Here is a 70176-nt window from a genome sequence, read left to right as displayed (position 1 = left end):
GTTGAATGAACAAGTGCCCTTCGGAGGGACAGAAACACACACAGACACCCCAGGGACTGGTGGGGTGGGTACGAGCAAGGACGGGGAAGCAGTCCTTACAGGATGCAGGGAAGGGGGCTTTCAGGCCTCAAAGGTACCATGGGCTGAGGGAGGAGGGGGAGGAAGGTGGGAGGGAGGGTGGGAAGGGAGGCTGCCAGGCAGCACCGTCCTTGAATGTCCCCACCCCAGTCTGAAGACACAACTCTGGGTGCTAGTGGGGCCAAGGAAGGAGGCATCACAGGCCCATTCTTGGGCGTCTCCAGTCTGGAAGGGACAGGAAGCAGTGCTTGGAAAGTCCTCGGGGTCAGACCTGTCTACTCAGCTTTAAGCCTGGGTTTCTGAAGCTGGGGGCAGTTCTGCTTGGCCCACTGCGTCAGGCTCGGCGCGTTCCAAACCCAATGCCTCATTCTTCCTGCAGCTTGCTCTGGCTTCTCTGGCTCCGTCAACAAACTCCTGCTCCTCCCAGGCAGGCAGGCCCCAAAGCCCAGAGTCACCTCTGCCTAACCCCCTCGCTTACACACTGCCGCACAGACCCTTCCCTGTGCAGTGACCGGGGAACAGGCTTCCCGGTCATCCTGGGCCTCTCCTTCGTATAAAGCAGCTGGAAAGGGCAAAGGTCACCTGCCAGGTCTGAGGCAGTTTTACCTCCATCAGTCCAAGACTCCTCCAGTCTCTGAAACAAATTCTACCAAGGGGTCAGTGGGGGCGGAGCGGGAAAGAAGGGTCCTGCCAAATTCTGACCCACATCCTCTGTAAGGGAATCTGGGTTGTGTTGGAAGTGGACTCTGGAGTTAGACAGGCTTCAGTTATCTCACTTTCTACTTACTCTGTGACCTTGGGGAAGTTACTTAACTTCTCTGTTTGTTCTCTATCTCTAAAACGGAGATAAACAGATATATTTTACCAGGTTGCTTGGAGATTATATGGGAAAACATGTAATAAGCACCTAGAAAAATTCTGAAATACAACTGATATTAATAAATGAGAAGCTCATCCCTTCCCTTTCAACCTGTACTCCTCCCCTGCCCAAGAACCTGCTGTGGCTCCGTGTTTTGTACCGTGTCTGATCTAAATTCCTCTGCCTGGCTCTCAAGGATCTCCAGTGTGTGGCCTGGCTTTTCCATCCAGTCATCTTCCCGAAAACTTCCCACACTCTCTCTTTACTCCTGTGTCCCCATGACCATGGTCATGCCTCTGCCATGCCTTCTGTCCACACTGCCCTTCTTGTCACGTCTGCCTATCCTACTTGCAAACCAAGGCCCCCTTCTCGAGGAAGCCCTCCCCAAGCCACACCTCCCTTGCCCATTCTCTGGCTCCTCTGGGAGCCTGCTACTCACTCAGCCCAGTGTGACAGCCGTGCTGTCCAAGCGGTTGGATATTCCATCGTTACAGATGTTGTCTGCCCATCTAGGCTGGTAGCTGTTTCCAGGTGGGCAAAGAACCCCACCTTGGATCTCCCTAGAACTTGCCACAGTGTTAAATACATAGTGAGTACTCAATGAATACCTGTCTTTTGGTTTATTATGAAGCAATAAATAAGGCAAATCAGTAAGTGGCAAGCAGGTGTTGGAAGGGATTCTAGAAGGGGTGAAGAGGTGTTGAGCCTCTCCCTGTGACAGGAACTGGACTCAGCACTTCATGTGTTATCTCCTCATTCTTATAGTGTAGGAGGTAGTATTAGCTCCATTTTACAGATGGGAAGACTGAGGTTCAAAGAGATGCGGTGACTTGCCCAGGGTCACGTGGCTAGAAATTGGCAGGGGCAGGATTTGATCTGAGGCTGGGGGCGGGGTGTGGTCTGGGGAAGGGCATTTCAGAGGGGGAGCAACCTGTTCAAAGGCTCCAAGGGGAAAACCAGGGTGAGTATGTGGAGGGAGAGAGTGGGCAGATGCACTGGAAGGGGTGAGGGGTATGTGCGGGAAGGCACTGGTTTGCCCACTTGAAGAAGAAGGCAGAGGGCTCTGGAACTGCCTCTCTGACAGGCTGAAGGAAAATGCAGCCAGATGCCCCTCCTGGTGAGCTGACTAGGACTTCCGAATTTGCCTATCAGAAAAAGCTGCAGCTAATTTCCTGAGTCCATACCAGGAGCTCAACCTCTTCTCCCCAGGGCCTAGGGACAGCCCTCTGTCCCTAGAAAAGAAAAGATGGCCTCTGCATCCCCTCCCTGCAGAGGCAAGGATGTCAGAGAGGCTGAGAGTGATGTCACCTGGTGGCCTCAGGTTTCTCACCACCCTTCTTCCAAAAAGCAGCTTTTTCGGAACCACTTGTCCAAGTGACTTGCCCCAAGCCTTCATGTCATAGACCCTGCTGCTGTCGCCTCCAGATGCAACCCCTGCAGGGCCTTATCTACACCCAGCTCTCAGTGGGGTGCCAGCCTCAAATTCTTCTGTTTCCCGCACTTGGCACAGAGATCCTCACAGTTCCCCTAGACCCCCGCTGACCAAGCCCTCCACGCAGACAGCCAGGCCCAGCTGGAATAACACGGCTCCCCTCCCTCCTCCCTCCCACGAGTACTGGACTATTTACAACTCACCAGGGCCTTCACGCCCATGAGCTCACTGGAGCCTTCCCCACCCACCCTAGAAACCCAGCAGGGCAAACACCATTAGCTCCATTTTGCAGATGGGGAAACTGAGGCTAGGTGCCCTGCCCAGTGAGTTCCCCAAGGCCCAGCCTCCTAACTTCTTAGTTTGAAGCTCTTCTCAATTCCTCCAGGAAGGTGGCCCAAACACCCCAAATTCAAAGTCAGGGAGTTTCAGGCAGATGAAAGGGTAGGATCTGATGAGTAGGATCTGTCACAGGAGCTGGAAGGAGCCTCCCAGGCAGTGAGCCAGGACGGCGGGGGTGGAGGGAAGTTTTTATGGCTCCAGCCACTGGCTGGGTGAGAGCCTGGCAGGGGCTTCTTCAGGGTGGACATGGGGTGGGGGGCAGGAGGGCTGGCAGGCCAGGCAAGCTGGTTGGGAGCACAGTTGGGGTGTCTTGCTCCCCAGGGTACAGTAGGGGAAAGGGGGCGAAGCCCCAGCCTCACAGCTCCCTCCTGGGCAACCAGACATGGGAAACTATAGGCCGGCTGCAGCTGGGGGGACACTAGGTAGATACCAAAGGGGACTTCCATCCACAGACTCTGCTTAGGCAGAGTTCCTGCGCACTGTGAACCAGGTCCAGCCCAAGCCCTCCCTTGCCATCTCACACAAGGATTATGCCACTGTGGCCTTCCCATCTCTCCTCACCTCCTATATATCTCCCAAGAAATTGTTCCATCCTGGGTCCTCCCAGTCACCCACCCTCCAGGATGTACTCTCCCTCCTAGCCTGCACCAAAGTCCCCGAAGCCCTGCCAGAAGCGCTCTTTAATTCTTCCTCAGGTTCGGACATGACTCTTTTCCAAGCCTAGGAAAATATAGTTTGAATCCTCTGGATTCTTTGTGTCAGTCTGTGTATGGGGTAGGGGGGGTTAAGGCTAAGAGTCTCTCACGAAGCTAAGAGTCCCTGGGGACGAGGACTGCATCTCCCCTGCGTCAAACTGTGCAAGCCTCCTTCCTCTAGCTGTACCTCCTTCTGCCGGCGCAGGCTCTGCCCATAGGGGGCGCGCAAACAGTGTTGTTAAGCCCAGGCATCCTTGCTACTTACTGAACCACCTGCAGGGATATGGATCTGGGACCTGTCAAATGTACCTCCAGAGCCCCAGCCTACATTTCAATTGGCCTTGGCTCAGCCTTACTTTTCAACTGGACTGATGGGAGGGGAGAGCTTTTAGATAAGGACAGAGGCCTGTCTTTTGGCGTAGGAGGCTGGAGGCTACACAGTGACCTCTAAAGAAGTCTCCTTGACCTTCCAAGCTCAGGGTGCATGAGCGGCTTGAGGTGCTGGCACAACCCACAGTGGACCCACATATCTTCCTCGCCTCTGTTCTGAACGTTCTGGGCTCCTGGGCAGAGGTCCCAACCAAGCAACCCCTATTTCCTTCCCCAAGTCTTTCGGAAAGACTGGTGAGTCAGCTGCGGCCATGAACTCATCCTCGGCAGTAAAAATAGGAAAACAAACAGGCTTCTCCTCCAGGCAGGGGGAGTGGGAAGAGGGAGGGGAACATGGGTTTTTTCCCCTGCTGGGGGAAAAGAGTTGCCATCTTTTGAAGTCCTCCAGAGTGAGGCAGGCGTCCTTATGGCCCCTAGAAACTCAACCACATCAAAGTCACCCAAGGAAGGTGGTTTGAGAGGGATGCTGGGTCACACACGCAGTCACAGTCACACACAGTGACACAACCGAGTCCCTCGGAGGAGCATACAGTGACACACACAGGAGGGTGCGACACCCAGCTACGTACACAACATGCAAAGCCAGTAACCCACAAGGCGGTTGCGTAGATACAGTCACACAGAAGAGAGCCCAGCCAGATTCTCCCAGGCCCACCTGGAGACAGTATCAGAGTCCCATACAGTCACATCCATCCGTGACCGCTGTCTCCACGCAGAGCTGCACCCACATCATGCAGAGCAACACACAGCTACACAGACTGCCGCATCCACACTCCCAACTCCCAGCCACTCTCAGAACCAGTTTTTGAGAGTCGCACGCATTGCAGAGGCAACGCCCATTTCTATGCACATAGTCACACACACAACCACACAGTCACATGCAGCCACAAGCACATAGCTCCCATACAATGCACAGGGCCACACCCAAGCCACAGAGTCACACACATGCAGTCTCAGTTACAACCCATCACATACACAGTTACACACGTGTCACATGGTCATGGTCACAAACACAACATCCACACGATTACTCAATCACCCAAACCCCTTCTGTTCATGGAACCTCTGGGGCTGAGACTCAATGGCAATTGACCCTGGGGTGGGGACAGGGGTATAATATGATTCCCAGCTCCCTGCCCAATTCCCTCTCTCCTCTTGGCTGCACCTCTCTGGCCATCCTGCATTCTAGCCATCCACTATTTGGTGTTCTCCAGGTTCTGCTGAGATCCCGCACCCTTTGCCTTGAAGACGGCTGAGTCTAACCCCCATTTTGCATCGTCCGTGTACTCAGTGCACCGTCTGGCTCTGTGTGCCAGGTACTGTGCTAGGTGCTAGTGAATAAGAGATTATTCTAAATCAGACCAAAAATTTTCCACGAGTGTAATGGCTATTTCCAAACACATGCCTGGGTGACCCTCCACAGATCTAGCCCCAAATGCCTACTTGTTTTCACACCCCAGCCTTCGGGTGGTCCCCCACAGGACCAGTACTCCAATCTCATTTTGTTCAGAGGCCAGTTCCAGGAGGCTGAATTGTTCTCATGTGATCGATACAACCTCTAATGGGGGCATGGGGCATAGACTCAGGAAAACATCCCGGTGAACTTGGCCTCTCCTTCTCTGGTGGATGAGTCTTAAGAGGCCGCTGGGTTGAAAACACTCTGTGCTAGGGTCCGGAGTGCGGGGCTTTCATCCTGTTCCAGCGTGTCCTTATGGGCCAGTCTTACCCCTCTTCTTCATGTGTTAACACTAGGGGTGCTGGGCCAAATCAGCTTCTCACCATTAGTGCTCATTATTATGCAGGTCTCCAGGCCCACCCAGAGCTTCTTTCTTTCTTTTTGTTTTTTTGAGACCGAGCCTCACTCTGTTACCCAGGCTGGAGTGCAATGGCACGATCTTGGCTCACTGCAACCTCCACCTCCTGGGTTCAAGCAATTCTCCTTCCTCAGCCTCCTAAGTAGCTGGGACTACAGACATGCGCCACCACCCCAAGCTAATTTTTGTATTTTTAGTAGAGACAGGGTTTCACCATGTAGACTGGTCTCGAACTCCTGACCTCGTGATCCGCCTGCCTCAGCCTCGCAAAGTGCTGGTATTGCAGGTGTGAGCCACTGCTCTCTGCTGAGCTTCTTTATTTTAAAAATAAATTTAATAAATATTTTATATATTTGTAAAATAATTTTAATTTTTTTGGTAGAGATGAGGTGTCACTGTGTTGCCCACTCTGGTCTGGAACTCCTGGCTTCAAGCGATCCTCCTGTCTCAGTCTCCCAAAGTGCTGGGATTACAAGCATAAGCTACCACACCCGGCCTACCCAGACCTTCTTGATTCTAGAATTTGACACCCACTGGCTCTGGGCCTCTGAGGTGCTTTCCATCTCTAAGAAGGGCCATGAAACTTTGAGGAGCAGCCCTGCTGGAGGCCCCTCCCAGCCCCGGGCACTTGGCACTCAGGAGCCACTGCCACCCTCCAGGAGGTGCCACGTCATCCTTCTGGTTTAGAGGCTTGGGCTAGTTAAGGGCTTGTGGTTAGAGCAGGTGATGGCCAAATCTGAACTTTTGAGTCCTGTTCTTGGCTGAGGCTAGGCTTCCAGGGCAGGGCGGGGTACTTGGGACTCCTGGTACCTTTTCCAGGGCTAATGATGCCCAGGAACCAGGAGAGTCCCTGATCCCAAGCCCAGGCCTGGAGGGCTTATGTAAGTGGGGGCAGGGTCAAAAATAGGAGAAGTCCATGGGAGAGTCTCAAGTACTGAGGGACTTGAACGACGGCTGTTTATTTTTCACTCAGTTTCCTATGTTGAGTCAATCGGCTTCCTGGTTTCTGTTTAGCTTCTTTCCTGGTACTTATGGAATAGGCTCATATGTCAGAACTGGAGGGTCATTAGTGGGTCCCTAGGCCATTTTTTTTTCTTTTTTTTTGAGACGGAGTTTCACTCTTGTTGCCCAGGCTGGAGTGCAATGGCGCAATCTCAGATCACCACAACCTCCGCCTCCCAGGTGAAGCGATTCTCCTGCCTCAGCCTCTCGAGTAGCTGGGATTACAGGCGTGCACCACCATGCCCGGCTAATTTTGTATTTTTAGTAGAGATGGAGTTTCTCCATGTTGGTCAGACTGGTCTCGAACTCCCGACCTCAGGTGATCTGCCCACCACAGCCTCTCAAAGTGCTGGGATTACAGGCATGAGCCACCGCGTCTGGTCCCCTAGCCCATTTCTTTAGTCTATGACACAGCCCCTCAGCTGCGTGTATCATCCTAAAAGCTGCTTTCTTGGCTGTCCTTGTGCTGGGCACCCTGCTAGTCACAGAGAGTGCCTCATGGTCCTCACAGCAATTTTATGGAGTGAGTGGTATTAACTCCACATTACAGATGAGAAAAATGAGACTCAGAAGTTGTGAGCCACCTATGCCAGGCCCCCCAGCCCGTAAGCAACAGAACTAGATTGAAACCTACTGGGTCCAGGCTCTCAGCCCCCATCTCACAGCGTTCCCTGAGATTCCACAGCAAGCCTCTGCTTGAACACCTTCAGTGACAGGGGCTCGCAAACACTTACTGAGGACAGATGATATACACACACATATTGGAGGAAGCAAAGCTCAATGGGAGATGAACTTGCCCCCAGAATGTCTTATTCCAACAGAGGAAACAAGATGTGAAATCACCACTCCGTTTAAGGTAGAAGGAATTGGTACCTAAGATGGAAGTGGAGAATGTGCTACTTTTGAAAACTCTAGTTATTAAAAATGTCTTCCTTATATTGAGCATAAATCAATATTGCAGCAGCTTCCATTTGGCCTCAAACATCACACAGAATTAGTCTGAAGCCCTTCACACTTTTGCAGACAAGTCTCACATCCCCACTGCTGGCTTTCCATAGGGTCAATTGCCTCTTTCAGTCTTGACTCTTGTCATTGTACTACCCTGCTGCAGAGATTGGGGCTTCGCTCTGACCACGGCCAGCCCCAGCCCCGACATAGCACAGAGATCCCCTCAGGTCCATGCAACGTCCAGTTTCTGTCCCCTCTCCTCCTTCACCCACCCATTCAGAGAGAGTTGGACTGCTCTGGAAAAACCCAGAGAATCCCAGAGTCAGGAGGCTGGGGTTCCAATCCCAGCTCTGTCACGTACTGGTTGTGCAATGTTGGGTAAGGCCCTGAGCTGCTCTGAGCATTGGTTTCTTCATCTGTGAAATGGGGACAGCAATACTTGCCCCACCTGACTGGGTGGTAAGGATTAGCTGAGATCCTGAGTGTGAAAGTACTCCATATGCCACCGGGAGGACTGATTCTCACAAGTGTCCCTGTGCTTAGAAGCTGAGTGTGTCTTCAGGATTAACTGGAGAGTAAAGTCTGCCCTGAGCACCTCAGCATGCAAGGCACAGTGCCAGGTGCTCTGAGGATGAGGAGCTAAGGAACTCTGCCCTGCAGGAGTTTTGTGTCCTGGCAGTGACACCTCCCACTGTCACCAAATCCTTGGGGGCAAAAGCTTTTTAATCAAATTGGATGTGGCACCTCACCCTACCCCCCCAAGTGGATTGAATGGTGGAGATACGCATATCCCTTGTGGGTGAGCCAAAGGAACCAACAAAAGGAAAGGGAGTTAATGTGTGTGAAATGTCTGCTATGCATGGTTACTTAGAGTCATTTACTGAATCTTCACAGCCCTGTGAGGCTGGGCTTATTATGATGTCCATTTCACAGATGGGGAAACTGAGACACAGGGAAGTTTTATTTGCCCAAGTCGGTAGGTGATGTAGGTGGAATTAGAATTCAGATCTGGGCCAGATGTACTGGCTCATGTCTGTAGTCCCAGCACTTTTGGAGGCCAAGGCAGGAGGATCACTTGAGCTTAGGAGTTTGAGACCAGACTGGGCAACATTCTGAGACCCCATCTTTACAAAAATCTTTTTAAAAATTGCTGGGCCAGGCGCGGTAGTTCACACCTGTAATCCCAGCACTTTGGGAGGCCGAGGCAAGTGGATCACGAGGTCAGGAGTTCAAGACCAGCCTGGCCAAGATGGTGAAACTACTAAAAATATAAAAATTAGCCGGGAGTAGTGGCAGGAGCCTATAATCCCAGCTACTCGGGAGGCTGAGGCAGAGACTTGCTTGAACCTGGGAGGCAGAGGTTGCAGTGAGCCAAGATTGCGCCACTGCACTCTAGCCTGGGTGACAAGAGCAAGACTCCATCTCAAAAAAAAAAAAAAAAAAAAAAATTGCTGGGCATGGTGGCATGCGCCTATAGTCCCAGCTACTTGGGAGGCTGAAGTGGGAGGATTGCTTGAGCTTGGGAGGTTGAGGCAGCAGTGAAGCAGTGAGCTATGACCACACCACTGCATTCCAGCCTGGACGCAGAGCAATACACTCATATCTATCATATCTTTTTTTTTTTTTTTTTTTTTTGAGACGGAGTCTCACTCTGTCACCCAGGCTGGAGAGTAGTGGTGCGATCTCAGCTCACTGCAACCTCTGCCTTCCAGATTCAAGTGATTCTCCTGCCTCAGCCTCCTAAGTGGACAAGATTACAGGCATGCACCAGCATGCCCAGCTAATTTTTGTGTTTTAGTAGAGATGAGGTTTCCCTATATTGACCAGGCTGGTCTCAAACTCCTGACCTTAGGAGGTCCACCCGTCTTGGCCTCCCAAAGTGCTGGGACTACAGGTGTGAGCCACCGTGCCTGGCCTATTTTTTTTTTTTTTCATAATTTTAATATACACAAATTGCTAAATTTGCTATTGGGTGGGACTAGTCTCCCATGGCACCCTACACAGACTCTGTATCTAGTTGATGTTTTAAAAAGAGAACGCTGAAGAAGCCGGAAGTGGGGTGCATGGTCTATCACCTCACTTGAGAGGTATGGCCTTAGGTCTAGAGACAAGAGTTCACTTATTTGCTGAAGTCCTTAAGGACTGAGAAGACTAGAGATTTCTTTCTTGTAACTGGATGCCTGAGGGTCAACAGTTTCTCCAAACTGAGCCCCAGACTCCAGAGTTAGCTGCCCATTCCCTCAGCCCAGCACCAAACCGTAAAGTAGTGCAAAAGGCACTGAGTCAGAGGCCTGGATTGAAAATCCTGCTCTGTATACATGAGTGAGGTTTTCCCTAGCAAGGCACTTTAAGACATGGGCCTCAGTGTCTTCATCTGTAAAACGGGGCAAATAACCACCTACTTCACAAGTTATTATGAGGCCCCACTGTAGTTATAGATGTCCACGTGCTTTGGGGAAGGCCATATATGTTGTAGGGAAAATGTCATATTCCCTAGGCATTTGCCCTGCATCCTCCTGTCCCCTAACCCTTGCTGATTTGCCAGGAGGACTCAAAATACCTCATTACTTTAATTTAGAAAGTCCTCAACCCCAGCCCCAAGTATTTACTGCTTGCGATCTTCTGGGCTTGAGCTTCATGGTGATTCCAGGAGCGAGTTCCCCAAGTTGGAGGAAAGCAGCTGGGGAGGTGGCATTCCAGGCGGCATGTCAGCAAGTGAGTCAGGGCTGGGGCGGTCCTCCTCCTTCTCCCTGGAGGTGGGAGAGGGCCTGCCTCACTGGCTTCTGGCTCAGGGCCCAGATGAGATTACTCTTATTTGCATGCATCTGCATATATGTAAATTTCACCTGTGCACACAGGCAGGACTGGGAAAGACATCTGTGCAGGGGCAAACTAGTCAGTGTGGCTGGCTGCTTGCTGGAACATCTAACCCAGGATCTTGGTCCGTGGTTCATCCCCACCATCAAATGCCTGAATCTGTGAACCAGGCACCCAGCTCCTCTGGTTGCCCAGGCCAGGAACTTCACAGTCATTTTTGCTTCTACCCTCTCTGGTACAGTTACCTGGCCCAGTAGGGTTTGTCTTTGAGCCACTCTTCTCATGCTTCCCTTCCTTTCCATTGCCTTTGCCACCACCCCCTTAAACCTTCCCTTCTCACTTCATACTTGACCTATTGCAACAGCCTCCTAACTGGGCTCTCTCGACCACCTGACCTTCCCTCCCCAACCCACCCTAGTACTCAAATGCTCCTGGGAAGCCTCTCCACTGCCATCTGGTCTTCTCCACTGCCCATGGGCCCCATTTGAAGCTCTTGGTTGGCGTTTGAGACCCTCCACAGTATGGATCCTTCTGACTCTCAGTCTCAGTTCTTTCCTCATTTTCTTGCCTTTCAGCCAAGTGGATGCAGGCCTTGCACACACCTTTTCTGTGCCTCAGTCTCCTCATTTGTAAAATGGGGATAAGAATAGGATTCTCGTGGCCGGGCCTGGTGGCTCATGCCTGTGATCCTAGCACTTTGGGAGGCCGAGGCAGGTGGATCACTTGAGATCAGGAGTTCGAGATCAGCCTGGCCAACATGGTGAAGCCCCGTCTCTACTAAAAATACAAAAATTAGCCAGAAATCACTTGAACCTGGGACAGAGGTTGCAGTGAGCCGAGATCGTGCCACTGCACTCCAGCCTAGGCAACAGAGTGACACTCTGCCTCAACAAACAAACAAACAAACAAAACCACCACCAACAACAACAAAAACAAGAGTAGGATTCTTGATTGGGCATAGGAGTTAGAGACCAATCTGGGCAACATAGTGAGACTTTGTCTCTACGAAAATTTAAAAATTAGCCAGGCATGGCGGCACATGCCTGTAGTCCCAGCTACTTGGGAGGATGAGGCAGGAGGATCTCTTGAGCCCATGAGGTTGAAGCTACAGTGAGTCGTGTTTTTGCCACTGCACTCCAGCCTCGGCAACAGAGTGAGACCCTATCAAAAAAAAAAAAAAAAAAAAAAAACTCTCTTTGCAGGATTGTGTGAAGATTTCTAAGAAAATGTATGTGACCCAGCACAATGGTTCACACCTGTAATCCCAGCACTTTGGGAGGCCTAGGCGGATGAATCACAAGGTCAAGAGATTGAGACCACCCTGGCCGACATGGTGAAACTCCATCTCTACTAAAAATACAAAAATTAGCCAGGTGTGATGGCAGGTGCCTGTAGTCCCAGCTACTTGGGAGGCTGAGGCAGGAGAATCACTTGAACCTGGGAGGCGGAGGTTGTAGTGAGCTGAGATCACTGTGGCACATGCCACCATGCCTGGCTAATTTTTGTATTTTTTTTAGTAGAGACGGGGTTTCACTATGTTGGCCAGGCTGGTCTTGAACTCCTGATCTTGTGATCCACCATACTCGACCTCCAAAGTGCTGAACCAGGCATGAAGCCACCGTGCCTGGCGGTATGTCTTATATTCTTTTTTTTTTTTTTTTTGAAGGCAGTCTCGCTCTGTCGCCGGAAGCTGGAGTGCGGTGTGCGATCGGCTGCACTGCAGCTCCACCTCCGGGTTCACGCCATTCTCCGCCTCAGCCTCGGTAGCTGGGACTGGCGCCGCCACCTGCACGCCCGGCTAGTTTTTTGTATTTTTTAGTAGGGCGGGGTTTCACCATGGTGCTCCAGGATGGTCTCGATCTCTGATACTCGTGATCCACCCGCCTCGGCTTCCCAAAGTGCTGGGATTACAGGCTTGAGCCACTGCGCCCGGCCGTCTTATATTCTTATAGAGAGAGAATGTACCACATAAAATTCTTGTGATGATTCAATAAAATGTAAGGGCTTAGCAAAGTGCCTGGAGCACAGACAACACTTAAGTGTTTGCTAGAATTATCAATATTATGGTGTTACCCAAGGCACAAGGCCTCAGGTCGCCACTGCTCCCCTTCTCCCCTAAAGGCCCTGGGACAGGCTCTGCAAGGTTCCTCAGAGGGGTCTCCAAGAATAGAGCCTTCATCTGCTTCCTCTTGTCTACACACCGAGGTCTACTACTCTGCCCTCCCCCCCTTTCCTGTGGAAAGCACCAGAGGCAGCAGTGCCCCATTGGGTTGACTGGTGGTTGGGAGTGTGGGACTGAGCTCCCCTTCTTCACTAGTTTTGGGGCTCATGCCAGAATTTGGGCTGCAAAGAGCTGTTTCTCCCCAAGGTCCAACCTGGACAGGTGAGAGTCAGCTCAGAGTCTGGGAGGGGTGTGCAGGGGAGGGAGAGGCAAACTGACTTGAGAAGATGGACAGTCTTTGGGGCTCGGTTCCCCAACCAGCTTGCACCGCCCTCACCCCACAAAGCTAGTGCAAACCCTCCCCACTTCTCTGCCCATTTTCCTTCCCCCTCACCACAGCCCCCAGCCTTTTCCAGGCAGCAGTTGGTGAACTTCCAGTGTGGGATCGTTTTCCAAAGAGAATTAATGAGGGTGATTGACAGCCGAGGATGGAAGCCAGGCTGGAGGAGGTGCGCGATGCACCACCCCCTCTGTAAACCACTGAGAGTGGGTCCAGGACCCTCCTCTCCGCCAACCACTCCTGCCCCGCCCCCATAGCTGAGCAAGGTGAGGGGGAGGTTTGGGGAGAGACGTGGGGCTGGAGGAGTTGGGGTGGGACTGAGTTACCTTTCACCTTACCTCTGTCTACCCTCCCCCTACACCAGGCCTGGGGACCCAGGAGCCCAACACAGGGGTATACAGAGGGAAAGGCTGAGTTGGAGGTTTTTTGTAGTTGTGATTATTTTTCTCACATTGAAGGGAAGGGGTATGGGTCTGTCTGTGCCCCAACGCGGCCACTCCACTCTCCTCCTCAAGGCAGTACTTCCTTCATTCTCCCAGGCCCAAACCAGCAGAGGTAAGGCTGTCTCTTCCCAGGCTGAGCTGCCCTGATCAGGATTCAGAGACCAGACCTTTTGTTATGAAAGAAAAGCAGTGTGGACTTCCAAAGGCTCTGGTTCAGTTGGGGTCACTGGTCAAAAAGTTGAACCAGTAACCCCACCCTTGTAGACCCTCTATCAACTCCAAGGGTCCAGAGGGCAGGCGTGAGTGTGCGTGTGTGTGTGGGGGGAGGTTGTGTGTGTATATGTGGTGGCCGTGTGCTGTGTTTGTTGTGTATGTGTGATGTGGCTGTGTGATTGCCTATGGAGTATATGCTGAGGCCATTGGGTTGCGGAAGTACCTGTCTGTGCATCTGTGCATCTATGCGTTTGTGATGTGTGTGTGTGTGCGCGTGCGCGCTGTGTTATATTGTGTGCGCCCGTGCACGCATTGTCTTCGATGTTGCCACTAAAGGAACCTTCCAACTCCCACTACTCCCACCTCAGGCTTTCACTCCGCACCAGGCGATGAAGACGTCGGCGAAACGCCAACTTTCCATGCCTAAGTCTGGGAAGGTCTGAAAATCCCGGCGGAGCTGCCTTCGTTGGGGGCCCGACAAATTCGTTGCAGCGGGGTTGGCCTCAGTGCCTCTCGCCGGATCACTATGTTTCCCCAGGGCGCCCTGGCAGGCCAGCCGGCGGTCTGTCAGTCCAGCTCCTGGTGCGGTCACCTCCTTTCGGTCCACCGGGTCCGGGGCTGGGACACCCGAGGGAAAACTTCAGAGCTCCGTATCACCAAGCCTGGAACTTACGCATACCCCAGCCCACGCGTCCCCAATCCCGGGGTGTTTTCTGCTCCCGCACCCAGCGAAGTTCAGCGTCGCGTGGCTCCCCAGCGGCGCAACCTGCTTCCAAGACACCCTCAAAACCGCCCCATCTTTTGTTAACCGTTCTCTCTCTCTCTCTCTCTCTCCCCCGTCCCCCCACCCCGTGTGTGTGTGTGTGTGTGTGTGTGTGTGTGTGTGTTTGTGTGTGTGTGTGTGGCGGGGGAATGTCCAGGTCCAAGAATTGTTCCTAGTTTTGTTTTTAACATGTTTAGTGTGTGCATAAAACATCTCAGCTAATCTCAAGTACAAGACTTTTCCTGAGCAGAGGCTGAAATTTGCAAGTAATGCAAAGACGACTCCGGAGAGCGTCGCCGATGGCGGAGCGGGTGACGGGCGTGGGGAGCTCCACTGCAGTGCTGGGGTCGAAGTGGTGCTGACCCTAAGGCCTCTCCCCTTCTCCTCCCCCGGGAGCTTCTCCAGGGTTATTTGGAAAATGAGGCGGGAACTCCAATCCCTGAGAAAACGCTCAGGGGAGCGCGGAGGTGAGCGCAAATGGAAGCACACGGCCGGGCTGGCGGTGGGCTCAGTAACCAGTTGGCTGCCCGGCTTGCGCTAGCACTAAATGCTCGATCAGAAAGAGAAAAAGAGGCGCAATCATTCCAAATTTCAGAAAAAGTCAAATCGGAGAAGAAGATGCAGGTCTCTTTAGACTGCCCTTCTCCGGGCCTCGCTGAATGTGGGGGTTCTATCCACAGCGCGCGGGGCCGAGCTCAGGGAGGCCGGAGCAAAGATCTGATTCCTTTCCTCCTGCCGCCAAACCGAATTATTCAGTTTCTCCAACCTGAGTCACTAAGAAAGAAAGGTCCTTCCAAATAAAACTTAAAATCCACTGCGAACGACAACACTATACAAAAAGTTCGTTTTGGGGCCGGTGGGTGGGATGGAGGAGAAAGGGCACGGATAATCCCGGAAGGGCCGCGGAGTGCGGAGGACTTGGTCGCGGTCGAATCTCTGTTTCCCTGGGCAGAGCCGCGCAGGTGAGCTCTGAGTGCTGGCTCGGGGTTACAGACCTCGGCGTCCGGCTGCAGGGGCAGACATAGACCTCTGCTCCTGGGGCGTGCGGTAGGCACCGTATCGAGCCCAGCGACTGTGCCGAGAGCTCTGCGCACTCACCAAGTGTTAGGGGTGCCCGTGATAGACCGCCAGGGATGGGGCTGGTTCTGAGGGAATTCCCGCTACCGGGAAAGTCGGAACTCGGGGTGATCAAACAAGGAGTGCATCCCACCGCCGTGGGTGCTTACGCAGCGCAAGGAATTATTACCGGAGCAGTTGCGATGGCCTTTGCCCGGCGACCCGAGAAGAGTAAGCAAACTACCGTCCACCTAGCGGATCAGGTCCAATCCCCGCGCCTGGGCCCAATCCCTAGACCCCCGCGGCGCCGTATGCCCTCTCCCCAACTCTGGACGCCGAGGTCTGCCCCCCACGGCATCGCCAGGGTGCTGGAGTTTTCCGAGCGGGCCGCTTGCGCTAAGCGAGAAGGTCTGTGAGGGAGACTTGGGAGAGCCACTTCTGGCCTTTGTGACGACCCAGGGGCCTGAGGTATTGGTAGTGACAGGAGAGAGTTTTTTTTTTTTTCCTTCCTTCTTTCCATCCCTCCTCCTCTCCCCTTCTTCTTCTTGGTCTTCTTATGGTTTTGGATTTTAGTTTTTGCAATTTGTCGTAAAGCAAATGACAAAGGCTTGGAGTTCTTAGTCCAGCTCAGTTCTTATATCCCTTCTGGGTAAACCAGTCTCAGAGAAGGCAAATGACTGATGCAAACTATTCCAACCAGCAACTTCATGGCTGAACTGGATCAGAACCCAAGCCTCAAGTGTCTCAAGCCAGCCCTCCCTCTTTAAAAATTTTTGGTAAAATATGGAATTGCTTCATAAATTTGCGTGTCATCATGGTGCAAAGGCCATGCTAATCGTCTCTGTACTGGTCCAACTTTTTTCCTAAGCAAGCATCCTCTCTCCCATCTAATCCAATACGAGATTACTGCGCTTCCCAGCCCACATCCTCTTTATGTCCACCTTTCCTGAGGTTGATGAGATGAGAGTCCTATTGGAGAGGATCCCTCCCTGGGAAGCCTGCTTCTGAGGAGACTCCAGGTTATTCCAAGCAGGTGCCCCAGCCCCACACCCTCTGGAATATAGGAGAAGCGAGCCTTGAAGAAACAAAGAAACAGGTGATGATGGAAGGAGATGTTTCCTCATTTGTAAAATGGGGATAATAGTACCTGGGGTTCGAGCGTGTGTGTGTGTGTGTGTGTGTGTGTGTGTAGATGCACAGGACTTGGATGTTATGAGTGCTTGATAAATTCTAAAGGGCTGCAGAGTATGTCCTGTGGCTGCATAGGGGTGAAGATCCTCTGAGTTCAGAGATGCCCTGAGAGCTTAGAACTTAAGACAAGTATGCACTGGGGACCTCCTGGTTTTGGAGGATGCCCAAAGCCAACTGTGGCAGAGCCCTGCCAGAAAACCCACGCCTGCCCTTCTTTCCTAGGTCTTATAAGAAAGAATCCTGTGCATATGGTTCTAAGAGGAAATGTCTTTCCACTCATCCTGTCAATTCCAGCTCAAAAGCACTTCCTTTGGGAAACCCTCCCTCACAGCCAACCCCACCCAAAAAACATTCTCTTCCTTTGATGCACACCTTTGATGCCATCCCTGAAACCTCTCCTTAGCACTGCTGTAAGGCTGCCTCCATCCCTGTAGAGGAAAATGGTGATGGTAGAATGGAAGGTTTAGAAGGATATATATCTTCACAGGTTCACAGCTCCAGCTCTAAGGAGATGGTGGCATGGCTAGAATTGAGGGAGAAAGGAAGAAAGATAGTCCCACATAGAATAAGCATTTCTCTACTGAGCAAACCCTCCACACCCTGTTGGATGAGATGGGAGTGGGTTCTCCAGCTGCCCAGAGGAGGAAGCTTCCCTTCAAGAGCCCCTTCGTCCCTGCTCCAAGACTTCAAGATGAAGAGCTCCAAGCCAGGTGCTAGAGGAGTCTCTCCTTGGAAAAACTCACCTCTGTCTATTCCACTGGGGAGTCTAGTTTGAAATAGACTTGCTCTTCCTCCTTGCAGGACGCCTGACAGTGAGCTCCAACCACCCCTGCACACCCATTTGATTGATTTTGCCTCTTTAAGGAGGCCTGGGCTAGCCATTCCCCAACCAGTGTTTTCTCCTATTCTTCCAGGCTGCCACCTCCTCCTCCTCCTCCTCCTCCTCCTTCTCCTTCTTTTTCGACTTAGAGTCTCACTTGTCAGTCAGGCTGGAGTGAAGTGGCACAATCTCGACTCATGCTGAGTTGACCTCCAGGGCTCAAGTGATCCTCCTGCCTCAGTCTCCTGAGTAGCTGGGACTACAGGCATACACCACCATGACCAGCTTATTTTTGTACTTTTTGTAGAGATAAGTCTCACTGTGTTGCCCAGGCTGGTCTCGAACTTCTGAGTTCAACCGATCTGCCTGCCTCGGCCTCCCCAAATGCTGGGATTACCGGCCTGAGCCACCTTGCCTGATCTCCTCTTTTTCTTATCACCATCCTCTTCCATCTCCCAATTCTACGACTGCTACCTTCACTCTGAACCCTAACAAGGAGAGCATGTGTGCGTGTACAAACATGAATATGCCTGCCAAGTTGCATAAAGTGGGAACAGGTGTTTGGGTATGTGGGGGAATTTGTGAAGACTGGCGGTTTAGGGATGGAACGGTCTCTCCCCTAACAACATAAGGCATCTTAGATGTGTGTGGACAGGTATCTCTCATAGGGTAGGAACACAAGTATAAATGTTATGTGCTTGGATCTTCTATATTTTCGAGTATGCACACCAGTGATTTGACTTGTATACTCGTGAATCTATGTAAGAGACAAATACTAGATAGTGTTTTTATTCAGAGATAGTGCTCATTCATCTTTAGGTATGTAGATGTATGCACATCACAGCCTAAACTGTTTTCAGATCTATAAATGAACCTCTCTTTTTATAGACAAATGCTAGTGTGAACATCAGTGTGGGCACCTCTATGTTGGTATATGTGAGTATATATGTTGTATTTGAATGGAGTGCCTGTGTAGCTGTGTACACGTGTCAATAAATGCTTGTATACGTGGACACGTGTCCATCAAGGCCATGGATACTAATGTTTAGAAGCAAGTCCTGAACACAGCCTGGAAAATGCACCAGGGAGACTGGCCTGCAGTATTTCCTGTGCCCGCCCAGGAGCCATCCAACTGGACTCATCTCCCACTCCCAGATTTCGTCCGGGTTCAAGCAACACTTCAGCCTCTCGCGGCGCCAGCAAAGGCGGGGTACCACACAGGCTAAAGCCCAGAGGGCGGATCCCTTCTTCAGCTTCGGGGGCCTGCGAGGAGCTGCGGTGTCGCAACCAAACCCGGGCCCCTGCCGGAAGCGGAAGCCAGCACGGGGGGCGGTGGGGTGCAGCAGCGGCGGTCTCGGCGTGCCAGGCCCAGGGCGCCCCGCGGGGGCGTGCGCGCCACACGCGTACGGGGCAGGCTGGGCGCCGGGCGGCACCCTCCCAGCCCCGGCGTCTATTTACCAACAAACTGCCGGCGCTCAGCAGCGGCGCATTCCGTCGCGCTGACTAAGCGGCTGGCGCTGGCGGTCTGCACTTGACTCCCCTGCAGGTCCACTGCGGCTGGACCAGAATCGACGTGTAGACCCCGAAATCGGGAGACTGCGAATGCAGATTCCCTGAGTCTCCGCAGCCGCAGGGCCTCTGCCCACCGCGCAGCTCCCTGTCCCTTGGGCATCCAGACTCGCCACCTCTCTAGCATTTCTGCCATTATAACCGAGGTTCCTGGACTGCACCAATCGCCCTGCAACCCCAGCACCTCTCGGAGAAGACCTCTAGCTAGACCGGCCTGGAGAGTGCGCACCGCCCCCCTCCTATTTCACACTTCTCTACCGCGGGCTGTCCCGGGAGGCGGGGCCCGGCTCCAAGTCTCGGTGAGGTCACCGCGGGCGGTAGCCAATCCGGGACGTCTAAGAGGGCGGGGCCCCCGTCGGGTCCCGGGAACCGAACCCGAAGGAGAGGAGGGGGCCCCCATGGATTTAGGGGGGAGGGGAAAGCCATGGGGGGGCACCCCCCCGGAACCCCTTTCCCAGGCGCGCGTTCTCCGCTGAAAGAGGCTCAGAGAGACACTTTCTCTGGGATCTTAAGTGTGGGGGCTGCCAGCTGGGGGGCCAGTCCGGCCCAACGCCGGAGGCTTGGAAAAGAGAGTTGGCAGAGGGAGCAGACTACGTGCCGGGCCATGGCCCTTCTGCCGGGGCCCTGGACACAATGACCTCTTTGCCCTGCCCCCTTCCCGGCCGGGACGCCTCCAAAGCTGTCTTCCCAGATCTCGCCCCCGTCCCGTCGGTAGCGGCTGCCTACCCGCTTGGCCTGTCCCCTACAACCGCAGCCTCCCCCAATTTGTCCTACTCCAGGCCGTATGGCCACCTCCTGTCCTACCCCTACACCGAGCCAGCGAACCCCGGAGACTCCTACCTGCCCTGCCAACAACCCGCGGCACTCTCTCAGCCCCTCTGCGGCCCCGCAGAGCACCCTCAGGAACGCGAGGCGAAAGGTAAAGTTCAAGTGGCGGCCTCGCTTCCCACCCATCTGGGGTTCATCCTGTGTGCCCCTAAACTTCTCCCTCGCCTGGTTGGACGCAGCTAGCGGGATTCAAACCCTACTTGGATTCCCTGGGAAGTGGGGGTGGGGGGAGGGTGAAGGGATGGGGCGGGAGACACGGGGGGAGGGGCGGGGGAGAGTTGATCTAGGTCTCCTTTCAAAACCGACCTGGTTTCGATTTGCAGTTGTGTAAAGATGGGCGAAAGGGCTCCCTCCCACCCCCAACCTGGAGCAGCGGGGCTGTGCATACCTACTAGTAACGGAAAACTGAAGCACTCCAGATGTGGGGATGGGGGCCTAGTCCTTTGGTCAGAAATCCCCCCGGCCCCCCGCCACAACCCATCCTGCACTCCCTTCCTGCCCCATGTCGCCCCTCTCTGGGTTAGTCTCAGAAAGCAGTGATCAAGCCAAACCCTGAAAAACAAATCAAATCCTAGTGAGAGGGCTGTAGACATCGAGGCTTATTCTGGGCTCTGTCCTCTCCCTTCCCTGGCCTTACCTGCTCTCCTCAGACCAGGCCTGACCTTGACGGGAAGCTGGCCTGGCAGAATCTGGAACTAGGATCCCTCCATCCATTGTTCCGAGAAGGTAGCCAAAAGTTGGCCAGAAAGTCCCTCATCTTTCCCTGACTACCTCAGCCTTCCAGCCAAAGGAGAGGCCATCGCTGTCATCTCCACTCTTTGGCTTTGGGGTAGGTAAGGCCACAGTTCCCATTGCCTGGAGCAACTCTGAGCTCCTGAGAAAGTGCTCACTGGAAGGCCTCAATGAAGTGGAGAACCTGGCCCATCTTTGGGATCCTGGGTCTTGCAGCTGAGCTGACATACAATGTGGGTATGGCATTGTCCACAATCCCATCTGCACTGGCTCCAGCTTAGCCTCCAGGTCCCTGGACTATCTGCCTCCATCTAATTGCCCACCCCCTCCCCCTGCAATTGTCTTTGGCAGTCTCTTCCAAGGAGGCATATCCACTAGGTCACTTCACTGGAGTCAGCTCAGGACCAAGACATCTTCCTCCCTTCTCCTGTGGCTCTGACATGCTCACAAACCATCAGAGCCATAAGTGACCCTAGGATTTGGGAGCTCAACTTTTTTGACCTATAGATGGGCAAAGCATGCAGCCAGGAGCATCGATTTTAGGGATCTTCCTCCAACCCTCCAAAAGTTAACTGCCTTCAGTGACAGAACTGTGGCTGTCTCTCCTGGGCTGCGGGGTATGGTTGGAGTAGGGGCAGTTGCAGGGAGGAGTAGTTCTAGTTTTTACAAATGAATACCTTTGACTGTCCTTTAGTGTATGCTAATAAGATGTGTTTGTGTTATGCATTTGGGGACTAGGGTGGGAATACCATGACCTTGTCCTCAGGATAATTGCTGGCAGTAGGGTTGGTGTTGTCAGTCTTGTCTGACACATCCCTTGCCTTCCCTTTGTTTGATCTAAGGACAACAGAGTGGAGAGTTCATTTTCTTTAAGGACTTTCCCCCATCCAACGAAAAACCACACACACCCAGATTTCCTTAGAGTACATTTCTAGCATTTCTCTACTGGAACTGGTGGGTTCGGGCGCTCTGGAGTGGAGGGCGTGTGATCGAGAGCTTGGGGTCCTCCTTTTACTTCCACTCTATGTCCACTCCTGCCTTGGGAAGAGGTTTGGCTCCAAATGAGCGGCGCCACCACGCCATTGAGTCGTCGGGAGCAGCGGGCCTGGAGAGAGGCCTTGGGGCTCCATGATCGCGACCCGGGCAGATCCAGTCGTGACTTGCTGGAACTGGGGTAGGGAAAGACAGCTGTCAGGGAAAGAACTTGGAGGGGGTCTGCTGGGAGAGATGGGGCGCGGAGGGCTGTGCGAATTCAGCAACTGGGTTGGCCTCAGAGACTCTCTGCGTCGCCGCTCGAATTGCACAGTCCACGCAGCCAGAGAGGCGCGGGTGGGCTCTGGGCTGCCAGCCCAGAGCTGCCAGCAGTGGGGTCGAGGCAGGGGAGGCAGGACAGGCGCGGGCGGGAGCGGAAACCCAACGGTTTTTCTGGGAATTGGTTGAGGCAGGGTCGAGGAGGGAGGATCTCAGAAGCCCGCAGCGCCCGAGGCCACGGGTGAGGGATGCGGGGGAGGTGACGGCAGCTGGTGACCGCGGCTGGCCGAGGGCGGGTACACTGACGTGTGGAGGGTGAGCCCGACTAGGGGAAGAAGGTGGGGGGACGCGGGCGGACACAAGCCGCTCTCTCTCGGCTCAGGTCGGCTGGCAGACCTGCAGGGAATGCGGCGAACGCTGCCCTAAGCCCCCGGGCATTGCGGCTGCTTCATCCGCCCTACTCCTCCCATCGCCTGGGACCTCTCCAGCGTCCCCGTAGAGCCCCGCAGGTTAGGGTGGCCGGCTCGAAGAACGGAAACCCCTCGGTCCAGCCCTCCCCTGCCCCTCAGCATTCTAGGGCCGGGCTGTCCCACGGCCGAGATTCCTGGAGAGCTAGGAGGGCCAGAGCCGACCAGATCCCCCGCGGCGGCACCGCAGCGCGATCCAGGAGTGGCCCTGCCGGGCTGCGCTGCGCGCTCTCGGAACCCGGGTCACCTTCCCTGCCGCCGGAACCGCTCTGTGTGCGCTGCCCAACCAAGGAAGGGGCTGCCCCACGCAGATCCGGCTTCTGGGGATCCCTGGAAACCCAGCCGGCCACGGTGTGGCGGGGCAGTGATGGTCACTTTTCCTGCTGGGTGCGCCTGAGCAGAGGGGCAGCCCGTTACAGTAGGCGAGGCCAGGGCAAACCTGGGGTCTCTATCCGCGCCTCGAGGCTGGGATTCAAGGTCCTTTCAGCCGGGCCTCTCACCCACCCCGCTGGCCGCAGCCGGAGGCTGCCACGCGGACACCATCTCAAGCCTCTGAGCATTGCTCTTGAGTTCCCTCCGCCTGCTGTGTCCTTCCTCTGTCATCTCTAGGCCTCGGCTCAGCCCAGGACTTAGCCTTTCTGCCCCGCCCTACCCCAAGCTGGCGCCACTGCCCGGGGCTGAACTCCGACCTCCCACCGCAGGCGCCGCGGTACCCTGGCTGTGGCCCTCGGCGCTTTCTTCCTAGGGTCACAGAACCCATAGGAGTGGGAGCTCCCTGGGAGCAGAACTGCCCCTTGTATCACCTGGCGCGGTGAACGTGGGGGTTGAATCGCTCCACGCGGAAAGTAGAAGGCAGGGGCCAAGGGGGCGATCCTGGTGGCTGCGCTTTTTGATAATTGCCGCCGACGGCTTGCAGACGAGATGCCAATAAGCCTATGAAACTGCCCATCCTACCCCCTCGCTCCCTCCTCGCCCCCTACACCGTGTTGTGCTGCCCACCAGACTCAGAGAAGCCGCGACCGTCCCCGGAACCCTCGGAGCGGCGCCCTCAGGCTCCAGCCAAAAAGCTCCGCAAACCGAGGACCATCTACTCCAGCCTGCAGCTGCAGCACCTAAACCAGCGTTTCCAGCACACGCAGTACCTGGCGCTGCCCGAGAGGGCCCAGCTGGCAGCGCAGCTCGGCCTCACCCAGACCCAGGTGGGGCCAGTGTCATCCTTCCCCAGCTTTCACCTTCCCCACACGTGTTCTCTGGGAACTCATCCCCCAGCCCCAGCTGTGAATGACTGATGGCGTGGTGCTGTGGCCCTGTTGTCACAGTTCTCCGGGGAATGTTCATAGCTGGCTGTTAGTAAGCCTTGGGGGGAATGTGTTGAAAGGTGTGCATGTAGGTGCGGGTGGGGTGGAGGGGGTCAGGAAGAGGAGGGTAGGGCAGACAGGGAGACATGGATACTAGCTCAGAGGCAGGAACTCAGGAGACTTCTGGGGCTGTGGGGGACTGGAGCAAATGTTCCCAGCCTCTGCTGGTCTCCCAGGACTGCACCTACACCTGGATCCCTTTCCCTTTCTCGAAACTTTTCACACATACCTTCCTCCTGATCTTTCATTCTTTCCCCTTTTCTCCCCAAAGGTAAAGATCTGGTTTCAGAACAAACGCTCCAAGTATAAGAAGCTCCTGAAGCAGAACTCTGGGGGGCAGGAAGGGGACTTCCCTGGGAGGACCTTCTCTGTGTCTCCCTGCTCCCCACCCCTCCCCTCCCTCTGGGATCTACCCAAGGCAGGGACTCTGCCCACCAGTGGCTATGGCAACAGCTTTGGAGCCTGGTATCAGCATCACTCCTCAGATGTCCTGGCTTCGCCTCAGATGATGTGAATCTGGGGAAGGGCGGGCCAGGCCCCCAGCTCTCCTGCAAAGTCCAGGACCCAGGCAGTCCACCTGCACCCCTTCTGGGCTGGGAGGAAACCAGCTCCAGATGGGTTTTCTCTGGAGGACAAGCAGTTAGAGGAGAAAAAGGAATGGGACAGAGGCTGTACCCCTAACCCAAACATCTAAATCAAGGACCTCAGCCATAGTCATTGTCCCCACCACTACCATGGACTGGACACCTTCCCTCCAGCTGGACAAAGGCTCTGGAGAGAGAGAGCCATTGGCTGGAGTTGACACTGTCCCCAGGACCCTTGGTCTTGCCACTCCCCCACTCCTTCTTCCCTCTCCCTCTTTCCCCTCCCCCTGCCTTCTTGAAAAGGACTGAATCCCCACTACAGCCTGGGTGCAAAACCAGCAAGAAACATTAAGTATTTTTTTTTTTTCTTTGTGTGCCTTGGGCCTTGCCTAACCCATTTGTGAGCAAAAGCAGAAGTGGACCACCATTAGCTCCCACCCACCCAGCGATTTTTTCCCTGGAGATCAGCCCGTTACCCCCATAACTGATTTACCTACTTACCATCCAGGAAGGTAGAAGAGGTGCAGAGAAATGTGGAATTTGTGGACCTATGGGTAATTTATACTCTCCTCCAAAAAAAAAAAAAAAAAAAAAACCCTCTTTCCCACCTCCCCACCCCCGTCTCCCCTTTTTGAATAGATAATGGATCCAATTATACATATAATTCAATAGGTATTTATTGAGCAGCTCCCTCCTATTCCCCATCCCTAGTCCCTAATGAACCCACAGGCACACACTTTTGGAAACCTGGTAACACTTGGGGGGAAATGGGGACCAACTGGCTCTCTGGATTAGTACGGGTATAGACACCCCCAAATAGGTGGGTAGGCGCATTGATTCAGCTCCTTGCAGCTGTCTCTGTTCAAAGAAACTGTGCAGATTTAGAACGAATTCGAGCTTGAGCTTCACACCACCAGCTTCCAGAGATTAAAGTTTGTACAAAACTTTGCGTTCTAGGTGTGAGATGTGTTTGTTTCCTGACTTCTTATGGGTAGGGCCTGGTCACGCATCTCTTCTGGCCCATCTGACTCTCCTACCATGGAATTACAGGCATCAGAGGCACTGGATTCTAGATTTGTCTTGGCCACTAACTAACTTTGTGATTCTGGCTTTGGAATGTTCTAACAACGTCCACCATTTAATATGCTCCCGTGTGAACCCAGGAGATGCTCATGCAGGGTCTGAGTGCGACTCCCCAGCAGACTCTCTCCTGGCCCAGTTCTAGAGGGAGCCAGGCACCTTACAGTCCCTAGGCCCCACCTTTAGCCCAGGGAGAGGCCCTGTTCACCTTGAGAGAGGGCACACCCACGGATCCGGTCCAGTCCTACCTGGAGAAGTGTGCTGCTTGGGGGCAGGATGGCCTCAGCTCACCTTGGGGAAGGAGGAGGGGCAGGTCTGAGAAGGAAAACACCAAAAGGAACTGGAATTCTCTTCCATCCAACAAACATTTGGAGACCCTGGGCTCTGCTAGATCCTCGGGATACCATGGTGACCGAGGCAAACGAATGACCAGACGCTGGTGTGGTGAGTTCCAGGCAAAGGAAAACACAGATGGAGGCGTGGGTATTGTCAAGGGCCTCCAATTCAGGCTGAGCCAGGGGGCTCAGTGCTGGGCGAGAAGGGCAGGCGGCCTGGGGAGCAGCAGGACCTGACAGACTCCTGGCCACCACACCCCACTGGAACACATAGCACCACCCCCACTCCCACCAGGATCAGCAGGATAAGGAGCGCCTTGGGAGAGGAGCTGAGGACAAGGGTGGCAGAATAATTCAGGGAATCCAGCCCAGCATGGCCTGAGGGGCTGGGGGAGGAGCCTCCAAATCCAGGCAAAAATCTTCCAAGTTGAGCTTCCCTCTTACTGCCTAGACCTGTTCCCAGACACTGCAAACTGGGTGCCTGCCCCAGTCTGAAAAGCCCACTCAGACACTTCCAGCCAACCTCTGCAGGCCAGAGAGAAGCCCACATTGGAGTCATATGTAGGGCAGAGGGGTATGAAGTCCCCCAGCTCCTGATGCCTACAGTCAGTTCCGCCTCAGCCCCTATTCTTCACCCAGTTCTGGGTCAGTGACCACCCTTATTCCACAAAACACACCCAAAGGATTCTCTTGGGGACGGCACATGGCACGGGTAGACCAAAGCCAAGATCCAGGAGTGTTGAGGAATGGGAGTGCCAGGAGGACAAATATCTTCCACTTCCTCCAATGCCTTCCCTTGCGCCAAGCCCCAGGCTCCACTGGCTCTCTCACCCCAGCCCCAGTTCTCTTCTCTTGGTCTCCTCTGAGGCCACAGGCCCTCCGGGCAGCTGTTCCCGCCCACTGCAGGTTGCACACTCCTCTTTCCACAGACCCAAGATAAGATCTACCGCCCCATCTAGGAAAGCCTCCAAAGGCGAGATTAATTGGACAGCCCAACACAAGTCACATTGTTAAAACAACAGCCCAGGTTGTAAAGTTAAGTAGCAGAAGGAGTGTAATTACTCTCTCAGCTAGAGGCCAGCTGAGCTGACAGCATCCCCCTCCCCCCCCGCCCCCCGCCCCTCCCACCCCCTTCCTTCTATCCATCCTTTCAGGAGAAATGGGAATCTCTTTTCCATTTGGGAGCTGGTCCAGTTTCCCTGAGCTCCTGGGTGGCGATGGGCCTGGAGTCCCCGGTGGAGGAGGTGCCCGTTCCCTTCCCTCAGGCCATCAGGGTTGTAGAAGGAGAACCCCATGGTTCCTTCCCCTGGGGGAGCCCCACTGGGAAAATTGGGTCAGTAAGGGAGGGGGACCAAGACTGGATGGTTAAGAACAGAGGCTTTAAGCTACAGAGAGTCCCAGCTCTGTCACCTTCTAGCAGTGTGACTTTTGGTAAGTTACTTAACCTCTCTCTGAGCCCTGCTTGTTCTCATCTCCCACCCCCACCCAAGATGTGAATACTAATAGGACTTGCTTTGCAGAGTGATTGTGATGACAAAATGAGATAGTGCTTGTAACATGCTTGACATGGTGCCTGGAACAGAGTAAGCACTTAATAAATGGCATTTACAACTGCTGTTATTATCGGGGGACGAGAGGGGAGGGGTTTCAGCGAGGGGGAATTCCTACTGCCATCCATTCACCTCTGCCCCTGGGAGAACTGCCTCCTAGGAGGGCAGAGGAGGAATGAGGCTGGAGAACTCAAAACATCGCTGATCACCACCATCCGAGAGCTGGATGCGGGCAAGGTCCCAAATGCCGAAGACGCAGCACAGTGCGTCTGAAGTCAGCTGCAACTGGAAGACGGGAAAGTGTGTCCAGAGAATGTCCAGGGTACTACAAGGGTCTCAGCCAGGGGAAAGCTGACTCGGGCTTCCCCTCCTTTCTGGGCCACTCACCTTCCCTCTCCCCATATACTATTTTAAGTCATGCCTCCATGTTTTCTCCCAGCAAAATGAGATTTAATTAATTCAATTAAAGCAATTTTGGGAGCGGCTCCTGAAGGCTTTCAATGTGAGATAATTACAAGTAATTTGCTGCTGTGAAGAGGAAAAGGGCACATGGGGTCTGAGGGGAAGGGAGGTAGCCCCCTCCTCACCAAATACACACAGATCTTGAGGGATTCCACACTGCAATCTTAACTGCCCTCCCATTGGCCAAATTACTTGCAGGTGGGAAGAGGGAGAATGTGGTGGTGGTTGAGGGGGAAGACACCCAGTGACAGGCCGCCCCTCCTCCACCCCAAAATCTGAGGTGGGGGTGGGGAGCTGGTTGTTCCCCGACAAAATGTCTGCAAAGCCATAGCAGCTGATTACTCAGCTCCAAACCTCATTTGAGTTTGGATGCCTGGACTTGCTTCTGGGATTGTATCCAGAGAGTCAATGGAATGTTATCCCGGTAGCTGAGGCCTGTGTAGACGGGGGCCTTGGAGATCAAGGACCTCCCCAGAATTTATAAGGGACGTGGGTAGAGAGAGGAAAAGTCTGAGAAGGTGGACAGTGATTTCCTGCTTCCGCCAAGAAGCTGACGGGACTCTCATTTCTCTCCTCCCCTGCTCAAAGTCTGTCTAGTTTCTGTCTGGTGTCTAATCTCAATTCCTCCCATTATAGTGATGGCAAAGCTCCTCTCAATTGAATGTACAAGGCTTCTTCCTTCCAAAAGGCATCCTACAGGTGTTTCCCATCCCCACTGCCCCAGGGATAACCCTTTCCTTCCCAGGCCTCACTTGGCCAGGAGGAGGCAGGAGGGGGACATGATGGAGCTGAGAGGGAACTAGAGGTAGAAGCTGGGAAGCAGGGGGTTAAAACGAGGTGTGGGGATGGGCTTCAGGCCTCTGCAAAGACCGTTTCAAGCCCGCCCATGAAGGAGCTGGCTTTCAAGAGACTAGGGTTTCCCTTGACCTGGGAGCCCCATTCCAGGAGGTGAGTAATGTTTTAATAATAATGGTTGAAAAGAAAAAGTCACCAACCCCAAAGTGTTTCTCTTTCATATCTTCCCCGCTCATTTCAAGGTGGGGTAAAGAGGAAGAGTTCCTTCAGCTCTTGTTTCTCCTCACCTCACCCCACCCCACCTCGTGCCCCTGCCCCTTCTCTGAGCAGCATGGCTGTTGGACCTGGGGAGCCGGGAGAAGTTCTATCAGTGACTCCTTGGGTGACTGCTGTCTCTCCTTCCAAGATGAAAACACTTTGAGAGCGACAAGTGACCTTTTCACCATACTTCCGCTTCCCCATTTCCTGGGCTGTGCAGATTGCTTTAAAAGGGGGAATAGGGCCGGGCGGGTGCGGTGGCTCACGCCTGTAATCCCAGCACATCGGGAGGCCGAGGTGGGCAGATCATGAAGTCAAGAGTTGGAGACCATCCTGGCCAACATGACGAAACCCTGTCTCTACTAAAAATACAAAAATTAGCCAGGCATGGTGGCGGGCAACCTGTAGTCCCAGCTACTCGGGAGGCTAAGGCAGGAGAATCACTTGAACCCGGGAGGCAGAGGTTACGGTGAGCCAAGATTGCACCACTGTACTGTAGCCTGGCAACAGAGCCAGACTCGGTCTCAAAGAAAAAAAGAAAATTTGGTGGTGGGGGTGGAAATAAAAGGCCCTTCTACTCCTAACCTCAGAATGCAAAGGCCCCAGAGACATGCTTGGAGGCAAGACAAGCCAGGGAGCCAGGCACACAGACAGCGCATGTGCACACGTGAACCCACAGAAGATATATGCACACAGGCAGGCGGACACACAAAATGGGGTGCAGGGAGTGGGCAGAGCCACACGTAGACACATGTGTACATGAAGCATTCCCATGGTTGTACATGGACATACACAGAGAGATGCCCTCGCAGCTTATATACTCACAGAGAAAAGCACAGCACAGCGAAGCACCGAAAGGGAAATGCCCAGCGACTTGACCATAGGCAGAAACAGACGTGCATGCCCAGAAATATACAGACTAGCTTCCTTGTGTGCAAGCACATGGGTGTAGGCAGGGGGCAGTCTCTTTTTCTCTATCTCTTTCTTCTCCTGCCCCTTCCCTTTCTCTCTCCCTTTCCTAGCTCTGCATCTATTTTCTGGGAACATTTCCCTGGTGAGTGGTTGAGGAGAGAGGCTGAACAGCCACAGAAATCTGATAATTTTATTCTGAGTTGATTGTTTGTGTTCCCTGAAGCTTTGCCTACTTCTTTTCCTAAGCTCTAGCAAGAAGAGCTTCTGTCCCCAGCCCTTCCTGGTACAACTCATGGCTCCCAGACATGTCTTGGAGTCCAGCTCTGCCACAGGAACCCAGAGGCTATTTAAGGGGGCTTAAGTGGCCTTTCCCTCAGAAGTCTCCACTGATCCCTCTGCCCCCTTTCCCTGACATTGACTCCCATCCAGGGAAGCAGGAAGGGGCTTGGGATCACAGAGTGGTGAGGAAGGCACAGCTCTGCGAACCAAAGATCTGTACCTGATACTAATTGCTGTGTGACCTTGGGCAAGTTACATACCCTCTCTGCAACTCAGATAATTTCTCTTGCTAAGTTCTGGGTGCAGGGACCAGAGTGGGCTAATGTGTGTCTTCCACCACTTTCCACTCTAGTCTGGGGCTTTGTAAGGCAGACCCTGTCTCTACCATTAGACTAAGCTCCCCTGTGCCGCAGATGGGATGCATCCTATAGCTGGCTCTTCCCAGCCCCCCAGTTTGATGATGCTGAGGTACTCAGCCCCACTGGCGCCGTAGGGGGCATGTCTGGCCAGCTCAGGAAGGGGAAAGGAGTCGGCCCCAAGCTTCCTCCAAACATCAAGCTTTCTGATTCAGTGTCTCACAGTGCCAGGCCTTCGGCCTCTCTGGCCCAAAAACGGAGAGATGACTTCATTTCCAGGGGAGGGTGCCACTCTCTGTGGAAGAGATTCCTCTCAGCTCTGTATGAACCATTCCTTTCAGAGTTTAGTTGCTCGGGGTTAAGCCTAAGGAAGATCATTTTGCCGCCACATGAGATTTAACTCAAGCCTGTGGCCCCCACTCTCTCACCCTCTCCACCTCCAGCTGATGTAACATAGAGGCCACATCATGAGGTTGGAGCACACATCTGGATTATCCCACTTTCATCAAGAGGTTCCCTGGGCATCTCCTCCACCTACAAGCCCATGCCATGATTATCTTCTCTGTCCTGGTTTGCACCTTAGCCTGACCCATTCAGACTTGTACTCTTTCTTCAGGCTGGAGGTTGCCAGAGAGAGCTGCATGGGCCTCCCCTCTCGGACTAGGGACTCCAGGGCGCCCTGGCTTCTTTCTCTGCCTGCTCACCCCTCCCTCAACCCTGATGCTCCCACTCTCTTTGGGGTGGAGAGGCTCAGCTCATGGGGTTGGGTAGAGGCCTAAGAGGGGAGGGGGCCACATGGCACTTGCCAGGCCATGTCCTTTCCACTGCCCGCCTTGCCTGCCAGAGAGCCACGAGACCACTCCTCTCGGGCTGAACCCAGGAGCTGCTTTCTCTGTCTCTGCAAGCTGGGGCCTGCTGCAAGCTCCTCCTCCCAGCCCTGGAGCCACCGGGAATTCTTTGCTCCAACAGATCCTGGGGGAAGCCAGACTGCAGGAGGCTCCTGACATGCCTCTGCCCAGCTCCTGTCACATTCCCCAAGCCCAGGGGGATCAGCTGGATCCACCAATGCAGGCCTCTTCCACCCCTTGTGACCCAGGTCTTTGCCCTTAGCTCCTCAAACCCTCCTACCTGCCTTTCTAAACCTTGAATTCTGTCTTGGGACTCATCTCTGACTTTGGATCCCTCCCATTCCCAGCCCCTTGGCAGCCCTATCCAAGCGATAATTGTTATTCCCCCAACCCCCTTGAAATAAGATTTACCTCCTCCTCCATAGAGCCCTTATAAAGTCTTCAAGGATTTGCACTCTGAGATGCAGGCACTCAATTGAGAGGCCTTTGGGCAAGTCACTTCACATCTCTGGGTCTTTATTTCCTCACCTATGCAGTAGGGCCAATGATCAAATGATGCCTCCAAAGGTCATGGAGACAAGGAGAGTGCACCCCTAGTAATTTGTGAAAAATACCAGGTATGCTAGGAGACATAGTGGCTTATTCCTTCACCCTGGCTAGACCAATGGTGCTGGAAGTGTCTCTCTTTCCATCCCCCTGACTTCTCTGACCCACCAGTTCACCATATAATGGAGAATAGTCTAGTTCTACCCCCAGGAACACAAAACAATGAAGAGCCAGATTCCTGATTCAAGTCCTATTCGATGGCCTTGGGCAAGTTTCTTAACTTCTCTATACTGCACCTTTCTTACCTGGAAAATGAAGATGAGAGCATGTGCTTCTTAGAGTTTTTGTGGGGACTATAGGAGTTGAAACACAAAAGTCAGCCAGGCACGGTGGCTCATGTCTGTAATCCCAGCACTTTGGGAGGCTGAGGCAGGCAGATCACTTGAGGTCAGGAATTCAAGACCAGCCTAGCCAACATGGTGAAACCCTGTCTCTACTAAAAATACAAAAAAATTGGCTGGGTGTGGTGGCGCACGCCTGTAATCCCAGCTACTTGGGGTGCTCAGGCAGGAGAATCGCTTGAACCCGGGAGGCAGAGATTGCAGTGAGCCAAGATCGCGCCACTGCACGCCAGCCTGGGCGACAGAGCGAGACTACATCTCAAAAAAAAAAAAAAAAAAGTCACAATAATACAGTAAGTATTCAGCAAGGATTCATAATTATTAGTATCTCTGACTGACAAGTAAGGAAAACACTCTCTGTCCACAAGGAATCTTGCCCAAGTACCAGTTCCTCTATTGCTCTTCTCTGCTTGGAAGTCCCTATTCCCAGGTGTCAGGGTGGCCGAGTGGTCTAAGGAAGTCTCTATTCCCACCAAGCATCTTTTTGGGTTGGAGCCACCTGTGAGTAAAGCCATAGAGTGGGCTATCTTCCTCAGCCACCCTGTAGTGTGGGTGATGGGCTGGACAGAAGCTGCTTTGTGACTAGCAGAGGAGGTTGTGCAGGAGGCTGGCTAAAGAGTGAGGATGTCTGACTGTGCTCCCTGGTCCCTCTGAACACCTCAGGTGGGAAGGCAACTGAAGAGGGAAGTCCATACAGTGCCTGCCTGAGTCAGAGCTAATGCAGAGGCAGACAAGGCCCCTGACTTCTTCATTCATGAAAGATTGCCCCCTCCTGTAACCCCAGATTTCCTCTGACTACGCAAAAAAGCAGAGATAAAACTATCTCCGGCTGGGTGCGGTGGTTCACACCTGTAATCCCAACACTTTGGGAGGCCAAGGCGGGTGGATCACTTGAGGTCAGGAGTTCAAGACCAGCCTGGCCAACATGGTGAAACCTCGTCTCTACTAAAAATGCAAAAATTAGCCAGGTGTGGTGGCACGTGCCTGTCATCCCAGCTACTTGGGAGGCTGAGGCAGGAGAATCACTTGAACCTGGGAGGCAGAGGTTATGGCAAGCCGAGACTGTGTCACTGCACTCCAGCCTGGGCAACAGAGTGAGACTCTGTCTCAAAAAAAGAAAAAACAAACAAAAATCTCTTTTTACTGATATTTGATTGTATACTTAGAAAACTCAAGAAACTCCAGGGGAAAAAATTTTCCAGAATTAAGAGAATTTGGGCATAGTGGCTAGATATGAGCTAAATATAAGACATCAGTAGCTGATCTTTAGTATAGCAATAAATAAGGAAAAATATTCCTTTTAAAATGGAAACGCAAAACAAAATCTTAAGCATATAGACGTGGAGGCCAGATCTTTAACTGATCAGTAACTGAGATACATAAACCCCTGTCATCATCCCTTCTGCTGGTTCTAGGCACATGGTGGTTTCCTGGGTGATCATCCTTCTATTATCTGAACCATGAGATCAAGAAGCACTTTTCCAGTAGAGGGAGGAATTTTGTAGGTGACCTCCCCTGACAGAGAAGAAAGGGTCAACTTTGGACTCATGGAGGGTACATAGAACTCCCTGGGCCAACTGAGGAGGGACACTGAGGAGTGTCCTACCTGCTCATGGCTGATTTAATCTAAAACTGACAGTACAGGCCAGGCATGGTGGCTCATGCCTGTAATCCCAGCACTTTGGGAAGCCAAGGCGGGCAGATCACTTGAGGTCAGGAGTTCAAGACTAGTCTGGCCAACATGGTGAAACCCCATCTCTACTAAAAATACAAAAATTAGCCAGGCGTGGTGGCGGGCACCTGTAATCCCAGCTTATCGGGAAGGTGAGGCATGAGAATCCCTTGAATCCCAGAGGCAGAGGTTGCAGTGAGCCAAGATGGCACCACTGCACTCTAGCCTGGGTGACAAGAGTGAAACTCCATCTCCAAAAAACAAAACAAGACAAAAACCTGACAGTACAGTTTGTTGAGCTCCCATCATTGTGTTAAGCCTTTTATATGTGTTATCTCATTTAATTTCCTCAGCAGTCCTGCAAGAGAGATATGATTAGCTCCATTACATTGATGAGGGAAAGTCAGGCTCAGAGAGGGCAAGTGACTGACCTGAGGTTACACAGTCTCATTGATCTCACCGACAAAATGGGATAATAATGCCACTGACCTTGGCAGGTAGCTGTGAGGAAGAAATGAGACACTGCCTGTGGAAGCTCCTGGCATAGGGCTTAGCACACAGTAGGTCTTCCGTTAGCACCGTCCCTGCCCAGATCTTGGGAGGATCTCTCTGCTCTTGGGAGCAACTGTCTTCTGCTTGCCTTCCTTTCCAGCCCCCCTCCTGCTCCCTCTGCCCTTCTGACTTCTTCAGTTGCCCACCCTCCCCTCGCTGAAGGCACATCATCCTCCCCTACTCACCATCAGTGGTTCCTGAGCTCAGGGCAGGCCTGACTGACCTGGGGGGTGGGTGTGGGACAGTGCCACACACATTGCATGACGTGGCCAGGCACCCTCAGTGTGCAGGGAAGGACGCGCTGCTGCCAGGTGCGAGGTGAACTGCCTGGGGTAGGGGACACCCCTCCCCCGCTCCAGCTAATCCTCCAGGGTGTGGAGTCTCTGTTCCCTGCTGACTCAGCAGACACTTCCAATCCTGCTCTGATTTGCCCCAGGAGACAACCCAGGAATTTAGGCCTCGAGGCCCCACCCTCTGTCCCCATCCCCAGGTTTGTCTCCTTCCAGAGTGCCTATCCTGGCTGCCCGACCCCTAAGCCCCTCCTCTGACTCCTCATCTTAGGCAGAGGTAGCCAGGAGACTCCTGGCCCTTCCTTAATGCTTCCTGGGCCTCTGAGCTTCCCAGGACACTCCTGGAGCTTAATAGGCCTGGTCCATACTCTGTCCCACCCCCAAAAAGCCTGCTAGATTCCCCAACCAAATGGGCCAATTGAAGAAAAGCATTCAGGGACGTCAGATCATTGGGACCACCTGCTTGTGATCCAGGGGCCTCTCTTGGTTCTGCAAGGGTTTGAGAGCCCACTCAGCAGTGCCTGTCCAGATGTAGCCTGGCGTAGAGAGAGGGGCCTGAGCACTAAGAACACTCACCTGCTGTGTGATCTTGGGCAAGTCACACGGCCTCTCTGGGCCTGCTTCCTGATGATTAGAGGAGAATGCCTAGTGAGAGTGCGATCACTGTCAACTCCTGCAGTTGCTCAGGAGTAGCAATTGGGTGCTGGGCTCTCCTCTTGTCATCTCATTTAACCCCCATCAGCCTGGGGAGGGGCAGTTATCATGTCCCCCTCACCCTCACAGCCCCTCCCCTGATGCTGAGAGAGGGACTAGGAGAGGGGTCCCAAGATCGATCATTTCATGTCATCATTCATGCATTCTGTGCTCACTGAGCATCCTGCTATTCCAGCCTGTGCTAGGCATGAGGTGAGGGTGGGGGGTGTCCAGGAGAACATGCCCCAGTCCCTGACTTCATTCCTGATGCCCCCAGTTCAGATTCTTCCCTAGTTCTGCCCCTAGGGACCTTGGTATAAAAAGGCATTTCCAGGTCCTTTGCCTTCCAGCCCAGCAACCCTCCCCAGGGGGAACAAAAATACTCCACGTGGTTCATGCCCATGCTATGAGCTAGGGACAAAGCAATAAGGAAGGCGCCATGCAGGCTCTGCCTCCACAGAGCTAGGATGGAGCCTGCAGAGAGTCACTGAGTTAGTGGTGACAAGCACAGCCCAGTGACAAAAGAGAAAGGCAGGGGCTGGGGACCCATGTTGGAGATGGGGGAAGGCTTCCCTGAGGAAGAGGCCTCAAGGGCTTCTGGTGGAGAGGTTGCTGGGCCCCTTGGAAGAGCTTGAGGCTGCCCTTCCCTGACTTCCTGGCCCTGGCCTTCTCCTGCAATCCCCCAACCTGCTCCCTCTGTCCCCAGCCCCACTAGGACCCCATCAACATCATCCTCCTCCCGCCTGGGGCCTCGGAAACTCATGTCCGAAGCACTTTTTGCCTTCGAAGTCTCCAAGTCTCAGGCTGTTGGGTAGTTGGTAAACAGCTTATTAAGGTGATTAACACTGCAATTAAAGCTGGAAAAACAGAGGCCAGGGTGCTGGCTGCTTCCCCTTCTTCTTCCCCCTCCATTCTCCCCTTTTCCTCCAATCCCCTCCAGGCTTAGTTGATGGAACTCAACCAACGTAGCCACCTAGAGCCCTCATCTAGGGTCTTGGAAGTCAGGGGCTGGGAGGCTGAGTGTCAGGGGCCTTTGCCAGCTGTCTAGAATCTTCACCACTTTGCTCACATTACCCCAGTGGCTCTGCTGGACTAGGTAATAAGCAATAGGGGTGGTGTGGTGCTGAAGGGTGTGGAATATGGAGGCTGAATTGGGTGGGGTCTCTCAGGTCCCCTAGTATCTGGGACCCCCTCAAGGGAAGGGTCCTCAGGGAAAGAGAGACCATCCTTCTCATCCACTTCCCTAAGTGAGAAAAGCAGAAGCTACCTCCTCACAAAAGAGGCGCAGGAGCTTCCTTACCCCAAGCTCAAGGGGCTGGGGCATCTTCCAGCAAACCTGAGGGTGTGGGAATGGCAACACCCTTACCCTTCTCTTAGCTTGACACCCAGGATGGATCTGGGGACCCTCTGGGTCTGCAGTTTCCCTCCCTGCACTGGCACCAGCATGATTCATAAGGCAGCTGCGATCAGGCTTCACAAGCCTCACTCCTCTTGACCCCATGGAGTCCTGGAGGGGGAATATGTTCCCAGAATCGCCCCCCCATCTTTGCCTATCATGCTTCCATCTTCTTTCAAGGCTTCCTTCAAATGCCTCCTCCTCTATGCAGTCTTTCCAGGCTTCCCTCCCACTCACCACCAACTGCCTTGCCCTTTCCTCTGACAGTCCGTCCTGTCCTCCCTGGACTATGTCAGGTGTGCCCAGCTTCAGGCCCCTCCCGAGTGGGTCTGCCTCTGGCCCTGGAGCTCTAGCACAGGGTCTGTGCCTTCCTTTTCCAGGCTTTGGTCATCAGTCAGACCACCTCCTGGAACATGCCTGAGATATAGCAGGTGCTGAATAAATAATTGGTTGATTTATTCCTTTTTTGAGTGCACCTACAGATGGGTGGGTCGGCCAATGTAGCAAGTGCAGCCAGTAGGCTGGGTCTGAATTGGGGGTGTGGAGTGATGGATGGGGCAGGAGGCAGGTTGGGGAGCAAGCCCCATCTCCCTGGTCACCATTAGCAGCAGCCGCTTCCATTAACTGAGTAGTACTCACCATCTGCTGGGGACCTTGTAAAGTATTTTATTCACATTCTCTCATTTAATCCTCTCAACAACGCTGCTGGGTAGGTAGCATTATCCCTACATTACAGATGAGGAAACTGAGGCTTAGAAAGGTTAAGTGACTTGCCCAAGGTCACACAACCAATAAAGTACTGGAGGCAGGATTCAAATCCAGGTCAGCTGACTTCAGCACGCACATTCCTGACTGCAACATTAAGCTTTCCCAGGACCAGCCCTCCCCTCTCCGTTTCTCCTCCCAGGGAAGAACTCAGGGAGGAGGACTGGCCAGCTGGGATGGGTGGGGCTGCGGTGGCTCCAGCTTTCAGGCACTCTGCACTGGGATGCCCAGAGATTCTGAAAAGCCCACCATTAAGAGCACCCATTCTCCAGACCTAGGGTTCAAATTCTAGCATTGGCAAGTAAGACGTTATGTGACCTCAGCAGAGACTGCATTTCTCTTGCCTCCGTTTTCCCACCTGAAAAATGGGTACTATGCCACCTACCTCCCAAGCGGTGACAGGTCACATGCAAAGTGCTTGGCACAGAGCAGGAGTTTAGCGAATGCCAGCTGTGTCTAAGTTTTGGAGAACAGTGACCCTCAGGGCAGGCTGGGGTTCCCTAGCCCGCCCTGCTTCTTCTCTGCCTCACAAAGGTTGTCACGAGGCCATGGGTGTAGTCAAGAAGCACCTGGTAGAAGATGGGCTCAGCAGCCTTACCCTGGTACCCTGCCAGGGCCTCCATCCCCAGCCCCTGTGCCTGTGGGGGCCCCCACCAGGGCTGATGAAGAGGGTGACCTGCCTGGCCTAGAGATGAGGAGAGAAGGAAGGGGAGGTCGGGGTGGGGCTGACCCCCGCAGCAGGTCACCTGGGCAGTTAATCCAGCCTGACAGAGCCGGGATGAGCAGGGAGGAATTAGGGAGCTTACAACATCCTTTCATCCCAGAGCCGCCCGCCTGCCTGCCCTGCCTCCCTCCTTCCTTCCTCTCTCTCTGCCCTTTCCTTCTCTCTCCCTCCCTTTGCTGGCAGCCCAGCCCTAATAAAATGCAGTGTCTCCAGCAAGTCTGCCCGGCTGCCGCCTCGTTGCTCCCGCCTGCACGCAGCCCTCAAACCAAACTGCTCAGCTCAGCCCTGCCTGGCAGCTGCCACCTTAACCCTTGCCAGCCCGGCTGGCGTCCGTGGGCTGGAGGCCCTCCTCCCTTCCGCCTCCTGCGGGCATGGGGGAGGGAAGAGCCTACCTTCTGAGAGTGAGGGGACTGGATGAGCATGGGTCTCCCCAGCTCCGGAGCCCTGCTGGAGGACCCCTCATCTGTGTGGCTGCGAGCATCCAACAAATCCCTTCCGTGAGCTTGAGACCCGCTCCTTCTGCTTCATCCTTAGTCTGCTGTGTGCCTCAAAACAGCTCCAGAGGCCAACAGGGTGGGGATCTGGTTATCGCCATTTGACAGATGGGGTAACTGAGGGCCTTGACACAGAGGTTCCTATTTGAGCTGGGTCACCTTGGTAATGTTTCCTTTTCTTCTTCTTTCTCTCTTTCTTTCCTTCTTTTTTTTTTTTTTTTCAGGGTCTTGCTCTGTCGCCCAGGCTGGAGTGCAGTGGTGTGATCACTTCTCACTGCAGCCTCCACCTCCCATGCTTAAGCAATCCTCCCACCTCTGCCTCCCGAGTAGCTGGAACTACAGGTGCATGCCACCATACCCGGCTAATTTTTGTGTTTTTTGTAGAGACGGGGTTTCACCTTGTTGTCCAGACTAGTCTTGAGCTCCTAGGCCGAAATGATCTGCCCACCTTGGCCTCTCAAGGTGCTAGGATTATAGGTGTGAGATGCCATGCTGGGCCATGCTGCTGATTTTCTGTCTGACTTTTTCCATCACAGGGAGCTGCTCTGCTTCTATGTGTGCGTGTGTATGTGCGTGTGTGTGTGTGTGTGTGTGTGTGTGTGTGTGTGTGTATGTGTGTGTATGTGTCTGATGCTAGGGTGACTTGAGTGATGTGTGTCTGTGCACCTGTGTGTTGGCAGCCCGCATCTCTTGGAGTGTTATGGCTTTGGCTTTGTACCTCGTGTGACACCAACATGTCTCAGGTGTGTGTTTGAGTCTATGGATGTGTCTGCAGACGACAGGTTTGTCTCAAGTGGGAGCCCATGTGTGTGTGACGATGGAGAGATGTCATTGTGTGTCTCGATGCATGCATGTGAGAGAGAGGTAGCTTCACAAGCGTGTGCCTGCATTCACGCTGTCTCCCGTCTGTGCCCAGATGTGTCACTCTCAACACCTCTGTTCATTCTGCCACCTCCAGCTCTCCGTCTCCAAAGCCTTGGAGGTGGGCACCTAGAAGAGGAGGGTGGTGGCAGTGAGGAGGCTCTGAGTCAGGGCCTGAGCCCTCCTTGAGAAGGTAAACACAAACCCCACCCCCATCACCAAGCCTAGATCACAATGCTAGGTCACTCCCAGCTGAGGGAGCAGTGGTGTCCCCCTGACTGAGGCCCCACCCTCACCCCAAGCTGAAAGGGACAGACAGGAGGGTGAGGGGCCAGGAGTGCCTGGGCGTGGAGGCAGGGGGTTACACACATGTGCAAGCATGTCTGCATGTGATCTCCAGATCAAAGAGCAGCCCTGAGGTGACCCGGCGGCGGTGCAGAGGGAGCTGTCTGATTCTGAGCACCCAGCTGCCAAGCAGAGGAGTCAGGGAAGCTGCTGCTGGGAGCCTCCCCAAAGACCGGCCCAGATGGGGGACAGCCATGGTTTTAGGAGCACCTGCCACCAGGGGCCAGGCCCAGCCCAGCACCTTAGCAGTGGTTTCCTGGGGGCCCCGTCTCCCTCAGAGCTCAGAAGTACCTCCCCACTGGACACCTTCCCCAACTCTCAGACCCTCCCCACAAGAGCTGCCAACAGCCTCCAGTTCAAAGAGCTCAGTGGTTATTTTCGTCTTTTTTATTAACATTATATATAAAGATGAGTCCAGTAAGAAAGCAGAAATGAGAAGGCTAGGAGGGGGTGGGAGCTGGCTTTGCTTCTCCCTGCCCCCGCCCGGTGGGACTCTTGGAGACCTACCATGTCTCTCTTGGCCCCTGCACCTCCCACAAAACCCAAATCCAGCCAGAGCCCACATCTCTCAGCTTGAAACACACAGGGAGATCCGTCCAGGAGGAACATGGCCACATAAATAGGAAACCGCAGCAGGGAGGAGGCTGCTTCTCTCTGTTGCTCTTAAAAAAAAATACTTACTATATATTTATATATATAGCTACAGTCTTCTACCTCTCCTTTTTTTTTCGATGTTTTACTGCATCAGGGGTGGAGGAAAGTTAGCTTTGATGGGATGTCTGGGTCAGGGAGGGGCAGTGCCACCAGCCCTCCAGGCAGTTACCCCTTACTCCTAAAGGCACAAGTTCTAACTCTCCCCTCCTCTTCTATGCACCTCACCCGACATTCTCCAGCTCGGAGCAATCTGTTTCCAAGGCCACCGGAAAGGAGGTGTTTGGGGGTTTGTCTTCCCTGGTATGTCTCTTTGGAGATTTGGGGTTTGGCACCAAAACTGCCAACTTACTGGAGGAGTAGAGGAGGTGAGGTGGGGGCAGGGACAGAACAGAGGCACCTTTGCAAGGGGAGACTTGGCCCTATCTGTGAACAATGCCCTTTGTTTTCCTATTTTTCAACAGCTTTTAAAACCAAAGTTGTGCAAAGTCCTGGACGTGGAAGAAATAAGTCCTTAGGAAAAACGTCTGAGACCCAGCCCTCCTCTCAGAACGGAGGAGAGGGGAGAGAGATGGCTCCTTTAGTTCTTTCCTCTAAAGCCACAAATAGTAAAAGATTCCCTCACTTAGGGGGTTTTCTTTGGTTTCACCCTCAAATCTTAAATGAGGGCTAGAAGTGCAGGGCGGGGACCAATTCAGGTCCCCACCCGGAGTCCTCGTCATGATGTCCACTGTCTTTTCGGCAGAGGGGCCGCTCAAGCAGGGGGAGACCACCAGTGGCTCAGGAGGAACTAGGCCTGGCAAGTTATAAGATCCACAGTGCCAGGTGCCCCAGCACAGGCAGGACCTGCCTCCACACTCTCCCCCATCCCAAAGTCTCCAGTCTGGGAACAGGCACTAAGTTTAAGAAGCTGGAAAATGATGAGCCATTTAACGCCAATCCAGGCTCCTGGAGCAGGTAGGGGAACGGCTGTCCCCACTGGGGTGGAATGCCCTCACATCTGGAGGGGCACCCCAGTGTCTAGGCAGAGGGAGGGAGGTTCAGGGGGCATCCTTGGTCCATGCAAATGTCATCTGGAAGCGCTTGGGTCCCTGGAGGAAGGGGCAAGGGAGGGGGAAAGGGAGTTCCTTTTCCCTGTGCTCCTCGATGATTCCTGAGTGGCTAGGACGGAGGCGCCTTCTGCCTGGTCCTGGGGTCCTTTGTCAGGGGTGCAGGTCAGGTGGGTGCTCAGTACACAGCCCCAGGGTTGGGCGGGGGCCCGGGGGAGGCATGGTGCAGGGTGGCTGGCTGAGGTGGCTGCTGCTGTAAGTGGGGTCCACTCAGGTTCTGTGCGTGGTACCAGGAGTTGGTGGGGTCGTCCAGGTAGCTGGGGGAGGCACTGTATGGGAGCGGCGGGGGCAGCTGACTGCGGGCAGGGGCCGGAGTCGAGTGGGAGGAGGTGTCCCAGAGGGCGGGTGACGGTGGTGAGTTGCAGGCCATGGAATCACTGTTATTGGGACTGTGCTCCAGCGGCACCTCCCCGTTCTTGTAGAGTTTCTTGAACTTGGAACGGCGGTTCTGGAACCAGATTTTCACCTGGGCCAGAGAAGAAAGGGGTAGCTAGTTAGCCTCTCAGAATGCTAAAACAAAACACCCTAGGAAGAACCCAGCCAAGAAAAAGCAAGGCCAGAACCCAATTTCACGTAAGAATCAGGCAAAAAACAGGCCTCCTGACTCCCAGGACACCGATCGTTTCTTCCATCTGGGGTAGAACGGTGGCGAGCAACATTCAGCTGCCTGGGTCCAAATTCTGCTCTGTCGCTTATTAAGCGTGACCTTGGGCAAGTTACTTAACCTCTCTGGTTCTTGCCTTCCTCTTGTCTGCAAAATGGGGATGAGAACAGCACTATTACCTGCCTCATAGGGTCACTCTGAGGCTCAAATAAGGTACGACGTATAAAAATCTTAGAGCAGCCTGGTATATAGTGAGCACTCAATAAAAAGCCGTTGAGGTGGGAGATGGGCGGTTTGTAGCATTTCATTCACATTAGACACCCATAAGCAGAGGTGCACAGATACACAGAGACAAACACACCCACATACACATCTCCATACCCAGCTACGTTCCCACTCACAGCCTCACACACAGACACTAGACGATAAAAATACACGCAGACACAGATACACCCAGATAAGCACCCCACAACATGAGCACCCACATTCACACACTCAGGCGTGGAGAAGTCCTCCTGAGCTCAGGTTAGATAATGGGGGTGACCTGGGGACTCAAGAGCAGGTGAGCCATGATTCCCCAAATTTCCCCTGGGGTATCTCCCCCTCCCCCTGCCACTCCCCACCCCATGACTGGTACAAACAATGAATCAGCTCCTCACCAGGTGACCCAGATTCCCTGCGGATGGGGCCCCACGCAGCCACAGCCACAGCCACAACCTAGGCCCGCCTGTCAACACCTGGCGGGAGCCAGGCATCCACTGCTCCTCCCCTGAGCAGTGATAGGCCGCTGGGGTCTTTAGGGACTGGATGAGGTGGGGGTAGGACACTCACTTTTGAGTCCCCGTCTCCTTCAGATAGGGAATTTGGCCTCTCTGAGTATTCAGGTGCTGAGCAGGAATGTGGTATTTTCACGAAAGCACACATTTCTGAACATGCATTCAGAACACACATGCATTCAGAGTGCACAGTCACACGCACGTGCCCCCATCGTTATGCACAGTGACCCTGGCAGGATCACACTCCCTATGTGAGCATCCTCCGGTGCATGCAGACCCACACAGCACGTGTGCAAACACACACTCGCCTATACATGCACACAGTTTACACACATGCCTAGCCTGAAGGGAAAACACGATGTGCACTCCTACTAAGTGAGCAGCGCTGCTGGGACACTTGGGAGCTGGGGGTTCTGGAGTAGGGGAAGGAGAGCACCTCTCTGGGACAGACATACACAATTGCACGGGTTCACAACTATTCTCACTTGTACACGTGCTAACGCAGAAACTTCCGACCGAAGTTGAACCTCGCAGGCCCCCATCCCCCAGACAAGAGTTCCAGGATCCCGCAGGACCCTTAAATGGACAGCCAGGCTCGGCAGCGCCCGGGGAACTACGGGATCCCGCGCGCCCCCACGGCCCTGGGCAGCCAAACACCAACCTGTGTCTGCGTGAGGCCCAGCTGCGCGGCCAGCTCGGCGCGCTCGGGCAGCGCCAGGTACTGGGCCTTCTGGAAGCGGCGCTGCAGGGCGGCCAGCTGGTAGCTGGAGTAGATCGTACGCGGCTTTCGGACCTTCTTGGGCTTCCCATTCACCATGCGCACCTCTGCTTCCGGCTCCTCCTTCACCGACACTGCGGGGAACGCACCGGGCGGGAAAGGGGGCGGCTCAGCCTCTGCCTGCTACTCCAGCGACCCTCCAGGGCCCGGCAGGACGCCCCTCCCTTCCGCCCACCTACTCGCCGCGGGATTCCCGGCCGCCCGCTCCGCCGCCCGCGGCCCTGGAAGGAGCCGAGGCCACACAGCCGGACCCGGCCACGGCCCACGACTCGGCGCTCCCAGTTCCGCGCCCGGCCTCCGGAGCACTGTCCCCGGCGCCAGCCGCCGCCTGCGCGAGGACCGCCGTGGCTTCGCTCACGACGCCTTCCCGGCTCGCCTCCCAGCCTCGGGGCTCCTCGCCGACCGGCTGCTGGCTGCCCCCTTCCCAGCTCCATCTCGTCGTTGCTTGTTTCTCTCGCTCCTTCCCGCCCACCCCCCGCCCTTTAAAAAACTTTTCATTTTTGAATCGCTTTAGGTTTTCAGAAAAGTCGCAAGGATAGTGCAGACTTTCTTTCTTTCCCTGTCCCCCTTCCTCTCCCCTTCCTTCTCTCCTTCCTTTCCTGTTTCTTCTGTCCTTTCTCTCACTGTCTTTCAACACTTCTCTCTTGCTGCCTCACTTTTCCCTTTTTCAGCTTCTCTGCCTCTCAGTTGCTGCTTCCCTCCGCTTTCCCACAACTTCCGTGGGTCCCTCTCATTGCCCCCTCACGTCTTCTAGTCTCCCCATCCCTTATCCAAAGGAGAGCCCCTAGAGTTTCCAGCCCCCGCCGCCTACCCCCAAGCCCTCTGCGACCGGATCGAGAATCGCCTGCTGAAATGCCCACGAAATCACCTCGAGTCGGAGATTTCCTGACAACCCACAGCCCTCCCCTTCCTCTCTCAGCTCACCCCGCTCCTCATCCGGGACCGCGGCGCACCGCGCACATCGCGCCCCAAATGCTCGCAGACCCGGGGCTGGAAGGTCGCCTGGTCCCTCTGAGGGTCATCTACGCCAACTTCTCTAACTCCAGGCGGTACTTTTCTTAGAAGTTTTCCTAGATTTTGGCTTCCAGTCCATGCCTTTTCCTCCCTCGGGAACCTTCCAGTGTCTCCCACTGTCCTCGCGACCCCATGGCCCTCACCTGGGTCCTGGGCTGGCAGCGGCTGCTCCCTGTACGCCCCGTATTGCCGGTAGGAGGCTCCGTAGGTATATTCCGACTTGGGCGAGTAAGCACCCGTGCCTGCAAGCCCATTGAGATTGAATTGGTGGTGGTAGGTGTAGGGGTTCACCGTCTGGCCATAGGGTTGGCCCGAGTAGTAATCGTGCTGGGGAGCGCTGTAGTAGCCCAGGTCAGTGACAGAAGACTCGGGCAGGGTAGGCGAGTCCTTGGAGCCCGCATGGCAGCTAAGGGAGCTGGAGATGTCGGTGAGGATGCTGCTGAGCTTGCGATCGAAGGAGCCACTCATCCTGGCGGGCACTGCACCTCCCCAAGGCTGGCCTCCGCGGAGGACAGGAGCGGACCGGAGCGCAGGAGAGGCGGAGGAGACGAGGCAGGGGTGTGTGTCCAGAGGGCGAGGGGAGGACCCGGCCGCGTCTGGGGGAGGGGGAGGCCGAGAGGCGCTTACACCATTGCCTGCCGTCAGGCGGTCGCTGCGCGCCTCTCCTCGCGTCCCAAGCCACAGTCAAATGCTGCCAGCTCCGCCCGGCCAGCCGGTTATAGACTCAATAGTGGAGTCGCCGAGGGAGGCTCCTACTCGCTGATTGGCTGCAAGTCTTGCCTTCCAGGCAAAACACGCTCTTGCTCTCTCGCTCCTGTGCTCTCCTCTCTCTCTCTCTCTCTCTCCCTCCCTCCCTCCCCCCCTTTTCCTTCTCTCCTCCCTCCTCTCTCTTCTCTTTCCCCCAGTCTTTGTTTTTACTCACACACACACACACACACACACACACACACACACACACACACACACCCTCCTTGCTACTCTTGTAGCTCTAGCCCAGATAAGTTCTCTGAAGGAGGGGCGTGGAGGTGGAGGGGAAGGGTTGCTCTGCGGAGCCCCCAGGATCTGTCAGCCTGTTTCTCTGGCTGGGGGATGAGAGATGGGCTTAGGTGAGGTGGGGAAGGAGGGGAGTTTGCCTATTGAGTGTTTGTAGAAGGAGATGGTCTAAGGTGGAGTATGGTTGTGTGTGTGTGCACGCGTGTGCACGCACTGTGCAAATGACAGGCACACAAATGTACCCAAAGTGGTGAGGACTCAGGGCCCCTGAAAATGGTTTCTCTTCAAATCAGAAGAAAAGGAAAACACCTTTTAGGTAGAAGAGAATGTTTGAATATACGATATTAATACATTATCTTAATAGCAATGCAGTCATTGCTATTATATTATTGTATTACATAATTACAAAATGTAATTTGAAGAATTTTCTTTTTATGGAGGAAGGTGCCCACCAGGCAAAAGTGCCTTGAGCCTATGAAAGACGTAATTTAGCCCTAGGAGGATCCTATTGGAGAAGGGGAAGCAGGCCTGTGTGGATTTAGGGGTTGATGGGAATGTGCAGCCTGTCCCGTGATACCAGAACTATCTCCAAAGCTATGTGTGTGCAGTTTCACAGATGGCCCGGTCTTGCTAAAGGGAGTGAGGGACCTGGGGTCCCCACGAGGTTGGGTGGACACAGGCTGTCTCCGTGACTGTGTGCTTCAATAAGTCTGAGGGCAGATTCTGTGTATCATGGGACAGCACTGGGGACTGGGGACACTTTTGGGGATCGGGTGCATGGGACGAGTGTACCTGGGGTGTGTGATGTGAGGATTTCATGTGTTCCACAGTATCCACAGATGTACATGCCTGCAGGAGTGTGTGTGTGTGTGTGGTGCAGGCAGCGTGAGTGGAGGGCCATCCTAGTGTGAATGTATGGTTTAGGCAGATGTGTCTAGACCTCTCAGTGCCGTCCTCATCCCCAGTAGTTGGGAGCTGTACTGCTCCACTGAACTCCTCCCCCACCAGAAAAGCCCTGAAGAATGGCTCCCCTCCATGGGGACCCCCAGGTTTTAGTCCTGTCTAGCCCACAAGACTGGGCCCCCTAGGTCATGCTAGCTGTTCCCAACGTCTAGCTCATTCCTCCCTCCCACACCCCATTTTGCTCCTCGCCTTTCTCTGGGGGAGATAATCCAAATCTCAGTTCCCAGCCTGCTCCGCTCGCTACCCCCCACCCCGTGTCCACGCGCCCTGCCTCCCCGGGCGAACGCAGTGCTAGCGCGCCACCTCGTGGTTTCTGTGAGCTCTGCAGCTCCCCAGCCCAGCGCCTGGCCGAGCCCCCGGGAGGGGTCTCCTCCGAAGACCCTGCCCGGCAGAGCAGTGTACAGGGGGCTGTATGCCCCTTTCCAAAGTCAGACTCGCGCAGCAGGCTTCCGGCGGTCCAAAGGGCGTTGAGAGTTGCAGTTGGCAGAAACAGAGGGCACGGTCCGCGGGCTGAGGGGCAGGGGTGGGTGCCCGCCTGGTCTGGGCCACTCCCGGAGGCCGCCGCGTGGGAAAGGTGGGGGCGGGGGCGGGGGCAGGCCAGGGGAGCGCTATCTGTCTGTCTATCTCCGCGTCCCCCCAGCGCCCAGCGCCCGCCGCTCTGAGCCCGTGGCGGGGCGAGTTGCCACCCGCTCCGGGTGCCCTCTGTTCTGCTGCCAAGAGGGCGCCAAGAAAGCCTGCGGCGTTGGGGGCAGGAAGGGCACTGGGCGGGCCGGCTCCCTCCCAGGATGGGAGCGGGGGTGGCATTGAGGGCCTGCTTTGGAGCTCCCCCCGCCCCGCCCCACAGACTGTGCCCTCTGTTTTCGCTCACTGCAGCTCCCCTAGAGAACAGACAGCATGGGGTGAGCCCTTCTCAGGGGTTCATCCGCTCATTCATTCATGAACCGAGATGGAGAAGTGGCAGGCGACTTAGAGCTGGGAGTCTACCTCCCTCCCTCCCTCCCCAGGCCCTCACAGAAGCCCTGGCTCCTGAGTAAAGAGAATGAGCCCTAGGCTGAATTCTGGAATCCTGGAATCTTGAAAGGGCAGTGGTGGTGGATTATACTAGGATAATTTCTAAGCTCCACTCTGCTCTGAAATTCGAAGAGCTCTCGAAATGGTTCATAGTTCACAGAAACTGCAACAGTAGGAACTTAAATAAGCAATTAAACAACTGTTTGCTAATGTGAGGTTAGCACATCTTCCCCCTACCCCCATTGCATGACATACTCCAAGATGCCAGAGTGGGCCCATCCACTTCACCACTACCTTCCAGATACCCAGGACCCATTGTTAAACGAATAAATGAGGCTTCCTAATGTTGAAGAGGGGCTGAATCATCTTAGCACTGCTCCCGTGGACCCCTGGCTGAGGCTCAGGCATGCTGGGCAGAGTCAGGACAGTGGGAAGCAAGGGGCAGGCACTGGGCTGCAGGGTAGGGGCAGGCCCCAAGGGTCTCGTCAGGCTGGCAGGACTGGAGCCACCAACTGCTGGGTGGGCACCTGTTAGCTTAGGATGGCGAGGTAGCCGGAGGATGCAGTGGGACCAGAGCACCCACCCCACCTTGCCCAGGCCAACAAGACGAGCAAGTGTCAGCCTGGCCAAGTCCTGCCTCTGGTGGAGGGGTGACGTGAGGCAGCCTGTGTCAGGGGCCTCTGGGAGTATGATAGGAGGGAGAAAGGGCAGTGCTGGCCAATGCCAAGGTCACAGTCCATTGCCTACCTGTCTGTAGCACTGAGAAAAGGTACCCTGTTGAAGTAAGCTATTCCCTGGAACCCAGGCATCATGCCACCTGGGCACTGGTACAGCAGTGGGGCTCAGAGAGAGTCAGGCCTCAGGGAGGAACTTAGGGAGGGACCAGCCCTGGTGGGCTGACCCCGCTTTCTCCATTGCCTTGGGGAGTGGCGCCATCTAGTGGTGATTGTGAGAAAGAGCCTGCTTAGCTCCACTGGGAAGACCCGAAGTGGGTCACCTGCAGGGGCAGGGCCATCGTGCCCAGAAGGAATTTACTTACTTGAGGAGCCCTATTGGCACTAAATATTCACTTTTCATCACCACCTTATGTTACTCTTTGGCTGCCACCTCTCCCTCTTCCCACCCACCTTTGAACAGCCAGTGGCTCTTTCCCTTGGTTTTCTCATTTGTAAGTAAAAAACTGGATTCTTAGATGGCCTCTGAGGTCCGTCCAAGCTCTGATGCTCCGTGATTGTAAATTCTAGGACTCTTGTCTCTCAAGGGTGAGCTCCTCGACCTTTTCACTAACTCCCTTGGAGATACACCCCAAGCTTCCAGCATTTTGCAGCCTGGACTTCCTTCCAGAGTCCTTCATTCATTCAACAGATCTTTGCTGAGTCTCGCTATGTATCTGGTCCATGCTAGGTGCTGGGGATGTAGTGATGAACAAGACAGACCAGGACCCTCTCCGTGAAGCCCACGTTCCAGCAGGGGGTGCGGACACTTAGCGACAGCTTCGCCATCATGTGATGTGTGCTGTGATGGGACACCACTTGCCGCCATGCCAGCCTCAGGGGGCCTGAACCCTTCAGGGGGCAGGAGGATATCTGAAGTGAGAAGTGAAGGATGTGTGGGACTTGGCTTGGAAAAACAGGGATGAGGGAAAGGAGACAGTTCCCGGCCCCTGGAAACTGCCACTTCCCCCTCCTTCCACCCACCTTTGTCCAACCAGTGGCGCTTTCTTTTGGGTTTCTTATATGTAAATCAAAAAGTGGATTCTTAGATAGCCTCTGCAGTCCATCCAAATTCTGATGCTCCATGATTGTAAATTCTAGGACTCTTTTCTCTCAAGGGTGAAGCATAGCATTTGTAGGGGTGGTTGGGGGGGTACCTAAAGGTGAAGCAGGGACCCAGGACTCAGAGCACTTGGAAGCCTGAAGTAGGAGAATGGGCTTTACTTAGAGGCTGCAGGGAACCGCTGGAAGATTTTAACCAGGGGAGGGTCATGATTGGGTTTTCGTTCTAGAAGGATCCCTCTGGCTGCTGTGTGGAGACGAATCAGAAATTATAAGATTGGGGGCGAGGGGCCCAGATATGAGGCTACTGCAGAAGCTCAAGCAAAGGGAATCGAGTCTGGGTTAAGGAAGAGGCAGTGCTGGCTAATGCCAGAGAGAAGAGAAGTGGGTGGAAGTGGAGAGCAGTGGGTAGATTTGAGAGCCACTGAGGAGATCAGAGGGACAGGGCTGGGGAATGGACTGGATATGAATGGCAGAGAGAAGGGAAGTGGGGGAATGACCCCTGCGCTTCTGACTGGGGTAACTGGGTGGAAAGTTGGGGCCGTTCTCTGAAATAAAGAGAACACCAGAAAGAGGAGATGCTTGATGGGGAAAAGAATGTGTCGGGTTTTTTTTCCACTGGAGTCTAACATATCTGCAGAAAAGTGCACAAGTCCTAATTAAAGGGTTTGTATGAATCAAACATAGCTGTGCAACCAGCACCCAGGCTGAGCAGCAGATTAGGAAACAATATCCAAACCTCAGAAGCCCCCTCACCCTCCCTTCCAGTTCCTACTCCCTGAGAGTAAACACTGTCTCCGCTCCTAGCACCACAGATCAGGTTTGCATGTTTTTTACTTTTGTATAAACGGAAGTGTATAGCATATACAGTCAGCCCTCTTCCGTATCCATGGGTTCTGCATCCATGGATTCACCCTACCTTGGATCGAAATTATTCAGCAAAATAATTGCATCTGTGCTTGGACACATATAGACTATTTTTTTTCTTGTCATTATTCCCTAAATAATATAGCATAACAATTACTTATATAATAATAGTTACATATTATTTGGTATTATAAATAATCTAGAGATAATTTAAAGTCTGTGGGAAGATGTGTGTAGGTTATCTGCAAATACTACTCCATTTTATATCAGGGACTTGAGCATCCACAGATTTTGGTATCCGAGGAAGGTCTTAGAACCAATCTCCCATGGACAAGGGAGGGCTGTATTCTTTTCTGTTTGGCTTCTTTTGCTCAGCATTATATTGTGAGATTTATACATGTCGTTGGCTATATTTATAGATTGTTCATTTTCATTGCTGTAATGCAGATATTTTCTCATATGAATATATCATTATTTATTTTTCTGTTCTACTGTTGATGGGCATTTGGGTAGTTTCCAGTTTGGGATTATCATGAGCGGTGCTGCTATGAGCATTCCTGTACATGTCTTTCAGTGCCTGCATCTATGCTGTTGTTGGGTACCTGCGGGTGGAATTGTGTGCCACCAGGTGGGCACATGTTTGGCTTTAGAAGAGGCTGCCAAGCAGTTCTCCAAAGTGGTTGTGCCACCAGCTTAATTGTGATCATGCTGAGTTTGAGTGTCTTTGAGACATCTAGGAAGAGCAGTCCTAGCCGTAGTCAGCAACATAGATCGGAAAAATCAGTAAAGAAGCAGGGATTGGAGATGTAAATTGTGAGTACTCAGCTTCTTGTGATAAGTGGAGCCATTGGCATGGGTGAGATGGTCCAGGAAAGGAAGGAGGGAACATGGGGCAAAGGTCCAGGCAGCAACTGTGAGAGAGGGGTCAGAGGGAGGTGGGAAGCAGTGCAGAGAGAGTGTACCCTGAGTTGGGTGTGGGGGGAACTGGGGGAGGGTTCAAGGAGGAGAGAGCAGTCAGCAAGGTCAAATCTTGCTGTGGATTTGTAGTCAGGACAGGGTGAGGACTGAGACGCACCCGCTGTGCAATGTCTCAAGGAGGAGGTTGATGATATCAGAAGAGCGGGTAAGGGGAGTGGGGAGCTGGAAGTGGTTCACAGCTGGCTGAGGGGCCAGTGGGATGGGCGGCAATGAAGAGAACACGCACCAGCCACTCTGTCCTGATGGCTGTGAAAGGAGGAGGGAGGCAGAGGGCAGTAGCTAGAGGGTATTTGGCATATTGGGAAGGTGTATGTGAGTGTTTGAAATGGGAGCAGCCTGTTTAGATGCCAGTTGTCACCTCCAGTAGAGAAGGGTTAATCACAAGTGCCATCCCTGAGTAGATGGGAGGCGAAGGATCTGGAACTCCTCCAAAGGGGTTGGCCTTATAGCAGATTATTATCTATTCCGTTGAGTCAAGAGAGAAGATGAACTGATAAGAGCTGGCTTTCATTGAGTATTCACTGTGTGCCAGGCACTGCTCGAAGCCATCTACATATATGAGTTCATTCACTGCTCCCGACCCTATGAGGTGGGCACTCTCATGTCCGTCTTTTGACAGAGGAGGGAACTGAGGCACAGGAAGCTAAGTAAGTGGATTTAGGATTTGAGCCCAGGCAGTCTGACTCTTAACCTCTATGGGGCAGGCATTCAGCTTGCAGGTTTAGCAGTCGGAAGGTAATTTGACGGAGCTGGGCCCTGGCCATGTGGGTGGTTTTTATACTACCCTCTGTACTTTTCTATACATTTGAAACATCTCAGAGTAAAAAGAATTGTTCTTGGGAGGCCAAGAACATGGCAGAACTGCATCTTTACAAAAATAAAAATACAAAAATTAGCTGGCTGTGGTGGCTCACACCTGTAATCCCAGCACTTTGGGAGGCTGAAGTGGGAGGATTGCTTGAGCCCAGGACTTGGAGACCAGCCTGAGCAACACAGTGAGACCCCATCTCTACAAAAAAGGAAATAAAAAAGATTAGACAGAGGCAGTCCCCAGCTACTCAGGAGGCTGAGGTGGAAGGATGGCTTGAGCCCAGGAGTTTGAGGCTTGCGCCCAGGAGTTTGAGACTACAGTGAGCCATGATCACACCACTGCACTCCAGCCTGGGTGACAGAGTGAGATCCTGTCTCAAAAGAAAAAAAAATGTGTGTGCATGCACACACACACACACAGAGGGGGAGAGAGAGAGAGAGATAGGGAGGGAAGAAATAGACTGCCTTTGTTCACAGATAACATGATATCTATTTAGAAAATTCTGGCAAGGTGCGGTGGCTCAAAGCTTGTAATCTCAGCACTTTGGGAGGCAGAGGCAAGAGAATTGCTTGAGCCCAGAAGTTCGAGACCAGCCTGGTCAACATAGTGAGACCCCATCTCTGCGAAAAGTAAAAAAAAATTAGCTAGGTGTGGTGGCATACACCTGTAGTTTTAGCTACTCAGGAGGCTAAGGGAGGAGGATTAACAAAATATGTACAAGATCTATATGAGTACATAAAACTCTGATGAGACAAATAAAAATCTCAATAAATGGAGAGAGACTCATGGATTCATGTAGAGGAAGATTGTTAAAATGTCGGTCCTTTCCAAGTTGATCGATCCATTCAATGCAATCCCAACCAAAATCTCAGAAAGTTCTTTTGTGGATATTGACAGATGGATTCTAAAATGTATAGGTAAAGGCAAAAGACCCAAAATAGCCAACACAATACTGAAGAAGAAGAAAAACAAAGTCTGAGGACTGACACTGCCTGACACAATGTTGGGCCAGGCGCAGTGGCTCACGCTTGGAATCCTAGCACTTTGGGAGGCCAGAATGGGAGCTCAGGAGTTCAAGACCAGTCTGGGCAACAGGGTGAAACCCCATCTCTAACAAATTAAAATAATAAAAAAAAGGCAATGTGGTATTGGTGAAAGAATAGTGAAATAGATCAATGGAATAGAATCGGGAGTCCAGAAGTTACACAAATACAGTGAATTGATCTTTGACAAAGAAAAAAGAGCCTTTTTTTTTTTTTTTCCTGAGGCAGAGCCCATGCTGGTGTGCAGTAGTGGGATCTCGGCTCACTGCAACCTCCACCTCCCGAGCTCAAGCGATTCTTCTGCCTCAGCCTCCCAAGTAGCTGGGATTGCAGTCATGCACCACCATGCCTGTCTAATTTTTGTATTTTTAGTAGAGATGGGGTTTCACCATATTGGCCAGGCTGGTCTCAAACTCCTAGCCTCAAGAGATCCACCTGCCTTAGCCTCCCAAAGTGCTGGAATTACCAGCCTGAGCCACCATGTTGAGCCTTAATTAATAATAATTATGTATCAGTATTGAGTCATCAGTTGTAACAAATGTATCACACTAATGTAGGATGTTAATAATAAGAGATACTGTGTCGGGTGAAGCAGGAGGGTAGATGGAAACTGTACTATCTGTTCAATTTATCTGTGAACCTAAAACTGTTCTAAAAAATAGTCTCTTAACTTTTAAAAAACCGAGGCAAAGAGATTTCAGAAAGATGGAACCTACCTGTTCAGTAGTGGTGTCTTGATGGGACTTTCCATGAGCCATGACATCATGCACCCAGGCTGTCTTGCCTCCTGCTTATTCCCAAGCCTGTTTCACCAGCCACACACTGAATGCATGCATCATGGAAATCCTTTCAGTAAATTTATTTTAGCTGTTTATTTATGGGACAGGGTCTCACTGTGTCACCCAGGCTGGAGTACAGTGGTGTAATCATAGCTCACTGCTGCTCGAACCTTCCAGGCTCAAGTAATCTTCCCACCTCAGCCTCCTGAGTAGCTGGGACTACAGGCACGCACCACCACACCCGGCTAATTTGTGTGTGTGCGTGTGTGTGTGTGTGTGTGTGTGTGTGTGTGTGTGTGTCTAGAGACAGGGTCCTGCTATGTTGCCCAGGCTGGTCTTGTGCTTCTGTCCTCAAGCAATCTTTCTGCCTTGGCCTCCCGAAGTGCCAGTATTATAGAGGTGAACCACTGGGCCCAGCCCCCTTTGGCTTTTTAAAAGGCACTTGGTAAAGTTAAATATCTGTACATTGAGACTTAATTAACTAATTTTTGAGACTAGCAAAGTAGGAATGGAAGGAATTTGGTGAACTGGTAGAAGCACTTACCAAACACCCACAGAAACACTAAGCTTAATGGGGAAATTTTACATGTGGGCTCTTTAAGATTGAGGAAGAGAAAAGTATCACTATCTCTGCTGCCATTTAACAGTATTAGAACTCATAGATAGGCAAAACTACAAGATAAATAAAAACATAAGTGTATAATTTGAAAGGGAAGATATAAAACCATCATTATTTGTAGATAAATATAATAATCTTCCAAGAAAACCCAATATAATCAACAACAGATTAGAATTCATAAGAGAGTTCAACAAGATTGCCATATACTTTTTTTAAAATTTTTTTTTTTTTAGAGAGAAGGTATCTTTTAGGCTGGTCTCAAACTCCTGGCCTCAAGGGATCCTCCCACCTTGACCTCCAAAAGCACTGGGATTACAGGCATGTACTACTGTGCCTGCCCTCAATATGCAAATTTCTGGCCAGGCCCAGTGGCTCAGGCCTCTAATCCCGGCACTTTAAGAGGCCAAGGAGGGCAGGTCATCTGAGGTCAGGAGTTCGAGATCAGCCTGGCCAACGTGGTGAAACCCTGTCTCTACTATAAATACAAAAATTAGACAGGTGTGGTGGCGGGCACCTGTAATCCAACCTACTCGGGAGGCTGAGGCTTGAACCTGGGAGGCAGAGGTTGCAGTGAGCTGAGATCACGCCACTGCACTCCAGCCTGGGTGACAAGAGTGAACATCCATCTCAAAATACTAATACTAATACTAATACTACTACTACTAATAATAATAATAAAGTGCTGAAAGTAAAAATAAAAACAATTCTCAAAAATGAAGGAGAAATAAAGATGATGTAATTAATAACCATCAGACTTGCACTACAAGAAATGCTGAAAGTTTTTCAGGCAGAAGGAAAATGATACTAAAAAAGAAACTGGCATCTACACAAAGATGAGTACCAGAAATAATAAATGTGCGGGCAAATAAAAGACATATTTTCTTATTTTAGATTCTCTTTAAAATATAATTGGAGCGCTAGTGGGCTGGGCTGGCCAGGGTTGGGGGAGAGGGCTGAGGCTAAGGCTTCACGCTGAACAGACTTGGTAGCCCTCCTGGCCCCTATCTTGGGGTGGAGAGACCCCAACCCCAGGGAACTCCCGCAGTGCCTGCGGTTCACTCAGCTGATGTTTATTGAATGTCTATGAGGCCAGGCCCTGGGGACGTATAAAGAACACAAGAAGAGGCCGGGCGCAGTGGCTCACGCCTGTAATCCCAGCACCTTGGGAGGCCGAGGCGGGCAGATCGCAAGGTCAGGAGTTCGAAACGAGCCTGACCAACATAGTGAAACCCCGTCTCAACTAAAAAAATACAAAAAAATTAGCCAGGCGTGGTGGCGCATGCCTGTAATCCCAGCTACTCAGGAGGCTGGGGCAGGAGAATCGCTTGAACCTGGAAGGCAGAGGTTGCAGTGAGCCGAGATCATGCCATTACACTCCAGCCTGGGCATTAAGAGTTAAACTACATCTAAAAACAAACAAACAAACAAACAAAACAAGAAGAAATAGAAAACCTAAATAACTCTATGTCTCACATTAAATTTGTAATTTAAAACTTTCCCATAAAGGAAAATCTAGGCATAAGTGGCTCCACTGGTGAATTTTATCAAACATTCAAAGAAGTGGTTCCAAATTTATCTGCTGTTTTGGAAAATAGAAGAGGCTGAAACCTTTCCAGCTAATTTAATGCAAGCATGACCTTGATACCAAAACCAGACAAATACATTACAAGAAATGAAAGCTCCAAACCAACGTCTTCATGAACACAGATGCAAAGTCCTTAGCAATAGCCAGGTATGGTGGCATGTCTATAGTCCCAGCTACCCAGGAGCCTGTGGTGGGATGATCCTTTGAGCCTGGGAGTTCAAATCCAGCTTAGGCAACATAGCAAGACCCTATCTCTAAAAATTAAAAACAATAAAAATAACAAATAAATAAATAATTAGCAAAACATTAGCAAATTGAATCCAGAAATATACAAAAAGTAATGCAGCAATATAGAAAAAAGATGGCACACCATTACCATTACATTCCCAGGAATGTAAGATTGATTTTGGCCGGGCGTGGTGGCTCATACCTATAATCCCAGCACTTTGGGAGGCCGAGGCAGGTGGATCACCTGTGGTCAGAAGTTTGAGACCAGCCTGACCAGCATGGTAAACCCCATCTCTACTAAAAATACAAAAAAATTAGCCAGGCATGGTGATGGGCGCCTATAATCACAGCTACTCGGGTGGCTGAGGCAGCAGGATTTCTCGAACCTGGGAGGTGGAGGCTGCAGTGAGCCAAGATCGTGCCATTGCACTGGGTAACAAGAGCAAGAGTCCGTCTCAAAAAAAAGATTGATGTTACATTTGAACATCAATCAATATAATTCATCATATTAGCAGAATAAAGGAGAAAGTTATATGATAATCTCAATAGATGCAGGAAAAGGGTATGATGAAACTCAACACCCATTCATAATAAAAACTCTAGCAACTGAGAGCAAAAGGAAACTTTCTTAATCTGATAAGAGATATGTTTTTAAAAAGTATAGCTCACAATGGTACATAATCTGTTACGATAATATATAGAATATTATGTAATCTATAATAATGTTATATGATAATATAAAACTATAGCTAGCATAATAATGGTAATTCAAAACTTTACCCTTAACATCAGGTCTGAGGCGAGAATGTTCACACTGACCATTTCTATTATGCTATGGTTCTAGCGAGTACAATAAGGCAAGAAAAAGAAAGGAAGAAGGAAAATTGTCTTTATTTACAAACATCATGATTGGCTGTGTAATCTACAAAAAATCTACTAGAACTAATAAGTGAGTGTATCAGTCACAGGACACTTGGTCAAATATTATATATTTCAATAGACTAGCAAAAGAAAGGAAATTGAAGATAAAAGAAAATGCTACTTAGAATAAAAACAGCATACACAAGGGGATAAGCTTAAAACATGTATAAACCTTGTCCTCTGAACAGTACAAAAAAAATTTTTTGAGAGATTAACACCTAAATAAGTGTAGAAAGTAGGACAAATGACTCAATATTGTTCAGATGTCAGTTCCCCCAAAATTGATCTATAGGGGGACTTTGTAAAAATTATTTTGGTTTTGTAGTCAACTTTAAAAAATGATTCTAAAATCTATTTGAAAAAGTAAATATTAATAAATATCTGAGACAATCTTAACAAAGAGTAAAGAGGTAGGACTTAGCAGATATTAAGACACACCATAAGGCATGGTAACAACCATTGGTTTAAGAATAAATAGAGTAATAGCATATAATAAAGAGTTCAGTCACAGACCCAGGGTTTATGGCAAATCAGTGGGGGACAGGACAGATTGTTTAACAGATACTCAGAGAAAACAAAATTCAGGCTGGGTGTGGTGGCTCATGCCTATAATCCCACCCTTTGGGAGGCTGAGGTGGGCAGATCACTTGAGGCTAGGAGTTCAAGATCAGCCTGGCCAACATGGTGAAACCCCATCTCTACTAAAAATACAAAATTTAGCCATATGTGGTGGCACACATCTGTAATCCCAGCTACTTGGGTGGCTGAGGCAAGAGAATTGCTTGAACCCAGGAGGTGGAGGTTGCAGTGAGCTGAGATCACACCACTGTACTCCAGCCTGGGCAACAGAGCAAGACTCTGTCTCAAAAATAAAAACAAAGAAGAAGAAGAAGAAGAAAGAAAACAAAGTTTAGAGCCCTACCTAATACCATACACAAAGGTGGACTCCAGATAAATGAAAGTTCTAAATCTGAAAGGTAAAAAGACCAGGCATGGGGGTTCATGCCTGTAATACCAGCCCTTTGGGAGACTGAGGTGGGTGGATCACTTGAGATCAGGAGTTCAAGACCAGCCTGGCCTGTGAAACCCCATTTCTACTAAAAATAAGCTGGGTGTGCTGGTACACACCTATAATCCTGGCTACTCAGGAAGCTGAGGCGGGAGAATTGCTTGAACCCAGGAGGTAGAGTTTGCAGTGAGCTGAGATCACACCATTGCACTCTAGCCTGGGCAACAAGAATGAAACTACATCTCAGAAAGAAAAAAAAAAAAAAAAGAAGGGTGAAAGTATAAAATAGAAGAAAATGCAGTGTCCCATCTTTGTAATCCAGGGTAGGGAGTGTCTTCAATCTCTAAAGATAAAAAATTGAAAACTTTTATGTTAACATAAAGAGTTTCAATTCAAATAAGGATACCATAGACAAAATGAATAGATGTATACAGAATGAGAAAAGAGGTTTACGATATCTAAAATAAACAGGAGAATATGTAGAAAAATTGAGACTGTGTATAAACTCTTGCAATTTAATAAGGAAAAAGATAGCAACCTAATTAAAGGACAAAAGATTCAAACATGCAATTTTCAGGATATTACCTATATACCCCATGTGTATATAGGAAAAGCTGCTCAAATTCACTAGTAATCAGAGAAATGCACATTAAAACACCCATGAGGTAGTCCTTTACAACTATAAGATTGGTAACAATTCAAAAACGGATTAGAGTCATGTTGGCTGAAATGTGCATCTGTTTCTGAACTCTCTGACACATACATACCTCATGATCCAGCCGTCTTGCTCCTGGTAGAACCCTCACACAGGAACATGTATGAAAATGTTCATCGTATGTTACTCATGGTAGCAGGGAGAACGTCCATTCTTGGAGTGTGGAGAGGTAAAATGTGGTAGACACACTCCATGGAGCACTTCACCACAATAACAAAATACAAAACATAGAAACATGGATAGATTTTAGAAATATGGTTCTGAAGGAGAAATGTAAGAATTATATTGCATTTGAGTGAATAAATGAAATATGTACCATGTTTACATAAAATACATGTACATATTTTGCAAGAACACATAAAAACCAAGAGAATACACACTAATTAAATTATTCAGCAAGTATTCATTGAGTATCTGTCATATGCCAGCCAATGTTCTAGGCTCTTGGCATTCAACAATGAACAAAAAAAGATCCCTGACCTCATGGAGCTTGTAGGTAGTACAGACAAAAAACAATATTCATGATAAAGAAGTCAATTATATATTGCATTAGAAAGTAATAAGAACTCTGGAACAAAAGAAAAAAGTAGGACAGAATGAGGAGGATTGGGTATTGGAAGGGCAGTTATGAGAGTCTTCACTGAGAAGATGGACTGTGAGCAAAGACCTGAAGGAGGTGAGAGAGTGAGCCATGAAGACATGTGAGGGATAGTGTTCCAGGCAGAGGGGAGAATTGGTGCAAAGGGTCTGAGGTGGGAGTGTACCTGATGAGTCTGAAAAACAGCAAGGAGACCAGCATGGCAAGAGAGAGAGCAGAAAGAATGAGGCAATGTGCCAGGAGAGGGGGGTCAGAAAGGCAATATGGCAGGGGTGGGAGGATCATAAAGGTCCTCAAAGCATATTGTAAGACTGAGTTTTTCTTTAAGTGAGATGAAAAATTATTGCAGGATTTTGAGCAGAGAAGTGGACATGGTCTGATTTGTATTTTATTTGAATGTGTCACATTGTGGATCTCTGAGTTTATCCTATGTACAGTTCATTGAGTTTCTTGGATGGGTAGATTCATATCTTTCATCAAATTTGGAAAGGTTTTGGCCATTATTTCTTCAAATATTCATTCTTCCCATGCCTCTTCTCTTTCTGGGACTCCCAAAACGTACATGTTGACATGCGTGATTGTGTTCCACAGGTCTCTTAGGCTCCCTCTGTTTGTTTGTTTTTTTTTCCCCCAAGACAGAGTCTCACTCTGTCACCAGGCTGGAGTGCAGTGGCGCAATCTCGGCTCACCGCAACCTCCGCCTCCTGGGTTCAAGCGATTCTCCTGCGTCAGCCTCCCAAATAGCTGGGACTATAGGCGCATGCCACCATATCCAGCTAAGTTTTGTATTTTCAGTAGAGATGGGGTTTCACTATGTTGGCCAGGATGATCTTAATCTCTTGACCTTGTGATCTGTCTGCCTCAGGCTCCCAAAGTGCTGGGATTACAGGTGTGAGCGACCACACCTGCCTGGCTCCCTCTTTTTTGAATTCTGGTTTCTTTCTGTCCTTCAGGCTGAATAATTCCAGTTGACTATTTTCAGGTTTGCTAATTCTTTTTCTTTCTTTCCTTTTTCTTTTCTTTTTCTTTTTCTTTTTTTTTTTTTTTTGAGATGGCGTCTCACTCTGTTGCCCAGGCTGGAGTGCAGTGGCACGATCTCAGCTCACTGTAACCTCCGCCTCCTGGGTTCAAGCGATTCTCCTGCCTCAGCCTCCTGAGTAGCTGGGATTACAGGCACATGCCACCACGCCTGGCTAATTTTTGTATTTTCAGTAGAGACAGGGTGTCACCATATTGGTCAGGCTGGTCTCAAACTCCTGACCTCATGATCCACCTGCCTCGGCCTCCCAAAGTGCTGGGATTACAGGCGTGAGCCACTGCACCTGGCAGTTTTGCTAATTCTTTATTCTGGCTGTTTAAATCTGCTGAGGAACACCGCTTGTAAGTTTTTCATTTCAGCGATTGTACTTTCCAGCTCTAGAACTTCTATTTGGTTTCTTTTTTAAAATATAAATTCTGTCTCTTTATTGATATTCTCTGTTTGTTTAAACATTATTCTCTTGGTTTCCTTTAGCTCTTTGGGTATATTTAAAACAGTTAACTTAAAGTTTTTGTCTAGTAAGTCCAATGTCTGCACTTTTATGGTATGGTTTCTATTGATTTCTTTTTCTCTTTTCTATAAATTGCCTTTCTTATTTCTTCATATGCCTTGTAATTATTTTCTTGAAAACTAGACACACTGAATATTATAAGATGGTAACTCTGAAATCAGATTCTGCACCCCATTTGCTGTTGTTGCTTACTTCAGGCTGCAGTCATCAATTTGTTTATTGACTTTTCCAAACTAGCTTTGTAAATACTACATTTCTTGTCATGTGTGGTCACTGAAGTGTTTTCTGTTATCTCAGTCATCAGCTAATGGCCTGACCTTAAATGCTGCTTTATTTAGCAGTCTCTTTCTTCATTCCATAGTACTTCGGTTACTATAGTTTTTTTTTTTTTTTCAATTCTAGAGATCCAAAAAGTTGATTCCGTTGGTTGCTTCAGTAAATAGACCAATTCTTGGAGCTTCCTACTCTACTATTTTCCATAATGTCATCCCTGCTTTGTTTTTAAAGTTCACTCTGTTCAAGATATATTGTTTTAGTTTGTTTTATTTTGTTTTGTTTTGCTTTGTTGAGACAAGATCTCACTCTGTCACCCAGGCTGGAATGCAGTGGCACAATCACAGCTCACTGTAGCCTCGACTTTCCAGGCTCAAGAGATCCTCTCACATCAGCCTCTCAAGTAAGTGGGACTACAAGCATGGGCCACCATGTCCGGCTGTTAAAAAAATATTGTTTTGGCCAGGCGCATGCCTGTAATCCCAGCACTTTGGGAGGCCAAGGTCGGCAGATCATGAGGTCAGGAAATAGAGACCATCCTGGCCAACATGGAGAAACCCCATCTCTACTTAAAATACAAAAATTAGCCAGGCATGATGGTGCACGTCTGTAGTCCCAGCTACTTGGGAGGCTGAGGCAGGAGAATCGCTTGAACCCAGGAGGTGGAGGTTGCAGTGAGCTGAGGTTGTGCCATTGCACTCCAGCCTGGTGACAGAGTGAGACTCTGTCTCATAAATAAATAAATAATAAGAGTAATAATAAAATTATTATTATTTTTGTAGAGACAGAATCTCCCTATATTTCCCAGGCTGGTCTCAAACTCTTGGACTCAAGCAATTTTCCGTGCCTTGTCCTCCCAAAGTGCTGAGATTACAGGTATGAGCCACCACACCTGGCTCGTGATACATTGTTTTTTTGTTGTTTTTTTTTTTTTTTTTTTTTGAGACAGAGTCTTGCTCTGTCGCCCAGGCTGGAGTGCAGTGGCCAGATCTCGGCTCACTGCAAGCTCTGCCTCCCAGGTTCACGCCATTCTCCTGCCTCAGCCTCCCGAGTAACTGGGACTACAGGCGCCCACCACCTTGCCCGGCTAGTTTTTTGTATTTTTTAGTAGAGACGGGGTTTCACCGTGTTAGCCAGGATGGTCTCGATCTCCTGACCTCGTGATCCGCCCGTCTCGGCCTCCCAAAGTGCTGGGATTACAGGCTTGAGCCACCGCGCCCGGCCGATACATTGTTAAGTGAAGAAAATCAAGGTGTAGATATGTGTGTACGGCATGCTACTATTTATCTAAAGGTGAGGGGGGTGGATATTGGCTTATAAATAGTGAATGTAAAACCACAAAACTTAAAAAGAACGATTATACACCTATCCCTGATGAGTATAGATGCGAAAAAAATCTTAACAAATTATTAGCAAGCAGAATTCAGTATTATATAATTAATTATACACCATGACCAGGTGGGATTTATTCCAGGAATGTAAAGATGGCTCAATGTTTGAAAATTAATCAGTGTAGTCCACCGTATTAGCAGGTTAACGAAGAAAAAAAATCACATGGTCATATAAATTGATGCAGAAAAAGTATTTGACAAACTTTTAACACCCATTCATTATGAAAATTCCCCCAAAACCAGGAGTAGAGGGGAATTTCCTCGACTTGATAAGAATATCTACAGAATATTTATAGGTAACATCATACTTAATGGTAAAAGACTGAATACCTCATCCCTAAGATCACAAACAAGGCAAAGATGTGCACTTCACCACTGCTATTCCTATTTGCAGATGACATGGTTTTCTACAAAGAAAATCCCAAGGAATATACAAAAAAATACCTTCCATGACTAATACGTGAATTTAGCAAGGTCAAAGGATATAAGATCAACATATAAAAATTAATTGTACTTCTATATATGGGCAATGAACATAGAAAAACTCAAGTTAGAAACACAATACTATTTACATTGCTTTAAAAAAGAGAGAAATATTTAGGTGTTAAGCTAACAAAAGATACAGGACTGCAGATGTCAACTGGGATATTTCATTTACAATAATGGATTGTCATTATTGCAATTCTCTAAGGGATGCAACTTAAGTGTACAACTTAAGTGGGTTGTAATCGGGGGCTTTAGCAGTCTGCCTTTGATTTTGCCTATGGATTGAGATAATGCTAGTTTAACTTTTAACACTGTGAATGTTGTGACCATGTTTTCTAGAGTTCAGATAATGAAAACAAGAATTACTATAATACCAGTGCCAATGATTACCATACAATATAATACCAATGACATCACTGACTGTATTATCTTCACAAAAGATGGAAGGACACATACATTGAATTGGGTACGTAAAGAACCAAAACAGAATTCTGCAATATGCAGAGAAGAATCTGAGTTTGGGCACAGTGAAGTTGGGCATATGAAAGCACACATGAAAACTAAATCTCACAAGTCCAGGATAAGACAGGCAAGTACTTCTACATCAATAAAAGGTTTTTTATTTTCCAAAAAGACACCAATCCTTGGCCAGAAGTGATATCTGCTGAATTGGCTTGTTCAGGACAGTTCTCCAGGTGGCCTTGGACAGAATTGATTTTCCCTTCTTTTTTACTTGTAGTTCTCAAGAATAATTGTGTAGAATGTACTGGGAGAGTAATATCCTGAGATAAGGAAGAATTGGCTGGACAGCTCAGGTTCTGTTCCAAGTCCTCTTCAAAACAAGATGACCTTCAATGCTTTGGCTCAGCAAGTACCATATCTCCAGAGTATAAAACCCAGGGCGGGCTGGTTTCCAGGTCCCTCTACTAGGGTGCAAGTGAGGCATGCACAGATGAGATTCTAGCCACCATATGGAGCTTTCCTGAGTTTTGGGGGACTGTGTTAGGCAGCTTTTATGCTACTATAAAGGAATACCTGAGATTGGGTAATTTATAAAGAAAAGAGGTTTAATTGGCTCATGGTTCTGCAGTCTGTGTAGGAAGCATGGTGCCAGCATCTGCTTCTGGTGAGGGACTCAGGAAGCTTACAATCATGGTGGAAGGCAAAGAGGGAGCAGATGAATTACATAGTGAGAGCAGGAGCAAGTCTGTGGGGGGCAGGGGAGGTGCCAGGCCCTTTAAACAACTAGATCTTGCATAAACTAACTTGAGTGAGAACTCACTCATTACCATGGGGATGACACAATTCATGAGGGATCCACTCCCATGATTGTATGAAAATACAATCATCTCTTCCCAAAGTCCCCCAAAGTCTTAACTTGTTCCAACATCAAGTCCAAAATCCAAAGTCCAAAGTCTCATCTGATACTCAAGCCCAAGTTCCTTCCACCTATAAGCCTGTAAAATCAAAAGCAAGTTATTTACTTCCAAGACACAATGGTGGTACAGGCATTGGGTAAACATTCCCATACCAAAAGGGAGAAATTGGCCAAAAGAAAGGGGTAATAGGCCCCATGGAAGTCTGAAACCTAGAGGGCAGACATTAAATGTTAAAGCTCCAACATAATCCTTGACTTCCTGTTCTACATCCTGGTGTGAGGGGGTGGGCTCCTAAAGCCTTGGGCAGCCCTGCCCGTGTGGCTTTGCAGGGTGCAGCCCACATGACTACTCTCATGGGTTGGACTTGAGTGCTTGCAGCTTTTCCAGGCAGAGGGTTCAAGCGCTGGTGAATCCACCATTCTGGGGTCTGCAAGGTGATGGCCCCCTTCCCGCAGCTCCACTAGGCAGTGCCCTGGTGGGGACTCTGCGGGGCTCCAACCCCAGATTTCCCCTCAGCATTGCCCTAGTAGAGTTTCTCTGAGGGAGCTCTGCCCCTGCAGCAAGCTTCTGTCTGGGCACCCAAGCTTTTCCATACATCCTGGAAATCTAGGTGGAAACTGTCAAGCCTCCCTCATGCTTGCATTCTGAGTATCTACAGACTTACCATCATAAGGAAACCACCAAGGTTTATGGCTTGTGCCCTCCAGAGTAGTGGCCCAAGCTGTACCTGGAGCCCTCTTAGCCACAGCTGAAGCTGGAGCAGCCAGAATTTGAGGAGCAGTGGGACCCTGGGTCTGGCCCCTGAAACCATTTTTTCCTCCTAGGCCCTGTGATGGATGGGCTATCTCCAAGGTCTCTGAAATGCTTTCAAGGTCTTTTCCCTGTTGTCTTGGATATTAGCACTTGGCTCCTTTTAGTCATGCTAATCTCTCCAGCTAGTGGTTGCTCCACAGTCTGCTTGTATTCTTCTCCTGAACTTCCCCTTTCTCTGCCACATGGCCAAGCTGCAATTTTTCCAAACTTTTACACTCTGTTTCCTTTTTAAATATAAGCTCCAACTTTAAGTCATTTCCTTGCTTCCATATATGATCATTGGCTATTATAAGAAGTCATGCCACTTCCTGAATGCTTTACTGCTTAGAAGTTTCTTCCACCAGATTCCCTAGGTCATCACTCTTAAGTTCAAACTTCCACAGATCCCTAGGGCCTGGATAAGATACAGCCAAGTTCTTTGCTAAGGCATAACATGGGTGATCTTTACGCTAGTTCCCAACAACTTCCACATTTCCAAGACCTTGTCAGCCTGGCTTTTGCTGTTCACATGTTTATCAGCATTTGGGTCACAACCACTTAACAAGTCTCTGAGAAGTTCCAAACTTTCCTTCATCTTGCTGTCATCTTCTGAGCCCTCCAAACTCTTCCAACCTCTGCCCATTACCCAGTTCCAAAGCCACTTCCACATTTTCAGATATCTTTATAGTAACACCCCACTTCTCAGTGCCAATTTTCTGTGTTAGTCCATTTTTGGATTGCTATAAAGAAATACCTGAGGCTGGATAATTTATAAAGAAAAGAGGCTTAATTGGCTCATGATTCTGCATGTACAGGAAGTGTGGTGTCAGCATCTGCTTCTGGTGAGGGCCTCAGGAAACTTACAGTCAGGGTGGAAGGCGAAGAAGGAGCAGGCATGTGGGTGAAGAAGGAGCAGGCATGTCCCATGGTGAGAGCAAGAGAGAGAGGAGGGAGGTGCTAAGCTCTTTAAATAATCAGATCTCATGTGAATGACCAGAGTGAGAACTCACTGAACTCATGCAGCCCTTCAAGAGGGATCCACCTCCGTGATCCAATTACCTCCCACCAGGCCCCACCTCCAACGCTGGGAATCACATTTCAACATGAGATTTAGAGGGGATAAATATCCAAACCATATCAAGGACCAGCTCCAAATGAATTCTGTGCTTCTGCTCTCCCTCGCTGCCTATCTGTAAGTAACAAACCTGCATCAGTAACTTGTGTATGTGAGTGTTCTGTTTCACAGGACTTGGGTCTTTGGTAAAAGTCCAGCCCCAAATGCAATGAGCTGAAGTGGTAACCAGTGCACAGTGGACCTTCTTTGCAGCTTGGGCATGCCACGCAAATGAACAGGACTTATCATTTGTTCCCTTGATTGCTCTGAGACTGAGTTAAGTTACATTTCCTGATTCCAAGGTTGCAACTGAAATATCCTGTAGGGGCGAAAGAGTTCCGATTTTGCCGTATCATGCTTTCCACAACACATCAGGCAATCCATCCGATCACAGCAGCAACACCAAAAACGATCCCCTCCACTCTCAGGTACTGTAATTTGAAAAATGGAGTTTTGGCTGGCTGTGGTGCCTCATGCCTGTAATCCCAGCACTTTGGGAGGCTGAGGTGGGAAGATCATAACTTGAGCCCAGGAGTTTGAGACCAGCCTGAGCAACGTAGCAGGACCTTGTCTCCACACACAAAAATTAGCTGGGCATGATGGTGTACGCCTGTAATCCCAGCTACTCGGGAGGCTGAGGCAGGAGAATTGCTTGAACCCAGGAGGCAGAGGTTTCAGTGAGCCGAGATTGAGTCATTGCACTCTAGCCTGGGTGACAGAACAAGACTCTGCCTCAAAAACAAACAAACAAACAAACAAAAATTTAACTGTTCATCTTACTGTCTATGCAGATTTTCTAACAAATTCACAGAAAAACGTAAGACAAAAGATTGTTGATATCTTATCCAAATACAAACCAAACCTGGCCCATCTCATCTTGCATAGTCAGCCGACAGGGCAAACACAAATTCTAGCAAATATCATTCAGTCTATAAACTTCTTACTAAAAAATAAAAAAGATCCCACCTGCTAAATCCTGCACACCTGTACACAATATCATGAGATGAGGGATGATTTACTGACCTATGATATTGAGGCTTTCATAATGGAAGCCTTTTGTTTTTTGTTTTGTTTTGTTTTTGTTTTTGTTTTTGTTTTTGTCTGTCTGCTTTTTGAGACAGTCTCCCTCGGTTCACTGCAACCTCCACCTCCCAGGTTCAAGTGATTCTCCTGCCTCAACCTCCCGAGTAGCTGAGATTACAGGCACGTGCCACCATGCCTGGGTAATTTTTGTGCTTTTAGTAGAGAAGGGGTTTCATCATGTTGGCCAGGCTGGCCTCAAACTCCTGACCTCAGGTGATCTGCCCACCTCAGCCTCCCAAAGTGCTGCGATTATAGGCGTGAACCACCACACCTAGCCTCATAATGGAAGTTTGAGGTCACTTCTCAGTTTCTCCAAAATGTGCAGAAGCAATTTATTAAAAGTTTTTACTTTATGATTATTATTATTATTATTTGTGAGATGGAGTCTCGCTCTGTGGCCCAGGCTGGAGTGCAGTGGCAAGATCTCAACTCACTGAAACCTCTGCCTCCTAGGTTCAAGAGATTCTCCTGCCTTGGCCTCCAGAATAACTGGGATTACAGGTGCCTGCCACCACGCCGGGCTAGTTTTTGTATTTTTGGTAGAGATGGGGTTTCACCATGTTGGCCAGGCTGGTCTCAAACTCCTGACCTCAGGTGATCCGCCTGTCTTGGCCTCCCAGAGTGCTGGGATTACAGGTGTGAGCCACCGTGCCTGGCCAAATTTTTTACTTTATATAAATGCAAGGAGATAGCTTAGACATGTGCCTCCAAAATGCTTCTCATGGTTGCTATCCATAGCAAAGATGTTAAAATCTTGACCTGCTGTTAAATCACATTCTGAAAGGGCGAGATAAAAAGAGTGTTCTTTTCTAATTTGGAAATACATTAAGGATTAAGGATGAGAATGGAGAAAGGGATTACAGTAACGTAGAAATATGTTCTTTCTCCAAAACCTTCTGATGATCTGTGAAGAGGCTGTAAGGATGAACTGACTGCATCAGAGATGTTCCATGCCATGTGTAGGTTGTGACAGAATATTCATACAGTAAAACAAAGTGACTTATATTTTGGAAATAAGACTGCTTCAGAGTTTTGAAAAAAAAATCCACCAGAAAAACAGCCAAATTAAATAGGATTTCGTTAATTTCTTTACTAAAATTAAATAGGATTTCCTTTAATTTCTTTACTAAAAAAATGTTATTTTGAATCCAACTTTGATTTCACAAGTTTGAATTTTTTCTGGGCTTTAAAAGCATTTTCCCTTAGAAAGAAGAGTTAAACTTCTGATGATATCCAAGGTACTTCCAAGCATTTAAAAATGACAGACATTTTAGACATTGATAGTCTATAAGATAGATTTACACCTTATGGACATAAGATGCAAAGGGCCTGATTGATAAACACATTGCTGCTCCACCAAAACAAGCCTGTAGACGCAAAGTAGATGAGCATTTTTGGTCCAGGTGTGGTGCCTCACACCTGTAATCCCAGCACTTTGGGAGGCTGAGGCAGGTGGATCACCTGAGGTCAGGAGTTCAAGACCAGACTGGCCAACATGGTGAAACCCCATCTCTACTAAAAATACAAAAATTAGCTGGGCATAGTGACGCATGCCTGTTGTCCTAGCTACTCGGGAGGCTGAGGTAGGAGAATTGCTTGAACCTGGGAGGTAGAGGTTGCAGCGGGCTGAGATCACGCCACTTCACTCCAGCCTGGGCAATAGAGCAAGCCTCCATAAAAAATAAAAACTAAAAATAAATAAAAATAAAGTAGATGGACATTTTTGAAGAGCTATAAACTAATTTCTACAAGCCTAAACACCTGCTGTGGCTAGTTAGTATAAAATTCTAAGTATTCCAGGCTCAAATGTTTTCGTTGCGAGGATATTGAGTTTGATATCATCACATTGGAATGACAACAGGAATCGGTGTAATACAGGCTTGACAACAGCAGAACTGCAGGTCTAACTGGCTCTTACCTTTGATTGTCTACAGTTTTCCCACTATCTAAAAGAAATAAAACATGTCCCAAAGGCTGCAGGCAGTTAGGAGTGTTACCAGAATAGAAAACAGGAAGAGTCATATGATCTTACTATGGCATGGGACACAAAGAAACATGTCACTGATCAGGTACACAGTGGCTCACTGTAATCCCAGCACTTCGGGAGGCCAAGGCAGGAGGACTGCTTGAGCCCAGCAGTTCATGATCAGCCTAGGCAACATAATGAGACCTCATCTCTACTAAAAATCAAAAAAATTAGCTGGGGATTGTGGTCCATGCCTGTAGTACCAGGTACTCAGATGGCTGAAGTGGGAGGATTGCTTGAGCCTGGGAGGTAGGGGCTGCAGTGAGCCATGATCATGCCACAGCACTCCAGCCTGGGCAACAGAGCAAGACCCTGTCTCAAAACAAAACAAAACAAAACAAAACATGTCATTGCTGTTTTAAAAAAAATTAAATATGGGTAATATCTGTTTAATTAGTCCTATTATATTTGTGTTCTCCTTTTACAAAATCTTTCATGTATGTATCTTAAGACTACACAGTAGTGGCCAGGCACAGTGGCTCATGCCTATA

The 70176-nt window shown here is 50.8% G+C and overlaps 2 protein-coding genes and 1 non-coding gene across 3 annotated transcripts; 1 reads left to right on the top strand and 2 right to left on the bottom strand.

Moving 5' to 3' along the window:
- Positions 1-16128: 16128 nt before the first annotated feature.
- LOC116271100 lies at positions 16129-16232 on the bottom strand. The gene has a single exon (XR_004179546.1). It is a non-coding gene; the product is annotated as a U6 spliceosomal RNA (small nuclear RNA).
- A 1575-nt stretch (positions 16233-17807) lies between these two features.
- On the top strand, positions 17808-26620 carry DLX4 (distal-less homeobox 4). The gene is made up of 3 exons (XM_003912722.4): positions 17808-19849; positions 23211-23407; positions 23838-26620. Exons 1-3 carry the CDS (start codon positions 19564-19566, stop codon positions 24078-24080), a joined length of 726 nt encoding a protein of 241 aa, XP_003912771.2. The 5' UTR covers positions 17808-19563; the 3' UTR covers positions 24081-26620.
- Positions 26621-40136: 13516 nt separating this feature from the next.
- On the bottom strand, positions 40137-45383 carry DLX3 (distal-less homeobox 3). Its single transcript, XM_021928992.2, has 3 exons — positions 44840-45383; positions 43566-43756; positions 40137-41990 (listed from the first exon to the last, which is right to left on the bottom strand). The coding sequence occupies exons 1-3, from the start codon at positions 45162-45164 to the stop codon at positions 41643-41645; spliced, it is 864 nt and encodes a 287-aa protein (XP_021784684.2). The 5' UTR covers positions 45165-45383; the 3' UTR covers positions 40137-41642.
- Positions 45384-70176: the final 24793 nt, after the last annotated feature.

This window comes from Papio anubis, chromosome 17, assembly GCF_008728515.1.
Source record: "Papio anubis isolate 15944 chromosome 17, Panubis1.0, whole genome shotgun sequence".
NCBI lineage: Eukaryota > Metazoa > Chordata > Mammalia > Primates > Cercopithecidae > Papio > Papio anubis.
Note: the sequence above shows the minus strand (reverse complement) of the source record. Positions and strands in the feature narration are given on the sequence as shown.

Bases quoted from the DNA above. Each gene is read 5' to 3' on its own strand.
- DLX4 (XM_003912722.4), top strand. From the start codon at position 19,564: ATGACCTCTTTGCCCTGCCCCCTTCCCGGCCGGGACGCCTCCAAAGCT. The intron at 19,850-23,210 runs GTAAAGTTCAAG...GCTGCCCACCAG, and splicing joins TCAGGAACGCGAGGCGAAAG to ACTCAGAGAAGCCGCGACCG. The intron at 23,408-23,837 runs GTGGGGCCAGTG...TTCTCCCCAAAG, and splicing joins TCGGCCTCACCCAGACCCAG to GTAAAGATCTGGTTTCAGAA.
- DLX3 (XM_021928992.2), bottom strand. From the start codon at position 45,164: ATGAGTGGCTCCTTCGATCGCAAGCTCAGCAGCATCCTCACCGACATC. The intron at 43,757-44,839 runs GTGAGGGCCATG...CGTTCCCCGCAG, and splicing joins GCTGCCAGCCCAGGACCCAG to TGTCGGTGAAGGAGGAGCCG. The intron at 41,991-43,565 runs GTTGGTGTTTGG...TCTCTGGCCCAG, and splicing joins TGGGCCTCACGCAGACACAG to GTGAAAATCTGGTTCCAGAA.